This window comes from Hydra vulgaris, chromosome 01 (genome assembly GCF_038396675.1).
Source record: "Hydra vulgaris chromosome 01, alternate assembly HydraT2T_AEP".
In the NCBI taxonomy this organism is placed as follows: Eukaryota; Metazoa; Cnidaria; class Hydrozoa; order Anthoathecata; family Hydridae; genus Hydra; species Hydra vulgaris.
The window spans coordinates 7,063,203-7,135,291 of record NC_088920.1 but is presented as its reverse complement, the minus strand read 5'-3'; the positions used below and the strand labels follow the sequence as shown (position 1 = coordinate 7,135,291).

Below are 72,089 nucleotides of genomic sequence, written 5' to 3'. Positions count from 1 at the left end.
TTTTTTTTCTGTGCTTGTTTTTGTTATACTTTAAATTTATTTCAAGAAATATAAACAATATTTCAATTGTTTTGCATAATATTAATCAGCGTAAAATTTGGCACAAAATATTGTTGATACAATTTTTATTTTTATTTACAAAACAAAGTTATTTTCTCATTTTTTTGTTAATTTAATTTTCTTAGATTTCTTGTTGGAAACAAACACGGTTGTAAATATATTTTCGAATTAATTCTTTTATTGTTCGATATTTCGAGTGCTGAAGTTTATTTATCAAAAAGATAATTAAAAAATTCAATATAATATGAGGAGCCCATTTGCAAAACGCACTAAGTCCGAGTTAATTGATTTTTAGAAAACCACGAAAGTCTGAACTTTTAGTTGCGTATCAACATAGAATAATAATTTCTATAGAAATTTTTATATGTTACCATGGTAATTCTAAGGGTTTTCTCTGTGCCTTATTCATTAAATCTCTGATTAAATCATTAAGCCGCTGCTTTTTAAAAAATATTTTTAAAAGCAATTACAATTAGCGTATTCATGACAACTTGAATTTATCAGTTTACATGGGATACACGGGAGCGCAGAGCGGGTTTATCAATTACCACTGCTTTATTTGCTAATGGAATAGTAGAGTAAAAAAACAACACAATATATAAAGAATTAGCTTATCAGATAAGATTGGTTAATACACTAGTGTATTGCATTAAAGATTAGTATTTTTAATAGTTTCTTTGATTAATTAATTATTGCACTAATTAAAGCATTAATTGCATTGCATTGTATTAATGGTTGCTTTTGTGTCGTTTTTTTGTGCCATTATTTACTAAATCGGAAAAAAAAGTTTTATAGAGTTAATGAAAAAATTTGTTAAGGCATAAATATAAGCTCAAATGTTATTTACATACTTACACAACAAGTTTTGGAAAATATAAGCATAATGAGAATTTTTAAATAAGTAAATAATTAGTATATTTAAAATCAGAATATTAAAATTTTGTTAGTAAATGTGTTATATAAAAGGCAGAGTTGTGCCTATGCTACCCCGTGCACTCAAGTTTAGAAGGTAAGCGAGGGGGGGGGGGGAATAACAGCGAATTTAGGATTTTATTTAGCGAATTTTAAAGATTTTAGGAGCTTGCTTTTTTTTTTTATTTGATTTTAGAAATTAGGGTGCTAAAGACAGGTTCCGGGGAGAGGAGGGGGAGGTGGTGGGAGATAGAGAGAGGTGAACCATCCAAAGGATAATTCACCTCAAAAAGTAAATTGTAAGCGAACCAACGTTTGTAAATTGATTTCAAACAACCTTTGAAAAATCTGGAAGTGTATTTGGATCTACCTCAATTCAAAACTACTTTTGTTAGTATTTTTGATCAATAAGATTTGAGAGACTATATTTAAGAAATAAGATTTAATAGGCGCAAAAAATGATATTTATTTAGAAAATTATGAAAAATATAATTTAAATTTTAAAAAGTATTAATGAAAATTATTGTTTACGCGAGTCAGCTGTTTGGAAGACTTAGTAGTTAAGTTGATGCAAGTCGTAAACAAAATATAAATAAATAATTGAAATTTAAGAGAGTAATTTTTTTTTTCTGAGCAATTAACTATTTTTAGTACATAGCCAAGTATCGAAAAGCGTAAGCATTTTAAAATGCGTGGTCACTTCTTCTGCATTGAAGAAAAAAACCTCTACTTTATTTATCTCAGTTTAAACAAATGGAAAGTTAAAACAAAATAAATCTCTTCTGATGGTATGTGAAACAAAAAAAAAAACTTCAAACAGTTCTTTCAGGCAAAAAAAAAAAAACACTGAAGATTTTCAAGGAATTCATACACAAAAACGTTAAATCTTTGTAAAGTACTGGATCATTAAAATCAAACAAAAACATCGAATCAAATAGTTCAATCAAAAACAGAAATAAAAAAACTGTAATAAAGCTATAAAATTTTCTTAATTTCTATATATATATATATATATATATATATATATATATATATATATATATATATATATATATATATATATATATATATACAGTTTTTTAGCGGATGTACTTGGCAAACGAAGTTAGCATTTTCGTTGTCGTTGTTTTTTGTTTTGTGTTAGTATAACAGTATAAACTTTTTTAGCTTCAAAAAGGGTAATATTCTGCCAGTCAATTTTTGAATTTTTTTAAATTTTTGTTTTTTATTTATTGTATGTTCCATAGTTTATGATATGGGTATGATGCTCATTACGTTTGTTCGTATAGAATATTGTTTCATGAAATGTTAAACAAGTCGGTAAATGACAAACCTCAAATTATAGTAACGTTATAACTGTGGATATATCGCTACTATAATGTTTAAAAATCAAAAACTCAAATAAGAAGCTTAAACTTTCTTAGGAGGACCTACCAACTTATAAAAATCATTTAATTCAGTGGAACGCTGCACCTTCTTAGATAAACTAAAGCATTGCGTAAACAATGATAAAACCTAATATAGAACTTGAACTATACAAATGGAAAGCAATCAGTAAATAATGACTAATATGAAATGTTAATTATATTTCGTCCCTCAAAAGTTAATATTTGGTCTCCTTATGTTTTTAATTTAAATATTTTTTTTTATAATAGATCATGAAAACTGAATATAGTTTTAATGATGCATTACAATATTTGCTGAATATACAAATCTATTTCTTACTTACCCTAACAAAATCAAAAATTAAATAAAATAGTATACTAAATAAGTATTTAATTGGTTTAGGGCTAACAAAATCTCAATCAATATTAAATTAAAAATTTATAAAATATTTTAAAAAACAAAAATAAAACAGAGATTTATCATTGTTTCTTGAGATTTTAAACAGTTTATTAGAGTTTTATTTTATTTTAAGGTGTATTTGCAAGATTTAAACCTTTTTTTAAATTCATGCGTTAATGTTTTATGGCTCTATTGATATGTTTTATTGATATACTATTAAGAGTCAAGTTTTGATGACTGCGAAATAGTATGTGCATGCCAAGCATCTTAAAGACACTTTTTTATTTGTATTTTAAATAGATTTAATATATTTAATAAATATATTACTTACCTGCATTCCTAGGCTCGCATTTTAGTACAAAATACGCATAGATAAGCAAATCGTTGAGCCTTGATAAATTAAACTTTTGTAAAATAAAAATGTAAATAATTTTCTGTATCAAATTCATACAGTTTTATTTTAAAATAAAACATCTTTTTAATGATTTATTCCTATTTGTTAAAAATATGTTTATTTAAACAATAATTCAAGGATATACCAATAACCTCGTTATCAGGCATATTAAGAGTCATTTGCAAAAATATTCAATTCTCAAAATTGATATCCTTCAATAAGCTTAGTTTTTTATATAGTAATGCTGAAAGGGTAAAAAAGAAACCTGTATATCTGTTGTTTTTTTTGTATATTTGTATTTGTATAACATTTGTAGTTCCTGAGTTGTATTTGTACAATATTTGTAGTTCCTGAGTTATGGTTGGTCAAACTTTTTATTTTTTAGCACTTGGAAAGCCATTGTTGAGATTTTGTAATTTTTAAATTAAACTTAAAAGCAATAAAACCGCTGTCTCCTAACACTTATTTCTATGTTCTCTCAGGTCTCCATCATTTGTATAATTGGTTAAATAGTTACCGTCTTTCTCTAAAAATCAGTAAAACTAAATTTATTATTTTTCACCCTCCAAAAAAAAAAGTGATAAGTGATAATGTGAAAATTAAAATTAACGGTAAAAGGCTTTTCTCATCTAAATATATAAAATACCTCGGGCTATTTTTTGACAAAAACCTATATGGTACTATCAACTAATTCAATTAAACAATAAAACTTTCTCGTGCCAATAGTATGTTGTCATTAATACAACACTATGTTCCCCAATTTATTTTAATATTAATTTACAATTCCTTGTTCTCCTCTCATCTAAGTTATTGTTGCACTGTTTAGGATCGAAACGGTAGTTTTCGATTACATCGTATAAACAGTTTATAACGCACTCCCATAAGAGTTATGGCATTTTCTCCTTTACGATCTAATATCGAAAATAGGTTTTTTGAATTAAAAATTCTGAAATTTCAAGATGTTGTAAAGCCTTATAATTGTCTTTTTGTGTTTGATTTTCATCCAAATAAACTACCAAATTTTTTCAATAAGTTTTTATTAAAACAAGTGACACACATATATATTATACTCGAAATACTGAAAATTTTAACTTGCACACTTCCTTTCTCAACACTATCAAGTATGGCAAGCTCTCTATAAAACGTCAATGTATTTCTCACTGGAATCATTTAACTTATTTAACTAAATACCCTTTTATTACCAACATTCTTCTTCTTGATCGAAATCAAATCAAAAAATTTTAAATTGAGTATATATTTAATGAATATTAATTTTATCTTTTATTAATATTCCTTTTTTAAAATACTGTATTTATAAAACTATTATTTCTTTTACTTTATACTGTTTTTTTTTAACTCTACTAATATTACTATTATTATTAATTTACCTTTGTTTTATAAACCTTATTAATATTATTTACAATGATAGTGATAGTGATTCAATTTTAGTAATAGTTTTATGGTTATTGTCCTAATTTTTGCTAATGTTATGTTTATTTTTATATTTTTTGTCATAATTACATTTATAATTATTATTTTTACGATAGTTAATATACCAATAATAGTTTTATTATTAGTTATAATTTTTAGTAAAATTATCATGTTTATTATCAAAATATTACGGAAGTATATATAGAACTTTTAAAAAAGTATACTCAAAAAAGCTTTTCTTAGTCTAAAAATCATAAGCTGAAATCACACATTTTTCAATTTATTGCCAAAGTTTGGATAAAAATGCATTTATCTTAGAACATAAAAAGTCCGTGCATGTTATCCTTTTATATTTTGAGATAAATTTAAAACTTGAGCATTTTTCTAATTACATCTGACTTATTCAGAACAGAGTACCCTGTTTTAATGCCGACGTCGGATCGAGCTTGGGTGTCCACACCTGACAGCCATTGTTTTTGTACAAAATTGCGTCGAACCAATATCAACTGACTCAAACTATTTTCAACAAACATTAGTTTAAAAATTGTTACATGTTTACAATTACATAAATTCCAAAAAAAATCAGAACTTGCATTATTTTGTTTAACGTTTTTTCAACGATGCTTTATTACTCTCTATTTCTATTTATTAATTTTTTATTTTTTTATTTATTAAAAGAATGGTAATTTGGAGTAATTGAATTTTTTAGTTTAAATTAATTACCATAACTAATTATCCTACTGTATTATCTTTTCTTTTGGAATCTTTTGTAATATTTTTGTAGATTCTGTGGGTTTATTAGAAAAAATGGTCAAATAAACTTGAGGTGAGCAAAGGAACCTAAGATTTTTACGACAAAACCCCTTTTTATGTACAAAAACTTACTTAAAATAAGAAAATAATGCAAATGCAACAAAAAAACATGTTTTCACTGATTTCTTTTGGAATCTTTTGTAATATTTTTGTAGATTCTGTGGGTTTATTAGAAAAAATGGTCAAATAAACTTGAGGTGAGCAAAGGAACCTAAGATTTTTACGACAAAACCCCTTTTTACGAAAAAACTTACTTAAAATAAGAAAATAATGCAAATGCAACAAAAAAACAGGTTTTCACTGATTTCTTCTGGAATCTTTTATAATATTTTTGTAGATTCTGTGGGATCAACTAAAGCAAGTATTATCACAATAGAAGAGTTAGTTGAAGACACAACTGATTTTGGTTTTGAGCTGTAAGAGATTTACTTTCTGGAAAAAAGCTTAAAGGAGCAACATCTACTGGTAACTCAACAAAAGTAAAAATCAAACTTTTTCAGATGAAGAATAAAAAGATCTCTAACTTTTAAAACGGTAAAAAAAAAAATTTTAAGAAGAAAATTTAAAAGAGCCAACGTAAAACTCACAAAAAAAATCGCTGAAGCTGAAAGTGATCTCCAGAATAGAGTGAAGTTTTCATCTCCAACATTTTAAACAAATCTTTGAAAACTTCGTATAATGATACCGTACCTGTAGATTTGAAAAACTTTTTTGAAATTTATAAAGAAAATAACTCAACGCGTAAACACATTTCACTTAGCGTGAACACATTTTTCCGTGTTTGATTGAACATGAATACGAAGATTTTTTGATGCTCAAAATACAAGATAGACCGAGTGCGAGCAATGAAAAACACTTACAAAGGAATAACTATTTTTGTAGAAAAAGAAATTACACAATATAGACAAGATCAGGAAAAATCAGCTTATATCCTTGATTTCATATTTAACAGCAGCCTTCTCCAGGATGTTACATAAAGAGTCACAAGTATTAAATTTGACGTAAATGGTGTGTAGTGAACATATTTTGCGCAGTTTTTCAAACGGTGTAACGGTGATAATATCTCGTTCAGTTTTTACTGCGGAAATTCCTCAAACAAGTGCATTTTTTAATAAAAGTAATTTTTTTAATATAAAAAATTTCATTCCAGATGTAAAAACTACTCTCTATTATCATTTAGCAGTTTTTTGGCGAATTCTCCATTAAAACCTCTTTTTAAAAATTCTAGGATTCTCAGATATTACCGTTGCAGATATAAATTCTTTCTGTATGTTGCAAAATATATCTTTTAAAAGTATAGAAAGTAATATATTTGAACGCAGCAAAAATTATAACAAAACAAGTTTTAAGCTCACCTCTAGTGTTAACCTTTATTTGTTAAGTGTTAACCTTTATTTGTTGAGGTTAACACCTTAAGTGTCAACCTTATTTCTTTAATTGTCCAATATTTGCTTCGAGTGGTTTTACCGACAAACAATTTCAACAGGTTTCAATAGCACCTAATGATACAATTTGTCATGGGGGTATATTAGCATCAGTTATTTCAACTAAAAATATTAGCATCAGTTATTTCAACTGACGCGAATATATTTTATGATGTTGAAAAAGCTGAAGGAGAAACCATTGATTATAAAAAAAACATTTAATGCGTGATTGTTTACAGAAAAAATCCAATTTTTTTTTTAGAGTATAAGTAAGGTACTTCATTTTCATTCAATGTGAAAACAAACATCTTTTGAACATTCATCGATCATAAACAAAATTGAAATAAAGTTTACTTTTACCAAATGAGAATACAATTTTTCAAATATTTTTTAAATTACCTTCATAAAATTCATTACCCTTATTAGGTTGTCAGTGAACTGTACAAAGTATAGTTCTAGAGTAAAGAATTCTTGCACGGTTTCATTTAAAAAGGAACGGTTTGAAAAAGTCTAAAATAAGATTTTAAAAAAAGAAAAACTTTTAAATTTTCATTTATAGATATATCATATTTAAAAGACAAAAATACAAAACGTAACATTCTTAAATTTATTGCTAGCTTCAATAATTCCTCCGGATTAATGGCTCCTATTATTGTAGGGTATAAATTATATTCTAGTCAATTTGCAAATTAAAATTGGGAAAGTGTTTATCTATAGAAAATGATATTTTAAATGAATGGAAAGGAATAATAATTATTTGAGTTCGGTTTCCTATATTAGTATTCCTAGATGATGCAGTAAGTTCGTAGACAACACTCAATTTACTAAATTTGATTTAAAAGGCTTTTGCGATGCAAGTTTAAAAGCGTACGGGAGTTGCATTTATTTAAGAAGTAGCAATTTCACCTTAAGTTAAAAATAGAATTACTAAGCTAGAATTACGAGCGATGACATTATTAGCTATTTTATTTTCAGTTGTGTATAAAGAGTTGTCATGTGTATTAGACATTTCTGTTAAAATTTTTCTGATTCTTTTATTTGTCTAAATTGGGTTAAAAATGTAAATAAAAAAATATGAAACGTTTATTCAAATAGTCTTGAAAAAAATTCTGTGTTTATATGGTATTAAATTTTGGAGTTTTATTGAAAGTGAAAGAAATCCCGCAAATATTAAATCTCGTAAATATAAGTTTAATACCTTTCAAAAAAAATTATCTTCGGTTTAAAGGCCCTAGTTTCTTCTATAATAAATTAGATTTATGGCCTTCAATTAATTTATTTAGTCAAGGTGATTCTTCTTTTGAAGCAGTTACATTATTAAATTCCAGAGGTGGAAAGTAACGAATTACATTTACTAAAGTTACTGCAATTAAGTAGTTATTATGTGAATTTCTACTTTTTAATTAATTCTTTTAAATCTCTACTTTATTTTTACTTAAGTGCTTTTTTTTCTAGAGTATTGTACTTTGCTATTTTTGAAATCATATGCGTTTTTGATTAAAAAATTTATTATGTATTGTTTAATTTCACAAATACTATTATTTAATTTTTTTTATTTGATGTTCATCTAGTTGATTTTTGAAAAGGCGACTTCCGTCAACATTTTCAAAAAGCAACTAGATGAACATTTAAATTAGTTAAATGAGAATTTTTAAACGATAACTGGAAATAAACTCTCCACATATGTTTTCAGTATTTCATTACGATCTTAAAGTACGGTACTTTTGTTGCAGATATGCACAAGTATCTTAAGACTGTTAGTAAAGAGGTGCCTGATGCAGCACATCTTTGTTGGTAATTTAAACATACCGTAACACCGGGTTAATTTTTGCCTTGCGGTCCTACTTGAATCCACTCACAGAAAATCCGGTTCAAACGTTTAAATAGGGGTGCGTTTTTTTCTATTTTTTAATTTTTATATGACTAACTCTGTAATAAAACCATATTGCCTTTGCCGCACACTGAATAATTTAACTTGAAGTTGGAGGTCAAATATGAACTGAATTTGCTAGTGAAATTCACTTGGCAGAACTTTTATGTGGTTTGTTATTATCGCACACACTACAGAGATAAAAAATCTCTGAGTTTTCTAGATTAACACTTTGGCAAAAAGATAAGAATATTTTTTTAACTATTTTTTTATTTAGCTGTGAGAAAAAGATAACTAATCACATTTAATTAGTTTTTATATAAAAGTGGGGTTACTTTAATCCGGACTTTAAGTAACCCTATATCATTTATTAAATTTGCGATCATTTTATTTATATTAAATAAATATACTTTATGTTTATTTATTTTGGTGGTATGATTTATTTCTTTATTAAATGTATTATTATCATTATTAAAACAAATATAATAAAGTTAAAGTCATTAACATTTAATATAATATATATATTAATAATTGTAGTTTTTTCTCGTAATCAACAAATCAATAAACAGATAAATTAAATCAATAGACGATAATCTTTTCTCCTAACTAAAACTCTGCTATTTACAAATTTTTCCTCAATATATATACTCTATGCTTTTCCTAAAATATCCTTCAAAACACCGTCATAAATCACCCCAAAAACATATTTACAATTATTATTGGTAAAAACTATTAAAGCTATTAAACCTCTAACGTCATTAAATGTTCTAGAACTTTCCGGAATTACAATAATATATATAATATTTTATGTTAATGACTTTTTTGTTGTTGTTGTTTGTTTGTTTTTGAATTATGTTAAGTTTCTGCTTTGAATTAGTTTTTACTTACTATTTGCAATATTCATTGCTCTTCAAAAAAGTTCCCTTACATTTTTTATTCATAATGATAGTATTGTAACAATTTTACAAAAACTGTATTTTATACTGTAAACAGTATTTTTGTTGTTGGTAAAATATACTGATTAATTTATGTTTCAGCTTATGAAAATGCCAAGAATGTATTCTAGGAGGCCGGGCTCCAGAAAATATGTAAATTATTCTCAAGAAAAGCTGCAACAGTGCCTTAATGCTATTAATGAAGGCAGAATGAGTCAGAGAGTTGCATCTAAACACTTTGACATATCTAGAAATACTATCCAAAGTAAACTAAAGCTAAAACACAATGGACAACCAAGACATCCTACAACATTTACTGCTTTGGAAGAAATTATATTTAGAACTTATATTAGCTACCACGCGGTTGGTAGCTAATATAAAGCGTAATCGGGCTGCTGTTAACGAAAGTACCTTAAGTGAATTTATTGAAAATCTCTCCTAAGTTGTTACAATTATGCCAGCAGAAAATATATACAATTTTGACGAAACAAACCTTAGTGATAACCCAGGCGGCAAAAAAATTATTTGTCGTAGAGGTTGTAGATACCCTGAAAGTGTAATGAACTCATCAAAGTCCAATATTTTAGTCATGCTTTGCGGCAATGCTGCTGGATGTACAATGTTACCTGGTGTTGTCTAGAAATCATACAAATACAAAATCTGTGGTCAACGTGGACTGAAAACGGTCCTCATGGAACTAGGTACAATTGCCCAAAACATGGATGGTTAGAAGGTGTCACATTTGAGGAGTGGTTTACGGCTCATCTGCTTCCTATACTGAATAAAACAACTGGAAAAAATGTTCTCATTGAAGATAATTTATCATCACACATTAGTCAGAATGTTTTAAAACTGTGTCAAGTAAATAACATAGTATTTGTGTGTTTACCTCCAAACTCGTCACATTCGACACAGCTTCTAGATGTTGCCTATTTTCGGCTACTAAAAAGTAAATGGAAAACTGTTTTGAATTCATGGAAAGAATCACCTACAGGTAAAAAATCAACAACACTTCCAAAAGGATGCTTTACATCACTACTAAAAAAAGTGCTGGAATTAATAGAAGACACTTCTCTGCAAGCATGTTTAGGTAATTTAATATTAATTGTATACTTTTATAATATTTAAACACTTTTAACACCGAATAATACTTGTTGTTAAAAGATTTCATGCAAACATTTTAAATTTAAAATGTTAAATGAATACGCCATTGGTTAAAATGATGAAAAATAATTTTTTACAGAGAAAATATCCATCAAAGATGAAGGTCTTCAGTAACTTTGCGACAACAAGGAAGTAAAACCTGAAACTACCAGAAATCCCAGCAAAGCAAGGAAAAAGAAGTAACATGTTTACTATGGGTGCAAACAAACGTATGTCACAGGAAAAGATTGACAAGCTCATGATCTAATTTTTTGTGACGGTCTTCATCTATTTTCTTTGGTTTAACAACCTGCTTTTAAAAAACTTTTGCATGCACTAAATCCGCATTGCAAAATTATATCCAGACTGTCTTTTCGGATCAGAATCAATGTTGCTGCCATTCAGTTAGAGAAGACTTTGGTTTAAGTCCTGATTAAAGTGAGGTATGTTGCAACAATTAATTATCTTTGCTGGTCTGCACACCAGCAAAGTTTCATAGGGTTGACAGCTCATTGGATTGATGAGGAAACCTCGGAAAGGAGATCCGCCTCACTTGCTTGTCAGAGATTGAGGGGATCACACACCTTTGATGTCCTGACAGGCACTCCTGATGACATTCATCGTAAATACAGAATAAGGGGAAAAGTGGTGAAAACCACTACAGACAGTGGCTCAAACTTTACCGAAGCACTTAGTGTTTTTGGTAAAAAAAAACCAAAATCAGGAAGCAGAATCGAAATCAGAGCAATATTCTTGTTTGTTCATTTCGTTTGACATCCTGGAAAAGAACAGTCTTGAATACCAGCTTCCTCTAGATCAAAGGTGTACATGCCACTTGTTAAATTTAGTCGCCAAAAATGATGCTGACTCGCCCAAAAAAAACAATGACACATACAAGAGGCTATTACGAGCTGCCTTTGGGAAATGCCAAGCAATGTAGAACAAACAGTTAGGTCGTAATTGGCAGTAGAAACTGCTGAAGAGAAATGCATGCTCCAGCTCATCAGGTCAAATCAGACTAGGTGGAACTCAACATACATGGCTGTGGAAAGAATCTTAATGATCATACAAGAAAAAGGCCCCAATGCTATCAGAAAAGTGTGTGAAGAATTCAAAGTAAAAATTTATAGTTTAAATTTATACAGAAAATAATAGGCTAAGTTTTTTTGTTTATTTATTCGACAGCTTTTTTATCTGACAGGATGTTTAAAAAGTAAAGCAGTAACTTTTACTCTGAGTACATTTTTAATTAGCCACTTTTTACTTTTACTTGAGTAAACTTTTCAACCGGTAACTTTGACTTGTATTTGAGTAAAATCTCACTCAAGTAACAGTAATTTTACTTAAAAACATTTTTTTTTATTTTTTCCACCTCTGTTAAGTTCTGATCACTCTAGTTTAAATTTAGATTTTATTGATATTATAAATTTTAAAAAGTGTAACTGTCTTCTTAATGTCACAGCCTTTATTTTATGTTTTGTCAATATTATTAGGAAAAGCTGTAATTATGATTTAACTACTCCTACAACCTCTGAGTTAGATCATGCAGAGATATTATGATCATGCAGAGACATTATGGATTAAGTTTATTCAAAGAAATATTAAATATATTGATTCGCATCGCCAGTTAAAAAAAGATTTAGGTTTTTTCTCAGTCGACGGAATAGTTCGTTGCCACGGTCAACTCAGTAATGCACCATTACCTTATAATGCTAATTTCCCGATGTATTTACGAAAAATTATCCTATTACAAATTTAATAATTTTACATTTCCATTCACTTGGTATACATAGCGGTATTAAGAAAACTTTGTATGAATTAAGGTCGAAATTTTGCTTGTCCAAAGCTGGTAATCTAATCAAAAATATAATTAGAGACTGTTACATATGCGGAAAATACAATAGCAGACCTTTTAATTATCCTAATGCTCCGCCTCTACCTTTATCTAGACTTGATGGTGAATATGCCTTTAAATACGTAGGAGTAAATCTTTGTGGCCAAATAATGTTAAAGAATATATATGAAAATTGCGGAATTTTTAAAGCATAGATATTTGTCGCTACATGTTGTAGTACACGTTTTCTTTATTTATATTTGGTTCCCGATTGTACAGCGGAAGCGTGCATTTGAAGCCTTTGTAAATTTATTGGCGTACCTTATCAATTTCTCAGTGACAATCGCTCAAATTTTACTGCGTAAGAAACTCAAAAGTTTGCAAATATGCGACAAATTTGTTAGAGTTTCAATATTCCTGCAGTTCGTTGGGGGAGGAATATTCGAAAGATTAATTCGAATTACCAAAGAGCTTTTAAGAAAACCCTAGGAATATCAAGACTTACATACAAGGTAATGCTAACATCACTTGCCGAGATTGAATTAATAATTAACAACCGTCCGATCACGTTCACATATGAAGTGCCAGGATACGAACCGCTCACTCTATTAATTCCGTATAAATCATCTATTATACGGAAAAAAAAGTTGACATTGAATCCATGGATCTAAACAAAATAATACTCGAAAATACAAAAAAGTAAGGTTTGAAAAACAAATATTAATTGTAAATCATTTTTGGAATTTTGGAGAACAAAATATTTAACTACATTACGCGAGTTTCACATAAGTATTAAATATCAAAACTCTGGGTTTATTGTAAATATTGGCAATGGTGTGCTTATTGTGACACGAAAGTTTCTCTTTCAATATGGAAAATGGGAGTTGTTCAAGGTTTGAAACCATCATGTGATGGCCAAGTGCGAGCAGCAGAAGTTAGAATTATATCTGGTGATAAATCGTTTATTATTAAAAGAACATTAAACAAGTTATACCGGCTAGAAAATCAGAATATTCCAAGCAATTAATTGACATTACATTTTGTCCCCTCAATATTATCTTATTCTATCTACAAATGTAATACATAAAATATTCTATCTAATATATAAAATAAAAACAAAACAAAATTATATATAAATAAATACAATGTTTTATGTAATATATAGAATATTCAGGTAGAACATTGTACTTATTCATTTATATATATATATATATATATATATATATATATATATATTTTGTATTTATTTTATATATTAGATGAATCATTTTATTTATTACATTTGTAGATAGAAAAAGATAATACTGAGGGGACGATTTATAGACGAAAGAAACATTCCATTGATAAACGATACCGGGCGTGTAGCGTTAGTTCGATAACGCTGCAGCCAGTTTGGGTTCTCGCGCATGCTCGCGAAATCATAGCATTTTAACTAATGCAGCATGCGCTGAACTCTCTTTTCTCTTTGCACTCTTATCTCTTACCACTTACGCTCTTAAGCGTATCTTAACGTTTCTGCGTTTTTGAAATATTTTGATTATAGTAATTTATGTTAAGCCTCCTGAAATATATGTGTAATAATCAAATCGCACTTTTAATCTAGAGATAATACTTGCCCCACATAGTATTTTAGTCTTTTTAGGGATAGCTACTTTGATTGGCGCCACCATTTTTCTAAATTTTTCCTATATTGTTAGTCAATGACCTTTTTCAATTTATGTATTTATTTTTGAACCTTTTTTTTCGGCGCCCCTCGGAAATCTGCCGCCTGGAACAGACTGTTTTTTTTATATTTATGCTTATAAATGTCAAATAAGAATGTTTTTAGAAAAAAATGCGGTAATTGGAGCCTAGGAATCAAAACAACCAAAAAAGACCCTCACCCCCTTCATCTCCTTCATCTTATACCCCAAATGTGACAACAATAATAAATTAAAATATTTTAATAATGTTATGTACTTGCCAGTTAATAAAAAAAAAATTATTTATATTTAATTTATCGTAATTAATAAAAGAAAAATTTACATGACTGGAGCTAGAAGAAGACAAAATTAGTCTTATCATTATGGCCCGAAATTTTTTTACTACCTTATACTAAATTTAAACTCATCGATAAGTTTTAAATTTCATCTAATCACCATTTAGTCTTATGACGAAAGTTATTACCTTGTAAAATTTAAAAATGAGATACCCTTTCCAAAAACAATAAGATATTATGCGGCAACCTTTTATGTTTTGAAATAAATGTATTTAAAATAGACTCCAAATTCAAAAATGTGTGATTTTAGCTTACAATTTTTAGACTGAGAAAAGGGTTTTCTTAGTTTTTTTAAATTTGATTTTCGAAAGTTCTACATATACTTTCTTAATATAAAAAGAAACTTAGTACAGTGGTTTAATTGCCTTTAAATTTAGTTTAAAAATCACAAAATCTCAATAATGACTTTTCAAGTGTTAAAAGGTCAAAGGTTTGACCGACCATAACTAAAGAGCCCGGGTAAATAAAGAAAAGTAATTCACTTAGTATTTGGGCAGCTTTACATGAATAAAAACTTACACAATTTTACTCAAGTTTTTATTCGCATAAAGCTGAGCAATTACTCAGTGTTTTTGGAGTAAATTGCTTAACTTTATGCGAATAAAAATTTTTGATCAAAATTTGAGCAATTTTGATCAAATTTTTTGGATATCACTTTTGGGGTAACAATACTTTTGTCTGATTTTCTCAGAATATAAGAATTTTCTGAGAGGTTAAATGTAACATCAAGAAAATTCACAATTTTTAAATTAATGTTTATCTCAATTTGGAAGCCATGTTTTTGAAAATTTCTATAATATTTTTTCTGACTTTGTCAAGTTAAGGCCCTGATTTTTTTATTGGCCTTATAAAAAACGTAATGATGAATTATCGTATATTAATATAAATTCGAATCATCCCCCTCAAATTCTAAAACAAATTCCCATTTCAATTAACAATAGACTTAATCAAAACTCCTTTAATGAAAATACTTTTAACTCTTCCAAACGGGTGTATGAAGATGCTCTTAAAAAAAGCGGATTTAAAAATTTGGAGCTAAAATTTGAAACAAAAATTGCAAAAAAGCGAAATAGAAATAGAAATATAATTTGGTTCTCCATACAGAAAAATGTTTCAACAAACATTATAAAAGCGTTTTTAAAATTAGTTGACAAACATTTCCCTCCCTCTAATAAATTGCACAAAAGTTTTAACAGAAACACTATTAAAGTAACCTATAGCTGTACAAAAAATATTGAAAGAATTATAAAAGACCATATTTTTGCATTGACTAATAAAAACGATTTTCTTAAAGAAAAAAATACTAAAAATTGTAACTGCAAGCAAAAACTTGACTGCCCTATGAATGGCAAGTGCTTATCAAAAAATTTTATTTACAAATGCATTGTTTCCTCGCAAAACAATCCTGATTGTTTGATTAACATTAAATTGGCTTAACCGAGGGCAAATGGAAAAAACGTTATGCAATAACAAACAATCTTTAAAACATAAAAAATACTCAAATGAGACTATGCTGTCTACATATATTTGGCAACTAAAAGAAAAAATATTAATTTTAAATTAAACTTGTCAATCCTAACAACTGTTTACAAAGAAAATTTGAAATTATTACTCATTTATCTTATTTATAAATCAAACAAGTTTACTGAATAAAAAATCAGAATTGATTTCTAAATGCAGACATGAAAATAAGTTCCTTTTAAAAAATTATAAAAAAAAATGACCAGTCCAAATTTATCCTACTTCCAAAGAATTCTTTTCATGATTTTTTAATTATCTAATGTAGTTGATGCAACTCCCTGGTTGCAAAATACTACAGTTATTACATAAATAATTATAAGAATTCCCAACTTCCTGTGAAATAATTTTTCTATAATTTGAAATTTTTTTTATTTTTAGACATTCTTCCTGATGAACCTACTGATGGTGAAACACAGTGTTGAAGTAATCAAAAATTAGATAAGTGTTTTTACTAATTTATATATATATATATATATATATATATATATATATATATATATATATATATATATATATATATATATATATATATATATATATATATATATATATATATACATACTGATTTTATAGTGACATTTTTATATATTTAGTTATATACTATTTTTAATTTTTTTCGGCTTCATTTTTATTAATTTTTTTTATTTCATTTGTATTTATTTGTTGAAACTTGTATATTTTGTGACCTTTGTTGTTTATGAACTTGTTATTATTCATAAGTTCGTTTTTTGCCTTTTATCCAGGCTATATACGAGAGTAACCTTTTACTCAGTAAAAGGTTACTCTCGTATATAGCCTAATTATGTTTTTTTTGGTATATATATTGTTATTGATATATATATATATATATATATATATATATATATATATATATATATATATATATATATATATATATATATATATATATATAATATATATATATATATATATATCTCCGTTACAAAAAAGGTACTCTTATCTATGGGATATCCGTTACATGCTTGGATAAGATTTCTAGAGTGTCTTTTACATATATCATACCGACTCGAATTCAAAAAATTGAGAGTAACTAAAGAACAAGACAGTATAGGATAACAAAAAGAAATTTATCCAGCAATTAATGTTCAAAAGGTAGCATCTCCGAATTGATTTTCCCGCAGTTAGTGGAGCAGGAACATCTACCATCGGAAATGTTTGCAGAAAAGCATTTTCTGACCCAAAAGAACTAACCGAATTATTTGGGATCGATAAAACTGCTATTAAAATGTTCAAAAATATCTTAATTGCAATAAGTTGTCAGCAAACATGAATCCAGAGTTATTTGAGCTATACTGTAAAAAAGTATACCGTTGATATTTAGATCGGTACATAGGAACTATCATGTTCTTGTACATGATAGTTCCTATGGGAGTTTTAGCCGAGGAAGCATCTGAATGCTGAAACAAATATTACAGACGACATCGTAAACTACATGCTTGTAAATGTTCAAGACAAGAAAATTTATAAGACGTCTTTAACCGTGCAATGAGATCATCCGATCCTCTAATTAGTTCTTCTCCTTGGAATTTAGACGGACGAAGAAAATTGTGCTCAAACTTCCAAAAAAAGTAAAGAGTTTTTTAATTTTAGAAGTGGACAATAAAGAATCAATAAAACTGACAGAACTAGTAACCTCAGACTTAGAATTATCGGAACCAACAGAAATTATCAATTTAGAAAATGAAATAACAAACGATTTAGAAGCTACTAGTGAAGATTATTTGGAAAATCAAAACATTGACGTGTAAAATAAATATAGCAACATTAAATGTAAATAATTGTGAAAAATTATTACTTTAAAGAAAGTTTTTTAAATATTCTCTTTTTAAAAATTAAAATAAGTTTTGTAACCTTTGTAGAAGTACTAGTGTCCTCTTAGGTATTTATGGCCTACACAGTTTAATAATTAGGTCTGTGAGGGTAATGGGTTATCTTTACAAGTTACCTGCTTCAGCGAAACAATATAACTAATAAAAAATAATATAATCAGTTGCGCGGCTAGTTGTTCTGAGTTGTCCCTAAAAAAACAGACATTAGGGCGCAACATATCTTAAAAATTTTTCCAACATTAAATTTAAATAAAAAACAAACAAAAAAATTCAAAATTTGTACTTTTATAAAAATCTTGAAATTGGGTCAAAACGCAGCGCAGTCCAGGTATTTGAACTAAATAAGTTAATAAATTGTTAGTTTAAATGACATAAAGATAAAAAAATTAAATAAAGGTTATTACTTTCTTCAAAACTATTTTTGGCCACCCATTTGTATAAAATTACGACGCAGTTCAATGATTGCTGTGCGAAATGAGTTACTATGTTCTTGAAGAATAAATCAGATGTTTGAACTTTTGACGAAAATGTTCAAATTATGTATGACTTTTACAAGGAAGAGGAAATATTTGATGCTAAAGACATAATTATTAAACTACTTCCAGATAAATGCCTGATAAAAAGAAGTGGGAATGTTAAATGCAAAAAATCTGTTGAGGATATTCTAAAGTTGCTTCTAGACCCAATAAATAAATTACCAAATTTTTATGTTAAAAATTTATTTCGTCTTTCTCCTGTTGATACGGAGCACATCGATATCAAAGCTTTCCTTAAGGAGGTTACCTATCTCCGATCTGAAGTAAAACAATTTACAGTATTTCAGAATGAAATGAAACATTTAATGAGTGCAATGAGCAATAAAGAACCTTCTAGTACTAAATTCTAAAATGATCCTAGCAGTTCTATTAGCCTTAATATAATTGATAATACTGAAAGCCCTTCTTCTACTAGTGATAAACCTATTAAATTTACAGGGCGACCACTGATGTCAGATATTGTTAAGAAGTGCGTACATAATCTACCTGTAACCAATATAGTTGTTCATTCAAAAAAACACATTTTAGGTACATCAGACTCCAACAATAGACTTTCACCAATCTCTTTAGATAAACTGCCCAAGCGTATATTGATATTTTTGTCTCAAGATTAGATCTTTCTACAACAAAAAATGAGGTAATCGATTGCACTTATGAAATTTTAAAAATTGGTAATGATAACTTAATAAAGTGTGAGAAATTAAAATCCAAATTTATTGGTTATTCTTCGTATTATATATCTGTAGATTCCTCCCAGTTAAAAAATAAAGTCGTTGGTTTAATGTCTACTTAAGCTTGGCCTAAGGGTCTTCTGGTACAAAGATATTTTAAACCCAAAAATGGCAAATAGCAATAGTATATCGTTTTGTACATTCAACTGTCGTTCTTTTAAAAACAGTATTTTTGCAATTAAAGAATTGTATCTTACATACGATTTTGTTTTATTACAAGAGCATTGGCTATTACCTAGTAAGCTTGAATTATTAAACTATGTACATCCCGACTTTTATGGTACTGGTATATCAACAGTAAACCTATCATCTGACATATCAATTGGTATACCCTTTGGAGGGACTGCTATCCTTTATCTTAAAATTTGGCAAATAATTTTACAATCATTAAATCTTTAGAATCAAGAGTCATTTGAATAAAAGTATCTGCGAATATAGGGCCAATTTTGCTAATAAGTGTGTACATGCCAACGAATTATAATGACGAACATTGTCTCCATAACTATATGGATATATGCTCAAAAATAAAATCACTTATATTGGAAACTGATGCTGTGAACGTAGTTATTGCTGGCGATTTTAATTGTTATAATGGGTCAAGATTCTATGAAGATTTTTTTAATCTTGCTTTAGAAAATAAACTGAATAAATCTGATATAAATTGCCTTGACAATATCTGTACATATGCCAGTGACAATGGTAATATTTCTTCGTGGTTGGATCACATTCTACGCAATTCTTGATAATCTATTTATATCTATTTCGGTTTTAAACAATGTTACTGCATCAGACCATAAACCATTAGCGTTTCTGATCTCTTGCTCGTTAGCAAACTTAACCCTAACTGGCAAATTTGTGACAAAGCAGAAAAAGGAGATTCTTTATTAAAATCATTATATGTAACCCTCTATCTACTTACTGAAAATATTCCAAATGGCTACAATACAACTCACGATATTGGTTTATTCTATACTTTTAGAGCTCAGTTTACCATCTTTTCATACAATTATCTTAAACTATAGACATGCTTTTCGTATACAGTTGATAGCTTGTACCTTGGTGAATCACTCTATGCATTCACTTAATCAAAGTTTAAAATAATACTTTTCTTTTAAAAACTATGAACCTGGCACCTAATTTGTACATGCCTGTAGTCTGAAATATATTTTATTTATTTAATTATTTATATATACATATATATATATATATATATATATATATATATATATATATATATATATATATATATATATATATATATATATATATATATATATATATATACATATATATATATATATATATATATATATATATATATATATATATATATATATATATATATATATTTATATATATATATATACATATATATATATATATATATATGAATATATATATATTAATAATGATATTTAGATAAAGGTTTACAAAAATATATTTAAAATAAATACATAAACGACCTCTATGAAGCATCCAATTTGATGACAGTTATGTTTGCTGAGGACACAAATTTTATTTTATCTCATAGCGACATAACAACACTATTTACTTGTATGGACAATGAACTAATGAATTTTTCTAAATGGTTTAAATGAAAGAAACTTTCTTTCAATATTGAAAAAACAAAATGGTCTCTTTTACATTCTAACTCTAAATAACGTCTACTTCCAATCGAACTTCTTCCTCTTTTTATTGATGGCGTTCTAATTAAGAGAGCAACATGTACAAATCTCACATAGAAAAAACATTACCTGCAAAATTTCGAAAAGTATAGGTATATTTTATAAAGCAAGAAGCATGTTAAATAAACATATTTTAACTCAACTATACCACTCATTCATTCATTGCCACATAATCTATGGGAATGCGGCTTGGGGTTGTGTTAATAAAAGTAAATTAAAAACTCTTCATCGCCAACAGGAACATGCTGCACGTCTTGTTAATTTTAAAGACCGTTTTTCACGTGCGAAGCCTCTTTTTATTGAAATGAGTATTTTAAACATATTTCAACTAAATATTTTTAATGTACTGTGTTTTATATTTAAATGTAAAACTCGTACAGCTCCAGTTTCTTTTCACAATTGATATTGCTTAAAAAATATATATATATATATATATATATATATATATATATATATATATATATATATATATATATAATTTAAGAAATGATAATTCCCTTCCAGGTTTCAAAACCAATTTAGGCAAGTTTTGTATTTCTTTTCGAAGAGCGTTTTTATGGAACAATATAGTTTTGAAACATTTTGAATTTTCTTACAACTGGAACTTTTTCGCATTTAAAAGGAAATTAAAAAATATCATTCTCTCTACTGAAAACATACTTATATATTTTTAAATTTAGTTGTTTTGATTTATTTATAATGTTTTTACAAATTCTTATACCAAAAATATTTATTTGGCTATATACTCGCATATTTAAATTTCGTTTTACTAATTTTGTTTTTGTGTATCATGTTAATTTAATCTATACATTTTATACCTGTCAAGCTTTGTATTTTAAATATTTATATAAAACGTTAACTTTTACTTTTAACTTTCATTTTATAAACTTTATTTGACTGCCTAATTTATTTTATACACATTACAAAATTGTTTTAACACGTTTGGATTGTAACCGGTTCTTGATGACAAGATCATCTGATCTTCTGCAAGTCTCCGCGTTCTTATTTTATATGCAACAAAATTTGAAACTTTTTTTATTTATATGCATTTTCTTTCATTTATTTTATTGTAAAAGTTATTGTGATGAAATAAAAAAACAAAAAAAACAAAAACAAAAACAAATCCACATTAGCTTTGTTCAAAGTTATTTAAATTACGGTAATACGGCATATAAAAGCAAACTAGTACCTCTCTATCGTAAACAGAAACATGCAATACAAGTAATTAATTTAAAAAAAAAATAAGAACACACAAAGCCTTTTTTTGAACAGATGTCTTTACTAACATTTTTTGAACTAAATATATATAATGTTTTATGCCTTATGTATAATAGCAAAATGCAAAAAACTCCTTCAATTTTCTATAGTCTTCATAGATAAAAGCCAGAGTATAAATACCTGTTGCGCACAAATAGTACTCTTTTAAAGCCTTTATGCAAAACTAAGCTTAAACAATCTAAAAATACTTGTCGTGCACCTTTTATTAGGAATAAGTTTTTATTACTTAACCAAAATATCATTGACTTTAAAAACTTAAATGGCTTTAAACAAAACTATTAAAAAAAGTATTTTAAGGTATTACAATTTACATACATGACTTTTTTTAATTTTGTTCACTGCTACCTTATTATACAAAGTCCTATTTTTTAAAATACTTAAATATATTTTTCAAACATTGCGTTAGCAATAAACGTGGTAATACTAATAAAAAGTAACGATATATATTTGTATAATTGTTATCTTACATTTTAATTTAATTATAAGGTAACAATTTAACGTTAAAGTTTTGAAGATAATTTTGTTTTTATATATAAATATATATATATATATATATATATATATATATATATATATATATATATATATATATATATATATATATATATATATATATATGGCTGATGAGTGCCGCAAACGGCATGAAACTTTAAGTACCGTAAAAAAGTTGTTTTTTTTTCATCTTACTTTTTTAATTATATATATATATATATATATATATATATATATATATATATATATACATATATATATATATATATATATATATATATATATATATATATATATATATATATATATACATATATATATATATATATATATATATATATATATATATATATATATATATATATATATACAGTATCGGACAAAACGAGTGCAACCAAATAATGCTAATTTAGTTTCTTTATATAAAAGTGATAACTGTAACTGTTTAGAGACAAAGTTCTTCAAGTTTTATTCATCACAAAGTTCATTATTTGCACACGAAAATTAATAAATTATTCGAAAATATTATAAAAAGTTGATTTACTTCTGGACAAAACAAGTGCAACTCGACAAAATGTTGACCAAGCTGAACTTCGCTTTCAATGTTTCGTGGCGAATCCTTTGTTGTCGATCACAGCTTTGCATCTTTGAGGCATAGATTCGATTAGGTGATCAATGAAACTTTGAGGAATTGCTGCCTAGGTCTTTTGGATTTGTTCAAACAGTTGATTCTTATTAATTCGATTAATTCTGCGGTTGACGATCTCCCACAGGTTCTCGATAGGGTTGAGATCCGGGAATTGAGGCGGCCAATCCATCACCGATAGGTGGTGGTCTTGAAACCACTGCCCGACTACTTTTGCAGTGTGTTTCGGATCGTTGTCTTGCTGAAAAACCCATTTTATTGGCATATTCCATTCAGCATGAGGTAACATAACATCTTTCAGGATATTTTTATACATGAAACGGTCCATTAGTCCCTCGTTTCGATGTATTGGACCTAGACCGTTAGAAGAAAAACACCTCCAGACCATTACATTGCCTCCACCATGCTTCACGGTCTTATGGCAGTAACGTAAATCAAGGAGTTTTCCGGCCGGCCGACGTACACGGCAAATGCCATCGCTCCCAATGATGTTGAACTTCGATTCATCACTGAACAGAACAGTTTGCCATTTCTGCACATTCCAGTCGATATAAAATGTAGCAAACAAGAGTCTTTTTTTCTGGTTTTTTAGTGAAATCAGCGGTTTCTTTGCAGGGCGTTGAGAAAACAATCCGGCTTCAACAGCACGTCGTCTGATTGTTAGGTCCGATACAGGCAGTTCTAATTGCTTTTGTATCTCAACTGATGATATCCAGGGATCCTTCTTGACGGATCTGACGATCATAGAATTCTCTCTAGATGTGGTGGAACGCGGTCTTCCACCTTTGTTATCTGCTGCCAACTGCCCCGTAGAACGATATTTGGAACATAGTCTTGATACGGTCCATTTTTTCACGCGATATTTATCACAAATACTTTTTTGTGACATTCCACTTATGTAATCGCCAATAATTTTCTTTCTTAGTTCCAATCCAAGACTGTCGGGAGCCATTTTTGCACCTGAAGTCATAAAAATAAAAAAAATAAATAATCACGCTTCTCAAGGCTTACCGTGTTACATTTACCTTGTGATGATACAATAATGCTCTGTGGAACACAACGTCTTTGTTGGATGTGGACTGTATTGATGTAATGAAACACTTGTTGTATTTTACTTCTTGTATTGATGTTCTTCGATAAAACACTTTGATAAAACTCACTTCGATAAACTGTCTTGATAATATTGACTGATTGACTTCCATATACTGACTAAATTACATGTCGATTTATATGTCTCTTATATAGTAAAATGAACCTGCGTGAACCTGTTCTGGAAGATTCTAGATGCTTCTTTTCGATGCTTCTGGAAGCTTCTGGATGCTTCTGGAAGTCTCTGGAAGTCTCTGGAAGTCTCTGGAAGCTTCTGGAAGCGTCTGGATGCGTCTGGATGCTTCTGAATGATTCTGGATGTTTCTGGATGCTACTGGATGCTTCCAGATGCTTCTTCAAGAAACTTCTGGAAGCTTCTGCATGCTTCTGGAAACTTCCAAAAGTGTTGCACTTGTTTTGTCCGCTGCAAAATGGCACTTGTCAACGAAATAATGTCGTTGTGCTGCCACCTGTCAGCTGATTGCTCATGTCATGGCATGTTATGACTCCAGACTCCTTAACTGTTTGCTGTGGTAGTATAGTTCGTTTCGTTTTTAAGACATGTAAAATTAGGAACACTTTTTAGCATTGTTCGATGTTGGTTGCAAATGTTTTGTCCCATACTGTATATATATATATATATACATATATATATATATATATATATATATATATATATATATATATATATATATATATATATATATATATATATATATATATATACATATATATATATATATATATATATATATATATATATATATATATATATATATATATATATATATATATTTATATATATGTATATATATATATATTGTTTTACCCAAGTGAAAAACTACCGCATGGAAAATTATTGAGTTATCGGATAATGAAGTCGACGAAACTAAATGAAAAAGGTATTTATTGCTTATTTTTTTATTAAATAACAAATAGAAAAGTAACTAACCCCAAAGTAACAAAAATTAATAAATTACTTCATTTAAAAATAGAATTAACGTAGTGATTTTAATCACTACGTTAATTCTATTAAAAAAAATAGAATTAACGTAGTGGATTTAATCCAAAAAAAGGAATCATTAGAAAAAAGCGTACAAATACTTTCAAATCTTACTGTTTTCTATCTATATTAAATACTTACTGTTTTCTATCTATATTTAACTATAACCTAAATAATAAAAAATAAATTAATGATTTGCCATTACCTAAAGTTGATCCAGATAAAGCAACTATAACAAGATATGAAACGAAAAGCTTGTTTATATAATCCTGACAATAGTGTTGAATTAAACAATATTTATTGCTTGTAAACTTAATTAACAATTGTAATTCAAGTATCAAAACAAAATATATGAAATAAGTTACCTGAAGTGCCTGATGCTACTGAAGTTATAACAAAATAGAAAAATATTAAATAAAAAAGCTATTTTATCTAACCCTGATGATTATGTTTAAATAGACAATATTTATTGAAAGATATTGCTATTTGATGATTATGTTTAAATAAATAATATTTATTGAATCTTTTTATATAAAATAAAAGACATTACTATTTCTATCAGCTGATGATACCTAAATTCCTAAATTACAAAATTTATTAAAATGAGATATATAATAAGGTTCAATGATTTAATCTTGATTAAAGAATATTAAAAAGAAGCTCTTAAATCTACAAAAATTACTGAGTTCTATCTGTCTGTCTAAAAATAAAAATTTAGATAAAACTACATACAATAAAAATGCAAATGCAACATTGGGTAATTTGTTTCACATATATAGAGTTCGTATGATAAAGCTTAATTGAGTCGCTGTCCGATTGCCTATCTAAAAAATCTTAAATTGCAAATGCAACAATTTCTCATATATATGGAATTCGTACTTAAGTATAATCTAAATGATAAAACTTACTTAAATCGCTGTCAGCTTGCCTATCTAAAAATTTTTAATTTCTTATTAATCCATCTACAATCAACAATCTTAATCTATAAATAAACTTACTAATATAAACTATAAATAAACTTGAACTAATATAAAATATAAATAAACTTGAACTTAATAAAAAGACCTTCAGCACCTTCTAACTGTTTTAAAAAATAAAGCAATACTTGCTTTGTATGTTCTAAAAAGACTAGTGATAAATTAGTAAAAAAACAACACTTATACGTGTTTTTTTTTTACTAATTTATATGTATATACACAAATTATAACTATAAATTAAAAACTTATTTTGGTAGCAAATTATTTACCTCACCAGATCTCCACACTAAATGAAAACCATCATACACAAACACAGGATCATCAACAAAAAACTTATAAGCACTCATTGATCCAGGGTTATTTAAATAGGTACATCCAGAATGATCTGTATGGAAAATTCCTTTGTTATAGTAATACGCAGAAAGAAACATGTCTTCAGTTCCTGACGATAAATAACTTACAGGTTTATGATTTACTACTATGCGAAAACATCCTTCAAGATGATAAAAATTTGTACTATTTGTTGCCAATGTCACCATAAACAACAAACCCTCTTTGTGTGAAGAAGCCAGACTTACATAGTCAAATTGTTTCAAGCTTTTAACAGTTTTCTGTAAAACTAATCGATATTTTGATGGAAGTTGAATATCGCCTATAATTAATGGATAGTGTTCAACACCACGAGCAATATACCAATAATATTGTGATCTCTGTGGAATAAATGTGATTCTTATAGAACGCTGAAACGGAAATCTCATTGTTGTGTAATATCCACCATTTTTAGCTGTGTAACCAATCCACTTAGTACTCCAAGCAGCATCAAGATTACCCAATGATTTTTTTTTATTTATGAACTCGTCTCCAAAGAGACCTATTCCATGAAGCATATTCAGGTTAGCTTCTATAGACCGAGAGTCTTCCCCATCAATGTAATATCTAAAATGTCCAAAAAATAAATAACAGCAAACAACACCGATGTAAACTATATAATCATATTTGTATAAATAGGCATTAAATTCCATTTAAAAAATAATAGTCTTTAACTTATCCCTAAAAATTGAAAATGAGATTAAAAAATCAAAATTGGGCTAAAGAACTTATTCCAGCGTTAAGATAATCGTACTTTAAAGTTAATAAAGCAATAATTTTATTTTGAAGATTATTACAAAGATAGACAAAGGTTTGATTAATTAAATTTGATTGTTTAAATTTTGTCAAACCTTGTTTGACAAAAGTGTTGTTAAAAAAAATATCTTTATTGTTTGCGTTAAGGGTACACATATCTTTAAAAACATTTAATAATGGTTATTGATAACGCTAAATTTCGTGTTATATAACAGGTTACTACATTGCATTCGCTTAGAAAAAATTAGGCATGGTATAAATAATGCAACCTTTTCCGGGATTAAAAGCTATCTTACTAATTGAAAGCAATATGTTTATAATGTACAATCCAGAATATTAGGCGTTGTATGCGGAGTACTCCTGTTCTTAATTTATATTAAAAAACAAGTAGACATAAAATTCTTAGGAATTTTTGTCGATGAAAATTGGCATCCTTATTTAAATTAAAACCATTCTTACACTGATATATTACGGACTAATTTATTGTTTCATAAATTTTGCAAACATATCATGGGTTAGTACACAACCAACATAACTCCAAACAATTTATAGGCTACAAAAAGACGCTTGCCGAATCATATACGCTAAACGCAAACAAGAACATGCGAAACCACTAATGAAAGATAAGAAAATGACGGATATATTTGAAATAAATACTTATCAGCATCTAATTTAGTTATTACAACAAACTCTTACCAGAAAACTTTAACAACAAGTTTGAAAAAAAATCTAAATGAAAGTTATAATCTAAGATTTAATGTGAACAACATTTAAAAATTGTCTCGGAAATGTAATAAATTCTCAGAATATTGTATATCTTATCGAGGACCCAAATTATGAAATGACTTTCAAAAAGAATATAAATTAATGGTGAAGTTCTTAAATTCGTTTAAGTTTCAAACAAAAAAAGAAATTTTCAAAATGTAATTTTAAGAAAAACTTACATTTTTAGTATTTGTTTGACTATTTAAATGGTTAATTTTTCTTCTTTTGACTATATTTTTTATTTTCTGTTTATTTTTTATTTAATTGTTTTGACTATTTCAACGGTAATTTTATACGATTACGATGCAGTATTTAATTCTTTATAAAAGGGGCTCTATGAAAAGATTGTGAAAATGTAATGTTTTCCGTATTTTCTTTGAAACCCTCTCTGCTTTGACTTTATTTAATTATCATGTAATTTTTAGTACTTATTTATGTATTCTCTTCTATTTAAACGTGCATTGTAAAAATAATATTATACCAAGTTAAACAGAAAAATTTAAAAAAAAAACCAAACGTTATGTTCAATGTATAATTCGTATAATTAATATATATATATATATATATATATATATATATATATATATATATATATATATATATATATATATATATATATATATATATATATATATATATATATATATATATATATATATATATATATATATATATATATTTATATATATATATATATATATATATATATATATATATATATATATATATATATATAATTATGTTAATGAAGAACAGCGCAGTAATAATTTAGGAAAAATACTTTTCTTTTAATTGGACTTGAAGAAATTTCTTCAATTATCAGCTTTTAAATCCATAATCAGCTTTTTTTTAACAAGTTGTTTTCTCATCAGCTTTTCTAATGAACCTACTAATGAAAAGACTAGCTATTGAAGAAATTTCCAAAAAGTCCAATTAAAAGAATTGATGCTTTCAATGCTATAAATGTATACTCCATTTCCCCATGTTTTGTCTGGAAAAAAAAAAACTTGTCTGTTTCGTCTGGAAAAGACAAAATCTCTTTTGTCTGGAAAAGGAAAATTTGTTGTTGATGATTCACTTCGCCATGCTTTACATATCATTACAAATGTGGTTGCTTAACTTCCATATCAGTTATTAATTCATCAAACTTTTTTTTTTGGCAATGTTGCATTAGTATAGCAGCAAGACAGATGACGGTATTTTTTGGCAATTTACTTAATGCGGAACGTGTAGACTCTAATTCCTCGAATACCATACCAAAAGGACTTGTCGATAGTTAAAGTTTTCTGTGGCATTTCTCAATAACTAATTCTTTTTTTTGTTTCTTTTTAGTATCAGTTTGATCCAGATTAATGTATACTTTTTGAAAAAATTTCAATGTTTCAGCTATATAGCAAAACTTTTAATCAGTTTGCGTTGCTGGTTAATTTTACTAAAACAGGGCTGCTTAGTTCATCGCTCCTGGATTTGAAGAACTTTTATGATTATATTTTTAATTAAGATTATTTCTCTAAACAGATCATCGACTAATTTGGAATCAGACTCTTTTTTGATTTTAGTATCAATGTCTTTTCTCCTTTGTGACATTCCAAAGACAATAACTTTACTTTTTCACTTTCCAACATCCTTATTTAAAGTAACAAATGCCCGTAAGATAAACTTAAGTAAAACTTAGGCAACTTTAGGTTACAAATGGCTTTAAACTTTTATTTAAACTAAAACTCTCTTTGCATTTGAGGCGCATTTTTCAAGTTTTTTTCAGTTTTATTTTCTTTATCAAGAACTGCAAGACGATTAACCAGGTTATTGTTGTTATACATATATATATATATATATATATATATATATATATATATATATATATATATATATATATATATATATATATATACATATATATATATATATATATATATATATATATATATATATATATATATATATATATATATATATATATATATATCTATATCTATATGTATATATATATATACATATTTTTTTTTTTTTTTTTTTTTTTTTTTTTGCTCTTATATATTCAAGCAAAAATAAAAAATAATCATAATACTTAGATCAAATATAAGAACACGGACACTCGAAGAGGGCCTAGTGGTCCTATCATCCAGAACCATTTACAATATTTAAAATTCGTCAAGAACCGTTTACAGTATTTGAAAATCGTTTACGAAATATATAATATATTCGAAGAAAAACTGCTACAAAAAATGAAAGTGGAAAAGTCTGAAAAATTCGCGTTCATATTCGACGATAAATTTTTCACAAGGGATGAAAGTGCAAAGAAAAGTAATTGCTTTTTTTATATGTTTTTTTATATGTTCTAATTTTTATTTTTGCTACCAATTTTTTTATACAACTCGTTAGGAATGCAAGAAATAAATTTTCTAATGAAAAAATAAAACTTAAAACCCATGGAGTTCAAATAAATTTAATAATCTTCTTTCATTAAAAAAAGCTTTTGTATAGGTAAAACCATTAGCATAGTTAATTTTGCGGATAGATTGTTTTTGACAGCGATAAAGAAGTTTTAACTAAGGGTCTGCGTCTCGGAATCGTTTTCTCTAAATGAACCGGGAAAAGCGTAATGAGACGAGAAATTTCCCGGAAAAAAATAACGAGACAAAGGAAACGATTATCCCGGAAAAAAAGGAGACATAAATTTTTTCTTGGAATTTAAAAACTGTGTCCCGGATAAATACAAAATGTTACGAGACAGATCAATTATATTAACTAGATATCTAACTGGCGCTTTTGCAGTGAAGAAAATTTTTTGCCAACCAAGTTTGTTTTGCCTGCCAGAAATGACGCAATCATAAAAACAAAGCTAAACAAAGACTTATTAATTTTCCAGTTTAAACAAAGCGGGTTAAAAAACTTTAAAAACTTGCTTCACTTTTTCTTACGGAATTTTTTTGAAGTTAGACATCTAGTTAATATATACCATTTAGACATAGATACTTATATATATCTGTCTCAATGATATATATTAATGCCATTACGGTTTGAGACGTGGCATAACGATTCGAGACATTCTGTTAAGATACGTGACAAAACAAGACATGCCACAACGATTCGCGACAAACGAAACATTCCGAACGCGTGGATTAAGGATTAACAAGTTAAATCCATAATTATTAATGTGCAGTTGGGCAGATTTGGTTACATTTAGCTGCCTAGGCAACTAGGCAGCCAAATGTAACCAAATCTGCCTAATGTTACTAGCAGTAACATTAGACAAATTTGGTTACATGTAACCAACCTGGCCCTTAATGTTACTAGCACTAACATTAAGGGCCAGACTTGGCAATATATGACAGGCAGAATAAATTTGCCGTTAAAAAAATGCTAACCATTTTCAACAAAAACAATTACAAAAATTTTTCAATAACCAAAAAGTTTAAATTTATATATTATAACTCTTTTTATATAATAGTGAAATTTAATGCTAAAAGCATTAAAGTGTCTTTCTTGGACCATTTGTGCACTAAAGCAGGTGAAAAAATTTGATATTTTTTGATAATACAAGAAAAACAGAGACATCAAATCATATAAGACATACCAATTTTGAATGTTATGCATATTTTAATAAAAAAGTATATATAATTTTGTTAAATTAGTGAATTACTAAATTAGTTTAGTAAAGTTGAACTGTTGTTAGTTGAATTGTCCTAGCTTTTTAAAACCCGCGTAACATAGTTTCATTTTTCGGGAAATGGCAAGGCTCAGTACTCTCTGGAGAGTGGGCACGTCAACATCAAGCTCCTGAATTTTAATTTATACTTTAAATTTTTAGTTTGACTTTTACATCCGGCGCTGTCTGAGTATAGTCAAAGTCAAATTGTCAATCAGTCTGCAAGATGCCGCGAAGCAAAGGTCATATCTGGAAATTTTATGAGGAGTAAAAAACAGACATAACCCATGATGACCGTGGTATAAGCCAGGCCAATGGTCGGTTCAAACTCTGTGCCCACCCTCGTGAGTTCAAAGAACTTGAGAAACATAAAGCTGTCCACAAGAGAGATTCTGATTTGGCCTTGGACGAACTTGAAAATATTTATAATGAAGATGAGACTAATGAGCCACAAAGAGGTGAGTTAAAAGTGTAAAATGAAGCTGCTTGTAGCAACTTTATTTTAAAAAGATGTTGTAATGATTTTTTTAAACTCTTTATTGAAATAAACGTTTTTGTGTATTGTATTTTTAATCCCTAAAGAAAAAACCACTTTTTATGACTTATTTTAATAAGTTTATACTCAATTTATACCCTAAATTAATAAATTAGCAATCATTCCCGCACAATTTATTTTTTACCTCAGCATAACGAGACTTAGCAATACTAAACTATTTTAAGATTTTTTCTAGGCAAAAAATATCCTCAATTTCTCAACCGCTCCATTAAGAAAAGACGACTTTCCATGTCAGATTGTCTTATTGAGCTCAAGTCAAGCCAGGAAAGACTGAGTCAGTGTTTGAGTCTGAGTCTGAAGTACAAATCCAGAGATTCAAAGCAACTTCGAGGCGACTTAAAAATTATGAAACTTCTGGCAAGGATGAATCTTCCTTTCAGCTTTGTTGAGGCAAGACCTTTCAAGGAGTTTATGCACTACTTAGATCCAAAGCTGAAAATCAAGCCTACCACAACTTACTCTAGGTACAAGCTGCCTTTGTTGTATGACAATATCAAGTCGATTGTGAATAAAGTTTCGGAAACTGACCTGATTGAAAGTCCGGGAATGGCTTTGAGCACGGACATTTGGACTTCAAGTTTGATCCATACCAATCATTGTCTGTTCATTACATTGACAAGGAGTGGACCCTTAACAAGTTTGTCGTTTGTCAGTCCGTTCAGTGAGAGGCACACAGCAGACAACATTGTCAAAAAGATCGACAAGTAAGTTAAATTACAAAATGTACTTTTTTACATGAATTAAGTTAATTGTGTTTAACAGTTAAAGTGATATGTCTGATCTTGCCATTATGCACGTTTATAATCAGTGCAAAGGAAAGTTAGTTATTTTAGTGTTTGTATTAGACATAAATTACCACACTGTGACAATACTAGACACTTCAGTTTGCTGTAATTTTTTGTTACTATTTTAGGTTGTTGCCAATCTACCTGCATCGGGAACTGTTTCAGTTGTCGTAACTCATGACAATGTTGCGAATGTCAAAGCTGCAATTCTAAAGTGCACCTTTATTGACGAGTCTTTGCTTTGTGTGGACCATACCTTGAATTTTGCCATCAAGGACACTATCGATGCCACCGCAACAGTAGACCATGCAATCACTCGTGCTCAAAGGCTAGCAGAAAAGACGCACAAGAGTCATATGGCGAATGAAAAAATCAAGGCCGAAACTGTAGCTATGAACAGGGACATTTGTCTTACCATGGAATTCAATTCAAAGAAAAATGTTACAGAGTTGGTCTACAAAAAGTTCATCACCAACAACACTCGCTGGAATTCTACATACATGTGTGTGCAGAGTGTCTTTGACATGACAGAACCTCTTTAGGCAATTAATTGGAGTTTAAAATCTTTGAGGAACTGTTGCCTACTCTCAAACTGTTGGTTAAGACATCTGAGAGACTTAGTGCAGATAAAAAGCCGACTCATTATTGTTGGTGGAACTTTTTAAGCCAAGCTTGATAAAAGGTTAAAAATGCTGGCACTCATACCGTGTTTCTTGGTGTTGGTCATCTCCTTAATCCTTACTACAAGGGTGTGGCATTCAAAAAATTTGGAACCTATGATAAAACCTACAAGTACTTGGTTGAAAACCACACCAATCATCATGAATGGCTCAACAAAAGCATGAATCAACCAACTGCCACTGCAAACTTGGAGGAGGAAACAGATTCGTTGGCTCAAGAAGTGATTGAATTTCATTCTAAACACACTGCAATTTCGGACAAGTCCAACTTTGCCAAGGAATGGGAAGTCTACAAGAATATGCATCCCTGGCCAAGGAAAGAGGCGCACGAAAATGTTCTTGGGTTTTGGAAAAAACACGAAATGACTTTACCTCTTTTGGCTGAAGCAGCAAGGCGTTACCTGGCAAATCCAGCATCTTTAGCCACTTCCGAGTAGGCCTTCTCGGCAGGAGGAAACATAGTCACACACAAAAGGACCAAGCTTCAGCCGGAAAATGTTGAAAAGTTGCTTTATATCCAACAGAACTATGACTTTGTTCAAATCAACTCCTGGAAACTGACCTCAGAAGATGACATAGATCCTGATAAGCCTTTCACAAAAATTCTAAAGAGAGATCTTAACTTTATCTTTGCCTTTAGTAAAATCTTAAATTTTGCCACTTTCATTTAATGTTTCTATGTTTTTTGTTTTAACTTTAAACTTTTAAATTTTTTTCAAACTGAAATTTTGCTCAGTTTAAAAAACTTTTGTAAATTTCCTTCCAGATTTGTTGTCTCAAGAGAGTGATCAAGCCAATGTTGTTGAATCTGATGATGTGGTTGAGATTCAGTTTAATCCAAGACTGCCAAGTCAAACGATGTCACGAGCAAGTACTGCCTCCTCTAGAACCTCTACTGCTTCAATATCTTATGTACCAGGTATTACACCACTGATCACCAGTTCAAGGGGTTTTTTGCTCCAGCTCCTTTTGCTGGGCCATCCAAAGCTCCAACTGATGCACCTTCAACTAGTGTACACAAGTAATGAACTGTTTAACAAAGTTTGTAAATAAAAACTTTTATTTATTGCCAATAAAATTTAGTTAATGTGCATTACAGTACAACATTATAAATAAAATAAATGAAACACATGCACATTTTTATTTCAATTTTTATTTGTCTTGTTAAGTCTCGGTAAATAGTTTAATTACAAAAAAGTTGCCAAAACAATTGTAAAAAATAAAAAATTAAGGGAAATTGTGAAGCTCCTATTTTGTCCGGGACATCTCGGCTCGTCTCGGTATTGTCCCGGATTTCGAATGATATTAAAAATGGTGTCGATATTTATCGCTAATCGGGACAAAGCTTTTAGGATCGTCTCGTCTCGATTTAAAAAAATAACGACACGCAGACCCTTAGTTTTAAGTTATTAATTTTGTAACGATACCATATTTTGTTCAATTTCGTCAATATAGGGTTGCGGCAAGTTTGTTGTTAAAAATCGCTTTTTTACATACGAATAGAATAGAGTCGTTTTGGTTTTATTAATATTTATTGCTAGCTAATTACGATTAAACCAGTTTAATAAACGTTTTAATTTTTTATTCATAGTGGTAAAGAATTCTACTGCTTGAGAGTAATAGAGTACTACTGCTTAAGAGTAATAGATTGGTATCATCTGCGTACATGATACTTATACGGTTAGAAGCTTTGTTCAAATCATTTATAAATATTATTAAAAGAGGGAATTGAATCCAGAGCAACTCCGCATACAATATCAAGATAATTGTATTGGTTACCGTCGTTACTAATTACAAACTGTTTTCTTTTTGTTATGTAGCTTCTAAATCATTTTAAGGCATAATATTTAAGTTTTTGTAGTAAAATATAATGATTTCGAAAGTAAATAATAATATTCATGAAAAGTCTAAAACGCTTTAAAATGAATGTGACTGAAAACGACTTTAGATTTAGTAAATTAAACATGCTTGAAGAGCTGATAAAATTATTTATGATAGTTCTTCGTTAATGAACACGGAAGCACCGTACTTTTTTCTGAGCCAAAATTTATCGCATTATGAATCCTTTGAAAAGCTTTTCTTCATTTCAACATAAGATGCGCTAAAGCAAACTTTGAAAAGTTTAAAATAATCTTGGAAGTAAGTAATTTTTAATATAATTTGTTCAGGCGAAACTTGGCTAACTAATGATGCCTTTAGCGATAATTGTCGGTTTGAATTTTTTTAACTTTAACTTTGTTATTTAGGTGCCCCACCTTGTCACAGAATACCGCGGAAGTGCGTTTACTTAGGAAGTTCAGGCTTCCTTCTTTACCGTGACGCGGAAATATGTCCAGAGCTTGTTTCGAACCTCGATCTACTGCTTCTGAAGCAAGTTCTCTAACCACTGCGCCACGGCCGCAAATTTAAAGAATTACAAATATATGACGCAATCCACTTACAAAAAAAGTCTAAAAACTAGTAAATCAAAAAAAAATTCTTTTTTCAAATCCATGCTTTATGCAAGCAGAATTCTATTGGGCCTAGAAATTATTTTTTTGTTGTCTTTTGTAGAAGGAAAAATTACTGTTACGTTTTTAAATTTTTTTTTTATTAATTCAGTGTTCTTATGGGGAAATACAAATTAAATTTTTGTTAACTTAATTAACTTTTTTTGAACTAATTTTTCCATTTCCTTGTATTGTCATCGAAAATGATTAAGTGTGCAAAATTTGAGGAAAATTGGTTGAGAAAAAAGCTTTCAAAAATTGATTTCAAATTTTGTGGCACACAAACATATATATATAGAAAGTAACCTTATATAAAGCATGGAAAAAGTGGTGTTGTTACTCACATCAAAAATAGCTTGCGGTTTAAAGGCGAATTATCATGGAGCGAATTATTTTGCGCAAAGCAAATTTTTTCGTCGATAACTTTTTGTTGATTTAAAATTTTAATTTCCACCAGCAAAACTATTTGCGCTATTTGGAAAACGTATTGATATGAAAAAAATGTTGTTATTGACTCGAAGAAAAACAATTGTTTTAAAGATGTTGCAAATAAAACGAGAAAATAAAAATAAGAAACTATTTTGGGTAAGGATAACTTATGCCGAACGTCTACAGAAAATAAAGATTCATTTATTGTTACAAGATTATTGTTTTAACAACTTTTAATGCCTCTAACGAAGAATTGCTTTCGTATGTAGCGCCTACCATTGTAAAAAAAAGAACTATTATGAGAGACGCTTTTAGCCCAAGTAAGAGGTGAGCTGTAACACTTAGATTCTTTGTAACAGGAGATGCTCAGTGTACTCTTGCTGCAATACTCTAGAAAAAATTGAAAATTTCAAAAAAACAAAGAAAATTAATTTACAGACTTTTAAGGCCTAGAAGGGGTATAAAAAAATACATTTAGTATTGCTACAACACGCTTTCGTATATTTCACTGACCAGTTACCAGTAATCGTGAAAAAGTGATTTTGATTACACAAGCAATTGTAGCTTGACATAAATTTCTTATGAGAAAAAAAGATCAGAAAATAGTTTTCTTTACTGTCTCACAAACTACACTGATGTTGGCGGTTCTTTTGGGTTTAGACCAGGTGATTGGAGGAAAGGTTAAAATAGTTCATGTTCTGCTGCACTACAGCAAGTGTCACAATTAAGTTCTAATAACAACTCGACAGATGCAAAACAAGTCTGAGACGACTATAATAAATACTTTCTTTCACCAGAAGGAGAACTGAGTTGGCAGTTTGATTTCACAAATAAAAACTTTTTTTTAAATGCTTACCCAATTATGTTTCAATAAAAAATGCTATCCCAACCATGTTTCAATACAAAAGTAAAAATTTCTGTAAAGTTTCTGATATTAAAGTAAAATATAATAAAATTTGATTATGATATTTTGTATAATTTGAGTAAAATTTTTATTGGATGATCTGATATCGATTAATGTTTTTGAAAATATAGTGAAGTCATTGCTATAATTACTAACACTTGGACTTACTTTGACAAACACTTGGACTTGATAGCGAAAAACTTTGTGATTGAAATGATGAAGGGAAAATCTGGAACAGTATTTACGTTAGATAAAATTACATTCCGTTGGTTTGTTCGCACTTTTTTCACGCAAAAAACGTTATTTTAATTTAGGTAAGTTTGAGGCTGCGGCTTCTGCTCCTGCTTCTCCTGTTTATTTAAAAAATTTATAAAATATCAATTATTCCATGCATTTATTTTGAGCATTTCTGTCTTTGTAAGTGAGATAATTAACATCCCACAAGGTTGGTAAATCGCGAACAACTTCGATAAAGGTATCTTGTTCGAATTTGGTTGGCTGAAAAGTGTCGTTTTCAATTTCTTCATTTTCAACTTGTTAACAACTTCTTTATCCATTATTGAGAAGCATTTAATCTTTTAATTAACTGATAAATTTAATTTATTTTCTTTTAATCAAAAATATTGTAATAAAACTAGCATTATAGCATAAGCGCACTTTATGTTTAAACTTGTTATATTTTTAAACAACCACAAACAGTCAATTTTAATTCATTATAGCAGTCAATTACGTTACACAGTGACTCAGAGCGATCAAAAAACGACATAAATTAAATAAAGTTTAATATAATTCCTAAAAAGAACATGTTATTAGTTAAAGTAATACTTTTTGGGTCAAAAATTTTAAATTTGTAACAAAAATAGTTTTTTACGCGCGCTTAAACGCGCATACACGTTTAAGCGCGCGGTAAAGTTAACCATTCGTGTACGAAATATATTTTTTTTAAAGCTTTAGAATCGTTAAGAAAAAAATACTTTCTTGATAATTTACTCTACTTGATACTTTTATAAAAATGGTTTTCAAAGGATGTTGATACATAGTGAAAAAAACTATATTATATTACATTTATTTTATCAATCATAATGCAATTATTTTCATAATTTAATCTGGTAACAGTTTTTCCTCGATAACTCTTATGTTTTCTAAATAATAAGCTTGATAATTTTGGATATGATTTTACTAAAGGTAGGTAGAAGGTAGTGCATCTGATTGATCATAGTGCATAGATTCATCCTCTGACTTGTTTTCGGTTTTTGCTTTTGCTAAATCAATATTGTTCGTTGGGTTTAACATTGCACACATTGCAGAATTGAGTGGATTTTGTCTCTAAAAGTGTGTTAACTACTTTATTATCAAACATTGTAAAATCAAACCTATCGCTGAGGTCACTATTTTTCTTGAATATTAAAAAATTTGTGAAATGGTACATAATTGATTTTTTAGATCTGATTCTGCTTCTCTGGATAAAATTCTTCTTTTAATTTTACAGATGAAGAAGTCTACAAAAGTGACAACTTAAAGGATTTCCCTTTTTCCAGATTTTGTCATATCATACTTTGAGCAATAAAGGTACAAATGCTGTACTGAAGATGTTTTCTTCATGCTTAAGTTCTCTGATTATGTTGGTTGTCTTGTATTTCTGCTTATAAATACTTTGGCTTGATGTTCATCAAAACCAATCTTTCCATAGGAAACTTCAAATATTTTGTTATTTTGACCACATTTGGCATACCAATCATTTCAGTTATTTTACAAACACTGTGATTTAACATGCTTTAAAGACTTTGAAGAAATTTCAGAAAAATATATATTTTCAGGATAGCATTTCAATTGTTCAACTAAAATATCGTGCAAGGTAGGGTAAGTATGTACATTATGTATAAGAGCTAAGTTTCTGATTATTTGATAAAGTTTATTGCTTAGATTGGTATTCATTTTACTGCAAGAGCTTCCTCAACATTTATATCAATGAGAAAGAATTTATCCAAATTTTCGTAAATATTTTTGGTCATAATTTTTTTAAATAGATCATTTCTTGATGTCTGGAACACACTTGTGACCCGTTGGGCACAAGTGTGTACCAGACACCAAGAAATGATCTATTTAAGTAATAAATAATCTATTTTAATAATAAACTTTATATAATTTATTAACTATATAATTTATAATTATTTATTAACTTTATGTAACTTATATAAATTAACTTATTGGCGCAAGGTTCAGTGTTATAAATTAAATTTGTTCATCGGGTCAACGTTCATACTGTAGTTTTTCACTTACCTAACCTAACCTAACTAAAATATTATTCGTCTTTTATTATAACTGTTCAGTAATAACTAATTTTTAGTATAAATAATTTTGCTGATGGCGCTTTAGTTTATTATCCTCTTGTTACTTGTCTTGCAGAAATCAATGAATTGCTTATTCCCCCATGCAGTCTTTTGGGTGCAATTGACAAATATTTAGAAACAAATTGCCTAGATTTTAATATATTCAAATATATTTAACTTTTTGGATATATTCGTTATTTGTTACTTTTCTGATTTTAACTGAATGCCAAACATTTCTCTTCCAACAACTTTTAGTTCAGCTGATATATTGTTGACCTCAAACGTTGTCGTCAATAGGTTGAGGAATTTTAAAAGCTAATTTTTTAAGGCTAATTTCTAAAATTTTTTAAGGCTAATTTTCACTGAAAGCTTTTAGTTATTAGTTTTGACATTCAGTTCCAATGTGGAACTAATAGACGGGGGTGGGGGTGGGGGTCTAATTAAGCTCACACTCGTACGTATAAAGTTTTCCAAAAATTAATAAACGCACATAACCTTGTGTACAACGTATAACACTTATAGGTGGGTATACGAGATTATGGGGCTGTTAAAATAATACGTGAAAGTCTTAGATGGGAAAACCAAATATCACATGAGGGAGGGGATGGTTAGCTACAGTGTGAACCCGCGAAAAAATAAGGCGTTGATTTGATGTTGATTCAATGTTTCTCGTCAACATTGATTCCATATTAATTTTTTGTCCAAAATGTTAGCCACTTATCAACGTTGATTTGGTGTTTACAAAAAGCGTTGATCGAATGTTGCTTTTTAACGTTTAATCAACAAACATTTATTATGGTGATTCAACACTGATTTTTATAATAGCCGACTGCATTTTGATATCGCTTTTTGATGCATATATCAAAAAAATAAATCAACAATTTACGAAATATATATATATATATATATATATATATATATATATATATATATATATATATATATATATATATATATATATATACATATATATATATTTATATATTTAAACAACTTTAAAATGTATTCTACAAAATAGAGTGCTCAATGTTCTTTAAAGAACAGAGCAATTATAAATTAGTAGGAAACCACTAAACAAAACGATTAACACTGTGTTTCATCAATAAAAAGACTCATCAGAAATGCTCTTATCAATAAAAAAAACTCATTATTTCTGGTGAGTCTTTTTATTGATGAAACACAGTGTTCAATAAAAAAAATTTTTGTTAAGTGATTTTCTACTAATTTATAATTAATATATATATATTATATATGTATATATATAAATTATTTGTATATAAAATTTATACATATTGCTCAAATCTTTATTTGTATTGTAAAAAACAGGCTGTAAATAGAGGATTTAGCAAAAAATTTATTGATAGAGCAATTAAAAGCTAACTCAAAAGAATAATGAATGAAAGTAGGCATTGCGTTAAGTAAAAAAGTTTTTTATTGAATTTAACACAAAATTTACATTTTCAAACAATTTATTTAGAGTTTGCAGCATTGTTCATTTTTAAAACTTTTCAATTGAGTCGTGTTCCTGATTGCCATAAAAATTCCGAAATGCCTGAATAATATTCGCAAATTTTTGCATCATGATGCTGTCGTGTAATCGCATCTAAATAAAAAAATCAAATCAAATTTGAAAAAAATCAAACTGCAGAAATTATAGCAAATAGTTACATAAATGACTGACTGGTATAAACAAAATATATTTCCTGTAAAAAAAAAATCTAAAAAAATGCATAAAACCATTTTTACCCACTATCATATATATCATATAATACAGCGTGTTTGCTTTAAAATTTATCTTCAATGAACCACCAGAGACATTAAAACAGGCCCCAGCGTCCTCGCTCAGCAAAAACTTTCCAAAAGCAAAAGCCGATTTATATGGAGTATTACCTCAACAACGACTAAGGGAACTCATCTATTATTAAAAAATTAAAATTACTTAAGGGTCAGAATACATATTATGTTCATTTTATATGAATGAAATTATCTTGATTTCAATACATGGATTTTTTAAATTGATTCTTGAATCACTTTTCTTATTTGATTCAAAATTTGAAAATTTGTGGGAGCCATATGTAATCCTTGATATTAAAATAAAAAGCAACAGTAGTACCTTTTTATCTATTTTTGCCATCCAACTCAACGCAACTTTTTGAAAATCTTAATGAAAAAAATTGTATTAAAATAAATAATATTATTATTATTTATGTTAAATATTTTGTAAAAAATTAACCATGAAAAATTACCTAAATGGAAAAAATAAATAAAACTTTGATTAACACATTGAAATGTACATTCTTAAAAATTTAATTAACCCTGGCAAGACAAGTGTCTTTCTCTGCTATCCTCTTTATCCAAAACACAAGAGTCATTTTCTAACTAGGAATAGATAAATTATACATACAAAAATTAAACAAAATTTTCAAACATTCTATAGTGATTTTTATTTAAACTTGTCAACAAACATATATTTATAAAATATTTGTCAACAAAATTATATTATATAACATATAGTTCTGATTTCTAATAATTTTTTTACTGCACACGCACACAGATTTTAATTAGAACAAAAGCAACACTAGGACTTTTTTTTACCAATATATTTGAAGACAACATCATTTTCCTTTGAGATAGGTTAGTTTCTTTCGAGAAGCCAATGTTATTTTCAGCAACTGAAAAGCATGCTATTTCACTGTGTAAATGGGGAGTTGATATCGACTTAAAAGCAACTATAATTCAGTAAAAAAAAAAAGCATGTTTATTTTAACAAACCATTATTTTACTTTTACAAAAATAGTTAACCTGTTATATTTGAAATCACGTTAGATGTTCTTTAGCTATTTGAACTATAAAAATAATGTCTTTTGTATAGTCCTTCATCACCAACCACAATATATTCATTACTTTCACAGAATGTTATTGCCGTCTTTCTCCTTTAATATAAATTTTGTGTGGTGTTCTTCAGGGTTCAATACTTGGGCCTTTGCTTTTTTTAATCTACGTTAACGATCTCTATCGGGCATCAAAGAGAATTTCAACTATAATGTTTGCTGATGATAGCAACTTTTTTATCTCCGGAAAAATTATAAACGAACTGTGCGTAAAAATGAATCAAGAATTAGAAAAAATTTCTGGATGGTTTAGGGCAAATAAACTTTCTATTAACTTAAGTAAAACAAAGTTTTCTTTATTTCATCCTTCTTATAAAAAAAAAGAAGTCGAATCTTCTCGTCCAAAATTGTTTATTGAAAATAGAAAAATAAGTAGGGATAATGTTACTAAATTTTTAGGTGTTTTTATTGACGAAAATCTAAATTGGAATTTACATATCGCCTTTTTAAGTAGTAAAATATCTAAAAGTATCGGAATAATATACCGATCACGCCATTTATTGAAAAAGCCGCTACTCAAACAAATCTACTATAGCTTTGTTCAAAGTTATTTAAATTACGGTAATACAGCATGGGGTAGTACCTATAAAAGCAAACTAGAACCTCTCTATCGTAAACAGAAGCATGCTATACGAGTACGAGTGCTATACAAAGCCTCTTTTTGAACAGATGTCTTTACTAACATTGTTTGAACTAAATATATATAATGTTCTAAGTCTTATGTATAATAGTAAATTGCAAAAAACTCCTTCAATTTTCTATAGTCTTTATAAACAAAAGCCCGAGTATAAATACCTGTTGGGCACAAATAGTACCCTTTTTGAGCCTTCATGCAAAACTAAGCTTGTGCAATTTAAAATTACTTATCGTGCACCTCATATCTGGAATAAGTTTTTATTACTTAATCAAATATTATTAACCTTGAAAACTTAAATGGCTTTAAAAAAACTATTAAAAAGAGTATTTTAAAGTATAAAAATTTACTTACTGATTTTTTCTAAATTTGTTCACTGCTAGCTTCTTATATAAACTCTTATTTTTTAATATACTTTATTGTATATTTCAAACATTGCGTTAGCAATAAACGTGGTAATATTAAGAAAAAGTAACGATACATGTTTGTATAATTGTTATCTTACACTTTAATACAATTATAATGTAACAATTTAACGTAAAAATTTTGTAAATATTTTAATTTTTCTATACGTATATATATATATATATATATATATATATATATATATATATATATATATATATATATGTGTATGACAATGTAAAGCGGTTCTTGATGATAAGATCTTTTGGTCTTCTGCAAGTTTCCCGCGTTCTTCTTACAGTTCGTATTACAGAAGTTTGTTTATTATTTATGTTTGTGATTTTTTTTTTTTTTTTATATTTATATGTATATTTAATCTTAACGAATCTTTATTATGTAATCACGAAAATGTATATTATGGAACAAAAAATACATAACAAAAAAAAAAAAAAAAAAAAAAAATATTTATATATATTAAAAACTAATTTTAGTAAAATTTACTTTCGCTTTGTCCCTTTTTTTTCTGCGGTGTCAGTTTCAATAATTAAAGCATCTGCTGCTTTTGCTGAGCGTGACTGAGCTTCTTCATAAAAATCATTTATCAATATCTAATGAAATGTAATTAAAATGTTTGCGGTAAAAGCAGGCCCTATGAGAAAAGGGTGCAGTTGGTGTACTGCATAAAAATTAATGAATTTTAATGAAAAACCCATGAAAATTAATAAATTTTTTGGTTTTTAAAAAACACTAAAAGTTTAAAAAAAAACTAAAAGTTTAAAAAAAAAACTAAAAACATTGTTAAAAAACTTTTTTTTATAAAGACTCCAAAATGAAAATGTTTTTGTCAACGATTAAAAAAACTTTTTTTAATTGTTGGAAATCTTCTTTAAGCATTCTAAAGACATTCAAAACATATTATTTAAACAAATGCCCATTGGAATATTGGATTTAAAATAAGTGATATTAAATGAGAGAATAGTCATATTGTTAAGGGGGAGGGGGGGTTCAAAAAAAATTTGCACCAGCACATGTTTATCCTCTCTAGTGCCCTGGTCAAAACATACAGTTCAGTATCTAATTCAATTATTTTACGTTTTTTTATAGGAATATGCATACCTGTAGTGTATAAAACCCTAGCTGGGTATATCTTCCCAAAGGTTGGTGCCCGCAAGGTTGTGACAGCTTTAAGAATTGCAGCGGAACTTTTAAATGGCAGCCAGAAGCATTTCGCATCATTTTTCATCCAACTTTTAGCAATCACTTCCACTTCTTTAATTTTTCCATTTAAAAATTGACATTTCAATATTCTGGTGCAATTTAATTCTAAATTGTTCTGAAACATCTTATTTAGACTTATATAAGTTACAAAATAAAATTAAAAAATACATTAGAGATTAAAAAAAATGAACTTTGTAAAATGCTTTTTAGATTTATTAATGTAAAAACCAACGTAAATATTTTATTATTTCTATAAATATACCAGGTATTTGTTTCACAGAGAAAATTTATAAATTAAAATGCATTCAACTCACATTAAAATTATTCAATAAACTATATATTTGACAAATTTATAACGAATTTTACAAAATGACACATGCACAGACATTCTTTAAAAATTGATAGTCTGCAAGTACAATCAAAATTTGTGTTTTTAATTCAAGAAATCAGTGGTCATTAGCAATATGACAATGTCTAAGCAGAAAAAAAGCATAACCAACTTTTTGAACCGGTATCATCAGGCCTTTCTTCAAAAGTTCTTTTTTTTTCTTTCGGAAAAATTGTTTTTAGGTTGGATAGTGAATTTACATAACAAACGTCTAAATAAGATGTTTCAGAACAATCAGAAAAAAACTTTTGAACTGAATGAGGATTTAGAGCCTTGCATTTTAAAAGATCTACCAAAACCTCTTCTACTAAAATAAACCCTTTGTCTTGAATGAAATAAACTCACGTAGATTTGATGTGATCTTTTTATTTACCACTAGGGCAGAAATTTCTTTACCATTCCTTTCTCTAAGAAAAATATCCTACTTTTAAATGAATGCTATGAACATTGTATGTTACAAATAAAAAATGTGCACTTCTCCAACAAACCATATAAGCTGTTTAGCATATGCCACTAACAAATAATTTTTTACCATTTTATCAGAAATGTGCATAGCAATTGAAAGAGAAATAAATAATTCATAGATAGTTTTATTTATTTTTCCTTTTTAAAACAACAGGTCCAGCATAAAGTAGAAAGAATTGAAACTCTGTTGCTTTTCCACTTTTCAAGTTCATTTAAAGAGTGTGGTCTACGTTGAAAATTGGATGGTGTATAACTTCGTAAACTTATGAGTTCATTTGAAATACTGTCTTTAACAGATTGACTTATTCTAATACATTGGGGACCCTTACACCAGCAATTAGAAGTTTTTTAAGCCATATAAGGTGCATATAGTCCAATGGGAATCCAGTTACCATTGGGAAATATAACTGAACAAGCGGAGAAAGACTCTCAAGTTGGTGACCTTCTTCTTTATACAAATTATTTTTAAAAGCCAAGTCAGTACAAAGTAAAGCAGTTGTTTCCGATAATTTTACACCATCTTTTTGTGTGCCAACTGCCATACATCTTTTACAGCTATGGTAGCCACTATGCCCTATAATGTATTTAACAAATGCTCTTGCAGGCGCATCACAAACAAAAGCTTTAACAGTCACCTGCAGCTGTTTATACCCATTACTTTGCAATTTTTTCATTTCAAGAATAAAATCTTCAAAGTACTCATTCAAATTGTTTGGTTTTCCCTGACCATACCAAATTGCAACAGCATATGGTCCTTTTCCGTTAATTGTAATTAGTATAGGCCAAATGGAAGTCTTTTTACTATTGTACATAGGTGCACCATCAATGCTTACAATTAGATAAAGCTTTTCCTTAATTCCAACTGTTGATATATAAAAATCAATTGCACTTTCAACTCCAAGATATATATAATCGCCTCCACTGACATATATAATCGCCTCCACTGACATATAAAACAATAAATTTTTGAAGAGATTTTTGTAATGTCTGCCTGCATTTCGGTATAAATATGGAGTAAATTTATTTAATTAAAACAAAAGTGCATTTAAAGCATCATCTTTTATACAGTATTTTAATGACCACTCATATAAAAATCTTTTGTTGAAGTTAGAGTATCAATACTACTGTATAAACTATTTTCAACAGCAATGTCATCAATTTCACCATAATTAGATTCAACTTTACTTAAACAAAATTTATTTTCAGGCGAAGTGATTGAAAACATCAATATATCGATGTGCACATCTTTGAAAACTTTAAAAATCTTTTGAATGTCTGAATCTAGATGAACATAATTCCCTCTACCAAAAATATTGAACTCTTCAAGAAGATATATTTTTTTTTTTTAAGTATCTCGTTTTTCTTTCATAAATTCTCTCATGTATAGGCTTCTGTCACATTTAGGCATTATTATCTTTATTTAATTACATCGCAAAAGAAAAAAAAAGAAAAGAATTATTATTCTTATACAGAAAAAACCAATTTAAATTGTATTTTGTACTATATGATTTAAGTTTGCAGTCAGAATTTATCAGGCAAATACTTGCAGTCATAAACATTACTAATTTGCTATGATAATAGTAATGTTAAAGAACTACCCTAATTTCATTAGGATAATCTTTATTAAAGAACTGAAAATATAATTACTAAATAAAATATATGTTTTTCAATAAAGTTTATATTCATTTATATTCATGTATATTCATTTTATTATTTTCATTATATTCATGCATTCATGTTTTTCATTATATTCATCATTTCATTATATTCATGTATATTCATTTCACACCGTAATATAATTAAAAGTTGAACAAACGTTTTATTACCAACAAAAGTAACAAAAAAATCCCAGCAGAACATGCTGTTTGCTCAGCAAATTACTGTTTGGGAACGGCTCAATAAATTTGTTTTTTGTCATCAGAAAATCAAGGAACGCTCAGTGTTTGTAAATAAACGTTGATTTGCTGTTGATAACATTGCCGTTGCTACAACATCCATTTATAGTTGATCGCAGTTGATCGCTAATGTCAACGCAAAATCAACGTTGATCAACATCAAATCAACGCTTCATTTTTAAGAGGGAAGCTACAAAAAATCACAGCGGAATTAGTGAACTTTTAGCAAAAAAATGTAAACTCGGAGATATATTTTGCTTGAAAATAATGTTACATCACCTACAAGAGGGGGAAGAAAGTTGATAGTATAGTTTAAAATATCCTAAAATGTCATATGGGAGAGTCTGAAAAGAGCCAAAAATTATCACGTATTATTTAAATAGTACCGAGGTTCTTTTTAAAATGATATTTTTATAAAAAAACTTGTACTATTAGGGTTGTTCAAATAATGCGCGACACTTTTTATGGCCATTTTAGACTCCCCCTTTCCCATGTGACATTTTGTGGCATTTTTATCGACTCCTCCTGTATGTGACGTGACATTATTTTTGAATGAAATATATCTCTGAGTATACAATTTTTTTGTAAAAGTCAATAACTCCGTTTTAATAAGAAATAAATTTTTTTGTCACGCCACACTAAACTAACCCTCTTCTCCCCTATGTGAAATTTGGTGACACTTTTTAATGTCCTCCTCCCCTCCCCCACCTTAAGACTGTCGCGAGTTATTTGAAACAGCCACATTTAAACGTATTTTATAAAGCCGTAATATATAAAATTAATTAATTAAAAATTTAACTAAAATAATACTAAATTAAGTTATTTTTTATTATTTATAAATTATATAAAAACATAATTTTTTTATTTATTTCGTCATTAAAAAAAAAAGAATACAATGCCGTATTATATAAATAAAATCTACATAACCGGTGCTAAAAGAAGACAATATTTGCTTTATCACTACGCCCCGACGTACTTTCATCAGCAAGCGTGTACAACCATTAAAATGTAAACATTAAATTATTTTGTACCATTTAAAAATTATAAACAAATATTTAGAAGTATGTTAAGTTAGTAATCTATAATCATAAGAAAATCGTAAAAAAAAATAATCACACCTTAAGTTAATTGGATTATTTAAAGAAAATTTAAATCAGAGACAAGTTAATAAGACAGTTGTTAGAAAAGTTAAAAAAAAAGGTATTGTGGTTTATCCTCCTCCGGCTAATTGCCATATATAGGCCACATACCCGGGCCAGCAAATACAAGTTCAGCTCACTAAGAAGCATCTTCACCCGCTTCGCTTACCAAGAATAAGTGAATTTAGGAAGAACAAAGTAAGCTAGAGTGAAAGTCAGAAGAAGTCGAGTTAGAAAGTTAGCATAGAGAAAGCGGACAGATATTGCACGAGATGTTAGAATGTGCAATTCATACTACACACATAATTGGCTTAAGCAATTTAATGTTCATTTAATGTCAGGTCAATTTATTATATTAAGATAATTTTCAAAAACAGTATTTGAAAAACTCGATGATGGTGGTAATAGCTTATCTATGATTGTGGTATTAGTTTTATCACCCAAAAATTATAAACAAATAACATTTTTAACTTGAAATCAGCATATTTAATTTGTCTTAAACAACCACCTAGTTGACGAGATTTCCACAAAAAAAAATTTATTTGTTTATCAGTGTAATTAATGTGTATAATTAACATATTTTCTTCTGTAATTTATTTCTTTATTTAAAAAGCCCTATTTTAAATTAAAATCTAAGTTATGGTAAAAAAAGAAGCAAATGAAACACAGCATTTACAGATTGAATCACGAGAAGAAGTGGTAGTAATTGTTTTATTTTAAAAGATTGTAACACGACAAGAAGTGGTAAAAATAAAGAATTCGTTTTCATTAAACATTTGAAGATTGAATCACGAGAAAAGGTGGCAGTAATTACTTTTGTTAAAGGTTGTAACACGAAAAAAAGTAGTGTTACAATCTTTAACAAAAATATTTAATTAGGTTTTCACACGACTGGTAAAAGTATTCCTATAAGTACCAAGATTGAAACTGTAAGTTTTTTATTTTCAATATTTTTGAGGATATTTAGGTGTTACATATTGGCAGGGCCGACAACACGGTTTTCAATTTAAAAAAAAAATAGGGGGGAGGGACACACAGGTCTTCTTGGAGCGCCTAAATAAGACTCTGTCACTTTCTTGTAACACAGAGCACCGTGTATATATATATATATATATATATATATATATATATATATATATATATATATATATATATGTATATATATATATATATATATGTATATATATATATATATATATATGTATATATATGTATATATATATATATATATATATATGTATATATATATATATATATATATATATATATATATATATATATATATATATATATATATATATATATATATATATATATATATATATATATATATATATACACAAAATAAAAAGCTAGAAAATGTGATTTTTAATAATAGTTATTGTTAAAAGATTTTTACCTTTTTTTAATGATTACAAGGAATAATTACCTTGTTTTTCAGTTTTTAAATTATATATCTGATCTATTTTTAAAAGAAAGACTTTTAATAATATAAATCAAAATCTGTGTTTAATAAAAACTCTTTTGAATCAGTTTTAAACTAATTCAAAACAGTTTTTTACTGTTTTGAATTACTTTTGAAATGATTCAAAACAGTAAAAATGTTCAGATTTTTTTTTCTTCCGGAAACAATGTTTGGAAATCTTTTCTACAAAAGTGGTCCGCGATTCTGAATTGAATAAGAAATTTGTTTAGAATAAGATTTTGGTATAACAAAGTTGTTTGCGGAAATTCTTGTAGCATATTTATGTTGTATTTCTTTAAAATAAGTTTCAAATATTTTGGGGAACAGTCCATATTTTTTTTTATACATGAACTGTAGAACAAGATGGATATTAGGCTTGAAAATACTCAAGGCACCAATTATACGTAAAAAAGGTTTACAAGGAATCGCTCTACCAACTCCAAATATGATTCTAACAGCATGTTTTTGCTGGCTATAAAGTTTTTTTAGTTTAGTGTGATTACTACTTGTCCACAAGATGTTCCCATAAGTTAAGTAACTATGTATATAGGAAAAATATAAATTTTTTATGGACTTAAAATTTAAAAGTGGCTTAACTCTATAGATCATGCCAATGTTTTTTAAGATTTTTTTTTCTATAGAATTTGTGTGAACTTTCTAAGATAGATTTTCATATAAGTTTACACCTAACAAATTTACAGATATTTGCCTTTTGATGTTAGTTTTATTCATCAAAAGATTGGGAAGAATAAGCGGTATATCATTTGTTTTGCTTGGTTTCTGGAAAAGAGAAAATTTTGTTTTTGAACATTTAAACACAATTTGTTGCATATAAACCATTCATTAACTTTATTTAATTCTTCATTTTTTACTGTAAAAAGTGTTGCAATATTTTTGTGAGAATAAAGAAGATTCAAATCAACTGTAAATAAAATAAAGTTTAATAGGTTTGATGTTGAAAACAAATCATTTATGTATAATAAAAAGTCAAGGTTTAAGTATAGAACCCTGTGGAGCTCCGCAATATACAGCTTTTTTGGTCGTTTCTAAATTTTCAAATTGTTCATATTGTCGTCTGTTTGAAAGATACTTTTCAAACAAGAGTAAGTTTGTCTCATTAATCATTAATGTAGATTATAAAAAGAAGCGCCCTAAAATTGATCTCTGCGGAGCGCTACATGAAATATCTAAAACATTTTTTTAATACCGATCAGTAAAAGAAAATTTTTTTTTTCGATTTGTTAAATAACTTTTAAACCGATATAAAATTAAGTTACTCACTCCATTTTTATGAATCAAAATGCTAGGATTTACTTTATTAAATGCTTTTGATAAACCTCAAAAAAAAAGTGAATTGTAAATTTTGAAAGAGTTAAAGATTTCGCGGACGAATTGAATGATTGCATGCTCAATGGAACCATTTTCTTTTATACAAAACTGATTTTTATAAAAAAAAATTTTCTCCTTCAAATAAGTACATGATCTGCTGTAAATATATTTTCTACGATTTTTTAAAATGTTGATAAAGTAGAAATAGGTCTGTAGTTACATATATTAGTTCTGTCTCCTTCTTTGTAGATTGGGATTATCTTACCTATATTTAACTGATCAGGAAAAACTACTCGTTGTTTTGACACTTTGAAAACTTCAAAAGAGAATGTCTTTTAATTGTTTAAAGCATTCTAAGATGGTGTTTCCATTTAATTTATCAGCTCTGGGGGCTTTTTTTTAAATAGATTTAAATAACAATTGAAACTCTTGAAATGATAATTCAGAAAATAGTGTTTTGAAGCAAATGCAAACACCTTCGGTGTTAAAAAGTTAATGAACACAACTTGGGTATTTGGAATTTTATTTTCTAGTTTGAAACCGACGTCATTGAAGAATTTTATAAACTCATGAGCTATTATTCTAGGTTCAAAAACATCTTTGTTATCCACTCTTATTACCTGCGGTAGGAAACTTGAAAAAGTTTTTTGTTTTCCACCAATTTCTCATAATATTCTTCAAGTGCGTTTAGAGTCGTTCTTAGGATTTTCAAACAATTTTGAGTAGTAATTCTTTTTTAAGTTTTTACGAGTTTTTTCAAATAGATATTTATATTTTTTGCATTATATTTTTAAAAGGTGTTTTTATTTTTAAGTAATTTATATATAGCTTTTGTTTGATCTTAGATGATTTATTAAAACCCTTATTTATCCAAGAAGCATTTTCGCTTTTTCAATTTACTGCTTTTTTGCATAAAGGAAAATTAGCATCATAGATAGAAAAATAAAAAAAAAAATAAAAAAAAACTGGAGGAGGGGCGCTAGGGGGTATAAACTTCAGCCTATGGGCTCGAAATTCTTAAATGATAACATTGGAAATCTTATTCATGATGACATCAGTCAAACAATACCTTTTGACTTCTATACTTTAAAATTAAACCTTTAAATTCAGAGAAATTCTTAAATTCATTAAAGTACCTTAACATAGAAATAATGAAGCAACAAAAACTATTAGCAACTTTAGCAAAAAGTTAAAAGAAAAAAAAGTTAAAAGACAAAAAATGAAAATAGTTTTAAAAGTTTACTCTAATTGTACTTAATCTCAATGTATAATATTCTACAGATGAAATCATTTATAAAAAGGATAAATATAAAACTGTGAAACTATTATTTTCACATGCTTTGAGGAGAGCGTTATTAAAAAACCGGCAACTTACTAATCTGGTACACACTTGTGACCAACGGGTCACAAATGTGTACAAGACATCAAGAAATGATCAATTCAAAAAAGTAATATGTCTAATGTTTTAGAGACCAAAAATATTTATGAAAATTTGGATAAAACCATTCCCATTGATATGAATGTTGAGAAAGCTCTTGCAGTAAAATGAATACCAATCACAGCAATAAACCTTATCAAATAATTAGAAACTCAGCTCTTATACATAATGTACATATTTACCCAACCTTGCACGATATTTTAGTTGAACAATTGAAATGCTATCCTGAAAATATATATTTTTCTGAAATTTTTTCAAAGTCTTTAAAGCATGTTAGATCACAGTGTTAGTAGAATAACTGAAATGATTGAAATGCCAAATGTGGTCAGAATAACGAAATATTTGAAGTTTTATATGGAATGATTGGCTTTGATGAACATTAAGCCAAAGTATTTATAAGCAGAAATACGAGACAAGCAACATAGTTACAGAACTTAGGCATGAAGAAAACATCTTCAGTACCTTTGTACTTTTGTACCTTTATTGCTCAAAGTTTGGCAAAATCTGGAAAAAGGGAAATCCTTTAGTTTGTCACTTTTGTTGACTTCTTGATCTGCAACATAAAAAAGAGAGTTCAATTTTATCCAGAGAAGCAGAATCAGATCTAAAAAATCAATTAAACACTATTTCAAAAATTTATTAATATTCAAGAATAATGGTGACCTTAAATATCAGCTGTAGGTTTGATTTTACAATGTCTGATAGTAAAGTAGTTAACACACTTACAGAGAAAAAATCCACTAATTTCTGCAATGTGTGCAATATTAAACCCAACGAAATGAACAATATTGATTTAGCAAAAGCAAAAACTGAAAACAAGTCAGATGGTCAAAATAACGATGAATGAATCTATGCACTATAATCAATCAGATGCATTACCTTCTACCTACCTTCTAGTAAAATCATATCCAAAATTATCAAGCTTATTTTTTAGAAAACATAAGAGTTATCAAGGAAAAACTCTTACCAGATTAAATTATGAAAATAATTGCAATATAATTGATAAAATAAATGTAATATAATATAGTTTTTTTCACTATGTATCAACATCCTTTGAAAACCATTTTTATAAAAGTACCAAGTAGAGTAATTTATCAAGAAAGTATTTTTTTTCTTAAAGATTCTAAAGCTTTAAAAAAAATATTTTGTACACGTATGGTTAACTTTACCGCGCGCTTAAACGCGTATGCGCGTTTAAGCGCATACGCGTTGAAACGCGTTAAATCCTTCTAGTGTAAGAAAGTATTTATTATAGTCGTCCTAAACTTGTTTTGCATCTCTCGAGTTGTTGTTAAAACTTAATTGTGAAACTGGCTTTAGTGCAGCAGAACATGAATTACCTTTCCCCTAATCACCTGGTCTAAACGCAAAAGAACCGTTAACATCAGTGTAGTTGGTGAGACAATGGAGGAAATTATTTTCTGATCTTTTTTTTTCATAAGAAATTTATGTAAAGCTACAATTGCTTGTGTAATCAAAATTACTTTTTCACGATCACCGGTAACTGGTCTGTGAAATATACAAAAGCGTGTTGTAGCAATACTAAATGTATTTTCTATAACACTTCTAGGCCTTGAAAGTCTGTAGTTTAATGTTGTTTGTTATTTTGAAATTTCTAATATTTTCTGGAATATTGCAGCAAGAGAACACTGAGCATCTCTTGTTATAAAGAACCTAAGTGTTACAGCCCATTCCATACTTGGACTAAAAGGGTCACTCATAATAGTTCTTTGTTTCACAATGGTAGACGCTACATACAAAAGCTCTTCGTAAGTTGTTGGAGGCATTAAAAGATGTTAAAATAATAATCTTGTAACAATAAATGAATCTTCATTTTCTGTAGTCGTTCGGCATAAGTTATCCTTACCCAAAACCGTTTCTTACTTATTTTCTCGTTTCATTTGCAACATCTTAAAAGTAGTTGTTTTTCTTCGAGTCAATAACAACATTTTTTCATAACAACATGTTTTACTAATAGCGCAAACAGTTTTGCTGGTGGAAATCAGAATTTTGAATCAACGAAAATTTATCGACAAAAAAAGTTGCTTTGCGCAAAATAATTCGCTCCATGAAAATTTGCTTTAAAACCGCAAGCTATTTTTGATGTAAATAACAACACCATCATTTTTTTTAGACTTTTTTGTAAGTGGATTGCGTCATATATTAGTAATTCTTTAAATTTGCGGCCGTGGCGCAGTGGTTAGAGCGCTTGCTTCAGTGGTTAGAGCGCTTGCTTCGAAACGAGCTCTTGACTTATTTCCGCATCACGGTAAAGAAGGAAGCGTGAACTTCCTAGGTTAACGTCCTTCCGCGGTGCTCTGTGACAAGGTGGGGCACCTAAATAACAAAGTTAATTTTAAAGTTAAAAAAATTCAAACCGATAATTATTGCTAAGGGCATCATTAGTTTGCCAAGTTTCTTTTATTAATATTTATAAAGGATATTGACGAAATTGAAACAAAATATGGTATCGTTACAAAACTCTTAGGCGTTTATCACGATGAAAACATCTCCTGGAATCAACACATTTATTATGTATCTACTAAATTTTCAAAGAACAATGGGATTCTATATAAAGCTCATAACTACCAAAACAAAAATTGCTTAAGTCAACTTTATTACTTTTTTATCCACAGTTACATAAATTATGCCAACGCTGCTTAGGGGAGTATTGCAAAAAGTAAGTTAAAACTACTTTATCGCTGTCAAAAACAATCGATCCGCATAATTAACTATGCTAATGGTTTTACCTATACAAAACCTTTTTTTAATGAAAAAAGATTATGAAATTTATTTGAACTAAATGGGTTTAAAGTTTTATGTTTAGTTTTATGTTTAAGTTTTATGTTTTTCATTAGAAAACTTATTTATTTTATGTTTTTCATTAGAAAACTTATTTCTAAAAAACATGACTTTGAAAAAAACGTTAGTTTAAAATTCTCCACTTTTATACGTCACACCTTCCAATGTTTCATTTTGATCACAAAAACCTTTTTGTATTGCTCTTAATTTTTTTCTCCTTGATTTTAATTTAAGGGTACATTGCTTTTCTGCTTTAGATATTCGTTTGGTCTCCTTATGCAATACATAATTTAGCGCATTTATGCCAAATATCATTCCAAGTTCATTAAACAACTTGTTTAGAAATTGTTGACCATCATTAAAATTTAGCACAGCTGATGCCACTCCAATACTTAGAGCAGTTCTTTCAATAAATATATCTTTTGGGCATCGCTTCCATATCAATTGATTTAACGACTCATTGGGATTCTGCGTTTTACCGTGTAAACATTTTTCAAGAAGTTTATCGGAACCAAGGTCCGTAAATATTGGTTTGATAGCATAACACACAGAAGCAGGAATAAAAATATTTTCTTTATATGTCGCTTTTCCAGTCAGTTTGTCAGCCTGGAATTCGCACCACAAATCTTTGGTGCGCAAACAATACTGATGGCATGTTTCACCATCACAATTTTCAGAACAGTGAAAAAGTACAGCTGCAACACTCTTTTTCATTCCATATAAATCTCCAATGTTTTGCCTTATTGACTTTCCATAATAGTTTTGCAATATATTTATTACATTTTCTGTTAAGCGACCAGCTCCTCCTAACTTTTTGCCATCACATAAAATTTCTTTACTATTTTTTTTTTTTTAATTTCTTAAGCGAGTACCAACTTCGAATATGCCCAATGCACTCCGCTTATTTAATTTCTGTAATATCTACATAAGGCTTAACAGCAACAACACTAGAATTGGAACTGCTATCTCCCTCACCTAGAAATGTTGTATATCTTAAATTGTTTTTTTTTTCGGAACGCAAAAAAATTTTTATTACACCACTTGATTCCATAGAAGAAGCTGAACCAGTGTGACTGATTTGACACTTTTGATGATGCAAATAATGAAACTCAGTGTATTCAACAGGATGTGTGTATTTTTTTAACTCCCATATTGAACACAACTTACAAGTTTTAGTTTCAATTTCAAAGTCAATACATTTACCATTTTCTGCAGAAACAACTGTTACTACTCCATTGTTCGATGTATATCCACGTTTCTGCCATGATCCATCAAACCCACATGTAATATCTTTAGATGTTTCCACATGTAATATGTTTAGATGTTAATTGTTTTGTCCAATTTCGACGTGCATTTTACTTTTCCCATTTTCAAATACAAACTTAATATATAAATATATCTATATATATATATATATATATATATATATATATATATATATATATATATATATATATATATATATATATATATATATATATATATATATATATTTATGAAACAATATATATATATATATATATATATATATATATATATATATATATATATATATATAAATATATATATATTGTTTCATAAATTATGCAAATCTATCCTGGGCAAGTACGCAACCAACATCACTCCAAAAAAATTACAGGCTACAAAAACATGGCTGCTTAGTGCATCGCTCTTGGGTTTGAAGAACTCTTATGATTATATTTTTAATTAAAATTATTTCTCTAAATAGATCATCGATGTTTTTAAATGTTTTTAAAGATATGTACCCTTAAAGCAAAAAATGATATTTATTTTAACAAACCCTTTTGTCAAACAAGGTTTGATCAAATTTAAACAATCGAACCTTTGTCTATCTTTGTAATAATCTTCAGAATAAAATTGTCGCTTTATTATCTTAGGAATAAGATAATCTTAACGCTAGAACAAAATCTTTAGCCCAATTTTGATTTTTTAATCTAATTTTAAGTTTTTAAGGATAAGTTAAAAAGGCCGGGTGAATAAAAAAAAAGCAATTGCTTTTACTCAGCATTTTTAGAGTAATTTGAGCAATTTTGCTCAAATTTTTGTTCACGTTCAGCTGAGCAATTACTCCAAATACATTGTGTAAAAGCAATTGTTTTTTTTATTCACCAAGCCTAAAGACTATTATTTTTTAAATGGATAATACATTAAAATACTTTTGAGATGCAACTTCAACTGTTTTAGATTTTCATTTATTAGTTATTTTGATTTAAACCAATTGTATTATATTATACTTATTTTGCAATTTTTATTATAAGTTTGCGGTAGTGGTGTAGTGGTAAAGCGCTCGCTTCATAAGCGAGAGGTTCCGAGTTCGATCCCCACCACGTCCCTAATAGTACCGCGCTCAACTTGTTTCTCCGCACAGCGACCTTGTTTTTTAAGGTTCGTGTTTCGGTAGAGTTGAGAGAGGGTTAAAAAAATTTATTATATGATATATATATATATATATATATATATATATATATATATATATATATATATATATATATATATATATATATACGCTTATATATTACTGTATAACAATATATATTTATATTACTGTATAAATATAAATGCATGAATACTTTATATCACTTTATAAACATGTATTTTCTAGAAAAGAAAAATAAATTTTTAAGTCCTAGTTATTTTCATTCAATGGAGGCAGTAACTTCTTTTAATAGAAGTTTTGAGAGTATTTCTTTTATCAGTAAAAAATTGCTTTTTTTAATCTGAAAAATTTAAGTTTAAACTTAAAACTTAAATTAATTATAAATAAGTTGTTTTTTATATGAACTATTAATAAATGATTTTCTGTTAGGTGATTAACTTGGCTTGTTTTTCTGAACCATCATGAGAAATTTCGTCATCGATATTCACACCCATTGGAGAGATTTTTCTATTCTAATTCAACTTGACTTTTTACCGTCTCGCTTACTCCTCGTTGAACTAGGTGCTTTTAGTTTTGGTTTTTCTATAAATCTCTTTGAAAAAAAAAATTAAAAAAAATTTTTAAGTTATTTTAACAATTAACTGTTTTTATTAACTTTTATTTTAACTTATTTTTTTAATTTTTAGGAACTTTATAAATAATTCGTTATAAATAATTCAGCGTTTTTTATTTGATTATTGTCGATCGAATCGATTTTCAATGACCTAATTTAACATGTGTACGGTATGTTAACGTATGATGCGCGAAGGATTTTCAAATGGAAAGAAAAAAATGACCGCAGGGCCTAATTAAACTAACCCTCAGGAGCATATTTTACAGAACAATCGCGCTGTGTTTAAAACTTTTAAGTTCAGCTCGCATATTTTATCCAATTTATTTATTTAATATAAACTCTTGATTCAAAAGTTATAAAAAAATTATTTCTTAAAAAACTTTAAACGTTGAGTTAAGGTAAAGTGAAAATCGATTAAATAAATCGTTAAATAAATCGAGTATAAAATATTTATTTTTAGAAAAATTGCAAACATTTTGTATGATTGTTGCTATGTTGTTACCACTGGTTTACAAACGTCTCCACTATTACAATTAATTATTTTACAAATAATAATTTATTCATATAACTATCTTCTTAAAGTAAAGAAAAATTATTAAACTCTAATTATTAATTAGTAATTAGCAATATAAACTATTAAGCAATAAGAACAAAGCAAATTATCATTACTAAAATAAAACACTAAAATATTTACAATATTATAACTATATAAATGTATACAAATGTTTATGTGTTAATATCTTTTTATGAAGGTCCTAATGATGTATCTTCTAATAAAGGAGCTTCAAAACTCTGATTGTTTTAAGAACTGCTAAACTTATTTAATAACTTAAAACATGAAAATACCTGAAAATATTAAACATAATAAAAATTATCACCACCACAAAAATGTTTTAATCTCTTTTACGAATATTTGAGGTCTAGCCTCTTACAAAATTCACGTTTTCCCTTACCCTTTATGAAACTTATTTAAACCTCAACTGTTTGATTTTTAGTGTTAATGGCTATTAATCTTTGATTTGCAAAGAAAAACTAATCAAAAACTAGTCTGTGGACAGTTTCTCCTGGTTAAAACCAAATCTTTAAAACTTTTATCTTTTTTTAAAACTATTTTCTTCTTCAAAATACGTAATCACCAGGATATAGGCAGGTGTGATATTCTCTCTACATTGGTTTTAATTAAAGCCTTATGGCTTTCACATACTTATGCTTAAAGGAGTAATTATAAAACGTTATTGCGTGAAAAAAACAAACAATGTCGCTTTATATAACAATATTTGCAATTGCCACCTTAAAGTAGGAATCTTTAAAACTTTTTTCTTTTTCCTCAGAACCTACTAAATCTACTTCATACTCTCCTAAAGATGACAAAAAATTCTTTATTTTTTCTTATTTCCCTTATTTTTTTAAGTAATCGCCCGTATGCTTATAACTTTTGCCTCTTCACTGATAACTACACATCTTTCATTACTACCTGGATTCAGGCAGGTGTGGTCGCTTTTTTTTTTACTTGCATTGCAAGAAAAAAAAAGTCCGATGCAAAGCCCGATTATTCTCATTTCACCTAATCTTGTATTTTATCCTAAAAGTTAGGTTATAAAGACTTCCGGAAAATATTTAAGTCATAAATTCCATCTCTTATTTATGGATCCAATCGTATTGACTCTCCCAAAGATAAAGCAGAACTACTTGCAAAACAGTTTTCCTTTATATTTTTTTTGTTGCTAAAGTTAATTCTCTCTTAAACTTATCAACTGTTTGAGGTCCGGAGAACATTACTTCTTACATAAGTGATCATAAGTGGCCTTTCTTCAAATCTCTCTAAACTATTCAGTAAATAAATCTTATGAACTATTCAGTAATTGAATCTTACCTTCCTGTCTGATGGAAAAATGGAAACTGTGATTCCAAATCTGGAAAAGACTTTGATCCCTACAACTATTGTTCAATCAGTCTTCTCATTATTGTTAGCAAAGCCTGATGTTTTTAATTAACAAGCGCCAAAGACCTCACCTTGAGAAAGCATCATCTTGAGTCAAACATCTTGAGTCAAACAGCTTACTCTCTAACATATGACAATAATGACAATTCTACAGTATACAGACTGTATAGTATTGATTTTGTTCAAAAACTTGTTTTCGAGTCTAATACATACACAACTCAGTCATCCAAAAGGCCAAACCTTAAAGACTTTTTCTAGCAATTTTAAATTTATTATAAAGTTAAATAAACGAAGCTGTGCTCTTAATTATTAAAACCCATTTTATTTAATAAATCAAAGAAGGGTTAAATTACTTCATATGGTTTTAAACAACCATATGAAGTAATTTAACAAAGTAATAGGTAAAAATAATTTACAAAGTATTTCGCATAAAAAGGTTTTATAAAACGCATACTTCAAAAAGGTTTTGAAATAATCAAATTTTGAAATGCTCAAGTTGTCAAAAAATGCAAACAAATTTTTTTCATTTTTTATTAATACTCAGAATATGTATTATTATTTATACCAAAGATTGTTTTGGTTTCAAAATATTCTTTTTGCTTTTACATTCTTGTAGTTATAAAATATTCTACCTGCTTCTACATTCTTGTAGTCATAAATATCTCCATTTATAGAAACATCTGTGACTTTGGCTTTCTTCAAAGAAGGCTCATTTGTCTCAGGTAAGTCTGAAATTGAACTCCTTTTCATTGATGTCAACTGCTCACCTCCTAATAATAGGCATACATGCTGCTTATAAGTTACTAGGGTATAAAACACATCACAAATTAATTAATGAAAATCTAACGTTGATGATAAAAAAAAAACCTGGCAACAAATCACTTTCTGGTTCATCAATATCTGGTGCAACAGGTAAATAAAGTAAACTGTCTTCTTCATCATCGTCATCACTGCTGTAATATAAAGGTTTGTTTATTGATATGACATCATTCTAAAAAATGTAAATTCTAAGGTCCTTTGGTTTTTAACATTAATTTATTTAACAATTAAATATTTAGATATTTTTAACATTAAATTTTCAGCAAAAACAAAAATATAGACATACTTTTGCATAATTTTTTTTTTTTTAATTGTCATTATACTCCTTTAAACCCTTTAAATACAATACAAAAAACCTGAGAAACTTTGTAGATACAAGTTTAGCATTGTATTTCTAGAGACATGGTAAATTAGATACCTAGATATTTCCAGAGAAGTTTGTTTTGTTCGTAAGAAATTTACATAGAGATATTACCGTATAGGTCAGGCATGTCAAGCTCAATTTGGTATGGGGGCCTCTTTAGCCTAAGGAAATGTTGTAAGAGCCACTCAAGCTAATACTTATTTTTCTGATGAATGAAGTGTTACTCTTTAACCCAAACTGTCTTTTTGCTAAGATTTGATGTAAAGTAAACAAGATTATAATATTTAAAATCTATCAAATCATTGCAATATTATTAAAAAAATTACAGATGTTTAATTTTACATTATATTATTTCACACAATTTTATTTACATTATTTATTTCACACAACAAAATAATAAAATAAATTGAATGCTTTGAGTACTTTGTGACATGATAACCATCAACCATCAGTGTAATATGGTAAATCCTCATATTCACTGACATTTTCATTCAACAATGAAGCAAACTGACAATGATTTAGTCTTCCTGTTCTTATAAAGTTGACAACAGATGTTATTCTTTTAATCACATAATCCATAATACTTCTTGGTGAATGATACAATAAAAATTATTTTCCTTTTTGCCAATTTTCTCATTTAATTTACAAACAAGACCCTTCTTTGAACCAATCATAGCAGGTGCTCCATCTATTGACACAAATATGGTAATTAAAAGTTTATACTTGTCTAGTAATTATTCAATCTCCAAAAAAATGTCTACACTTGCTGTTATACCATGCATTGGAATCAACTTCAGAAGCTCTTCTGTAATTTCATATTTGAAATTGCAACCTCTGATAAAAACAGACATCTTTGACATCCGTACTTTCATCAACAGCAATTGAAAAGGCCTGAACACCCTTGCAGATTTTTGTGACCTGACTTCTCAAATCTATTGCTATGTCATTTACACGCTCAGCAACTGTATTTCTTGAAAAACTTATGTTGTTAAAATCTTTTATTTTTTCAGGGAAAAGAATCTTTGGAGTTTCAATTAGGCAGTTTTTAATAAATTCACCATCAGTGAGAGGTCTGGGATGAGATGCAATTATATGTGCCAGATTATAACTTGCTTTGCTTTATTTATTTGATTTATATTATTATGTTAACTTCTATTATTTAATAATTTTTTTTTATTATTTAATAATTTTTTTTTATTATTTAATAATTTTTTTTATTATTTAATAATTTTTATTTTGTTACTATGAGTGATGTAAATTTGAATGCAATTAAAAAAGTGTTGGCAAAAATCAATGATGCATGACAGTTGGTAGTAAAAAACATATAGTAACATAACTAAACGATAAAAACAAAAACAAATTGTTTATACTGAATTTTTAAAAGTATTTAAAAACATTGATCAAACTTATAAAAATATTTTTTCAAATTGATTAAAAGTATAGAAAAAAAAATTTTTTTTAATTAAAGTTTGGTTCAGCATAATTTTATCATTTTTATAATTTTTTTATAAATAAACTTTTTTATAAAAAGCAACTTTTTTTCCACAACTTTTAAATAAAGAAAATTATCAAAGCACCAGCCTCATGAATTTGTTATGATTTTTGATTATTAGTCCACTAGCAGAGAACAACAAAGAAGCAAATATTAAACTTTTTATAACATAACTAACTTTTTAATTTCACCTAATTCAGCACAGTAATAAATATTCTGAATACAGTAACAATAACTTGGGCAAACCTCAACTTCTTCATGTTGTTCATTATTTAGGTTATTTAATTCATCTGTGAGATCAAATTCACTTTCTCTTTCCTCGTATTCAATATTTTCATCAAGTTCTTTGAAATCAGGAGCAAATGCAGACCATTTTTCCTAAAAACAATAAAATAAAAAAAATCTGTATTTTATTAAAGTAAAATCAATAAAGGTTATTTACACAAAATATAAAAATTATTTATAAACTTGAATTTAAATTATTCATAAATTTTAGAAAAAAAAAGTTATTATTCTCTTGAAAAATAAAAATTTAACTTTTTTAAAATAAAAAAGAAGATAAAAAAAAGTAAAGAAAAATTAAATTTAACTTACTACATGAGGTTGTGACCATATTGAAACAAGTCCATTTACAACAGAACATATTATTGGTCTAATTGGATGCCACTAAAATTTGCAAATAGTATATTTAAATATTTATATATTTCATGAACTTAAGTAACTTAAACAGCTGTAAAAATTGCATTAAAAATTAAAAAAAAAAAAGTGCAAATAAAATTATATATTTAGATTGACAGTCATCATCAGTCATTTAGATTCGAAACATGATGTTGATGAAATTGTTAATATAATTATCCTGGTCAATGATTATCTGATGTCTAACACTGATAAAGATGGTGTTTAACGCTAATGTCTTAAGAAAGTTATTAAAGAAATTTTTTAATAAAGTTTGTATAATGCTGTAAAGAATGCCCAATAACGATGGCACGTTAAAACTGGTGATATCTATAAATGCCATCCAAAAACGTTCTTGACTAAAAATTTTGAACACTTAAATGTTAATAAGATCATGATTTAACATTTAATATAGTTGATAAGCACATCAAATTTTATTTTGACAAACAACTCAACATTTATTTCAGTTGAAATAATAATAAAAAAAATATATAATAATAATAAAAAAATGAACTTTAACGGATATTGATCAATAAAGATTTTATTTACAAAATATTAATATACGACAATCCATAATTAAGCAAAATAAAATAAAGATATAAAGAATCACACTTCCTTTCAGTTGAATTAGCCTTATTTAAAACCATTAATATTTAACTGTTCTCTATTTATTATCCATAGAAACAATCACAAATTTTGAAAATATGGCCATATAGAAGTAACGATTACCCAGAAACAATAATTACACAGAAAAAGTATAGCTAGTAGGTTGTAATTCAACATTGTCTTATAACAATATGTTGTCATTAAATGCAAAACTGAAAATTTAAGACACACAAATTATTCTTAGCTGTAGTTCAACATGGTTGAGCAACTCAACCATGACCAAGTCAATCATGAGCAACTCAACCATGACCATGAGCAACTCAACAATGACCAAGTCAATCATGAGCAAGTCAACCAAGAACAACTCAAACATGACCATGAGCAAGTCAATCATGAGCACATCAATCATGAGCAAGTCAACGATGAGCAAGTCAATCATGAGAAAGTCAATCATGAGCAAGTCAACCATGGGCAAGTCAACCATAAGCAAGTCAACCATAAGCAAGTCAATCATAAGCAATTCAACCATAAGCAAGTCAACCATGTGCTATTATAAATAAACTCTTGAAGCCCTTGAAAATAAATACAAGCTATTTATATTTTATTATCTTATAGTTTTGATGATGCAGTCCTCAAATTCGAAAAATTAGTTAAAATATTGACTCACTTGATAAACTATTATGTTAGGTCAGGTTATCCTGCTACTGGTAACATGTAACCCAGTATATTCTGTTTCATGTCCTGCTGCCTTGTAGGATAGGCCTTTTTAGGCAAAGGCTAGGAGATGCCAACTCCGATTTAAAACACCCCCTGCCATGGGGCTCTTGGCTGAGTAAAGGCTAGAGATGTCTTGATAAAAATACTCATCTTGGGAAGATGTTAAACGCATCTTGCTACTGTTTTGTAGAAGGCCTCCTAGTCAAAGACTTAAGGAGTAAACAGATTCTATCTGTTGACCACCCCCGCACCCCTTTTTCATCTATTGGGCTGGCGCAGATGTATTTTTAATACATTGTTTCCAGTTTAGGATGTTGAATGCTGGATCTTCTTGACTCAATGCATGGGTTTTGCTTGTGTCTCTGTTTTTATGACAAGGCAACTCATTCTATTATCTCCTAATGAGGGTACAGCTCTAAAACTCAGTTTATGGTTTTAAAGCTGGCTAGTAGTCAGGTTTTCCGAACTCTGTAGTAGCTCTCAGCTGAAAAATATCAAAGTATTAACAGCTAAAAAAAATCAAAGCATTAACAGTGCCATGTTGCGCATGGAGGTTGCCCCTGTTTTCACTTTTGGTGTGCGTTGTGGAGGCCACATTTGGAGCCCTTTGTTACGGCTTAGGGTTTATTAATAGTAATGAGGCAATTGCTTGGGCTATTAAACAGTGTTCTGAGTACTACTATGCTTTGAATCATGTTCTTAAACAAATTTAAAAATGAATTAAGTACCAAAAAACTATAAAACAAAAAAAACCATCATCACCAAGTTCTCTAAACCTATCATTCACTAATAATCAAAGTAACTTTTCTTCTGTTGAGTCTTATCTCTTGCAAAGTTCACCAGACCTACTTGCTTTTTGTGAGACTAATTTGAGTTCAGCTGTCTTATCATGCGATTTTAGTGTTGATGGTTATCTTCCTTTATTTCGTAAAGACTCCAATAGTCACATGCTTGGCCTGGGCATTTAATTCATAAAAACTCACCCCTTTGTTGTGAAACTAGGTTTGAATCAACAGACTATTCTTTCACGTGCTTTCATTTAGCACCACTATACTCTTTCGCCTTTCTCTTTGTTGTATATCGCTTTCCTTCATCTAAAGACGGCACTCTTTGTGGTGTTATTTCTGATCATATCTACCAAGTCCTCACTCTTTATCCATCAGCTAATATAGTTGTTGTCGGTGACTTTAAGGCTCACCACTCTGAATGGCTTGGGTCGAGTGTCAGTGTTTCTGCAGGCATTAAAGCCCACAACCTTTGCCTTTCTCAATGCCTAACTCAAATAGTCAACTTTTCAACTCGCTTTACAGACAACCCAAATCATTTACCTTCTCTACTCGACTTATGTCTTGTTTCTGATCCAAGTCAGTGGTCAGTTTCTCCAAATTCACCTTTAGGACCTCTGATCACAGTTTGACCTCTCTAAAACTAATATCTCATTCTTCTTCATCACCTGAACTTCCCTATTATCGTACCTCTTACAACTACCTTAAAGCTGACAGGAATTCTTTTCATGATTTTCTACCTGATGGCATTTGGGTAGAAATCTTTATTCTTCCTGTCGACAAATGTGCTTCTTACATAACTTCGTGGATTCAAGCTGGCATGAAATCTTTTGTTCCCTCTCGACAATTCCAGGTCAAGCCTCAGCCTCCTTCATGGTTTTCCTCACACTGTGCTGCTGCAATTGCTAATCGAAACCGTAACTTCCATATCTATAAGCAAAACAATTCTCTAGAAAACAGACGTCTGTTAATTACTGCAAGAAACCATTGTAAAAAGGTTTTGTCTAACACCAAAACCCGCTATTCTCAGGTCATGAAATCTTGTATCTCATCTCAAAAATTAGGCTCTCATGACTTCTGGAGGATCATTAATAATAAGGGAAAATCTTTAATTCCACCTCTCTTGTATGGTTGTGACTTTGTCACCTCACCTAAAGACAAAGCTGAATTGTTTGTTAAAAACTTTTCATCAAAATTATCTCTTGATTCCACTAGTTGCGTTCTACCTAATACTGCCAACAAATAGGTTGATCCATTGCTTGACATTCGTATCACTCCAGCTTCTGTAACTAAAGTGATTTCCTGACTAGACTCTTCTACAGCTTGTGGCCTAGACAAAATACCTGTTATTGTCTCACAGAAGTGTTCTCCGGAGCTGTCGTGTATACTCTCAAAACTATTCAACAAGTGCTTATCTGAGTCTTGTTTTCCAGCCTGCTGGAAAGCGGCATCTGTTATCCTTATCTTCAAAAAATCTGTAAAGCGACCTGATTCGTCTACCGCCCCATTAGTCTTCTTCCTATCATAAGCAAGGTTTTTGAAACTTTAATTAGCAAACACTTAATTTCTCATCTTCAATCTCGTAACTTACTTTCTGACCATCAATATGGATTTCGATCATCTTGTTCTACAGCTGATTTGCTAACAGTAATAATTGATAGTTTTTATTGTGCATTGGATAAAGGTGGAGAGGTTAAGGTCATCGCTCTTGACATTTTAAAAGCTTTTGATAAAGTTTGGAATGCTGGTCTTCTTCATAAACTTTCTTTCTTATGGTGTATCTGGCAACATCTTTATAATTATTGATAAGTTTATCCCTCCTTTCCAATTGTAGTATAAAACTTGTCCTTGATGAACAGCACTCTTTTTCTTATTCTATAATTTCAGGGGTTCCTCAAGGTTCTATCCTTGGCCCTATACTCTTTTTAATTTACATTAACGATCTTCCAGATATTCTCACATCTTAGGTGGCATTGTTTGCTGATGATACTGCAATTTATTTTTGTTGTGATAAGAAGCCAACACTCTCTGTTTGCTTGGAGGGGGTATTTAAGCTTGAAAAGGATCTCACTTCTGCTACAGCATGGGGCTCACAGTGGCTGGTGAACGTCAATACAGATAAAGCATAATTTTTTTCAGCCTATCTTTATTGCAATAAGTTAGATCTTCCTATATTTATGAACGGTGATATACTCGATGAGTCATCTACTCTTCATCTTCTAGGATTAACTCTTACTTCCAATATTTCTTGGAAACCATATATTAAATCAGTTATCATCTGCTAAGATTGCATCTCTTTATCAAGCTCGATACTTTCTTACTTCGAATTTCTATTCTCTATCTCTGTAAATCACAAATCCGGCTTTGTATAGAATACTGTTACCATATCTGGGGTGGATCTTCTATTAATGCCCTTTCTCTTTTAGACAAGGTGCAAAAACGCATTGTAAACATAGTTGGACCTGCTCTTTCAACCAACCTCCAACCATTATCACATCGTCGTAATGTTGCTTCTCTTTCTCTTTTCTATAAATTCTATAATTGGCACTGCTCTAAAGAGCTAGCGTCTCTTGTGCCATCTACTAAAACTCATTCTTGTGTTACTCATCATTCAATTAAGTCTCATTCTTTTTCTGTGACTGTTCCTAAGTGCTCCAAAAACTCTTATTTGTCTAGTTTTTTTCCTTGAACATCAGTTCTTAGGAATTCGCTTCCTTCATTCTGCTTTTCTGATTCATATAAATTGCAATCCTTTAAGTCGTCCGTTAATCGTTATCTTACTCTACAATCTTCATCTTTTCTCTTCCAGTAACTTCCATCATTAATTAGTGGTTGCTTGCAGCCTTTTTGGAAGCGGAGATGTTTAAAAAAAAACCAAAAAAAAATTCACACTCAAGCTGATTGACGGTTATTTAAAAAGATTTTAAAAACATGTATTTAAATAAAATTATAACATAAGACATGGAAAAGCCATAAAACCACAGAACTTTTGATTTTTATGTTTGGACTCTAACGATAATAGTTTTTTAATAAAGACCTAATACTTTTTTTAAAAAATAGTGTTTCAGTTTTAAATATTAAAATGATTACACAACTTTCATATTTTTATGCTTGAATAGTTAAACTAAAATCCAGTAATCACAATAAAACTTGTTTTGATAAGCAAAATCTTATAGTGATAACTGTTCTGCCACTCTCTAAGTTTTGCTTTTACTGTTTTTTACTTTATTTTTTTTCAAAAATTTAAGTTTGTTCCCAATGCTAATAATCAAACTAATATTTTTTACGTTATATCAGAATAAAAATTATTTATAAGTGATACAGTTTAAAATAACAAAGATTTCTTCTTGTGTCGCTGATTAGTCAGCTATTTAGCTCAGAACATTTCTGCTTTTCTACTTTTTGTGTCTTTTTACACTAGACTACATTTTACTAACTTTTTCGTAACTCACTTTTGAACCATCTGTTAATCACAATCTGTTGAGCAGCGTAACAACCAACTTGGAATATATGGAAAAATACTTAATTAAAGTCTTTGAAAACATAAAAGACTTGATAGTAATGAATTTGTATAATAAAAAGTAAAGAAATAAACAGAAAAAAATTTAAGGGTAATAAAAAATATATAAAAGCAAAATCATTGTTAGGATTGTTGATGTTACCATAATACAATGATGGTTTGTGTCAAATCATTTAAAATTATTCAATTATTCAAATAATTTAACAACTTAATACAAATAATAAAAAAGACATTTTCAAGCAACTCTCCATTGGTTCCATGTAAGATTTTCACTAAACTGCCAATACTTCTTTTCCAAATATACAAAGTATGTTGTCTTGATGATCCTATGAAACATGTCAAAACCAATTACTATAATATTTATTGTACATTACTTTTAAATTTAGTCGTCTTTGCAGTCTATTTTGATAACCTATTTTTAGGTAATTAACATAGACTGCAAACACAAATTCACCTTAAGGCTTATGTCGCAATCAGCTCTCTCCTTATTTATAGACAGAACTTAATTTATTACTATGTAAACTAAAAATAGATTTTACTTGTTGTCAACCTAGAAGCTCAACACAATTTATCTTAAGAAAAAAATTTAGAAATCCTAAAAGTGAATATAAACACAACACATACGTACACACACACATGAACACAAAGTCATATTCTTAGACAGAGATTGAGACTATTGAGTGTATTAGAGGCGGTTCCTCAGAAAAGATTAGGAGCATTGTGGATGCAGATGATATAAATAGCATGTAGAGAGCTAGCAGCTTTAGGAGAAAAAGTAGAGATAAATATAAGAAAACATGAAGAGTTCATAACGGTGTGAAAAAACCTTAGTTTCAGAATGCAGATTCTTGAGATTTTATACTAGAGAAACAGCATAGAGGATAAATCAAGGGAGGTTAATTCAATGATGAAGTTAATGATGATATATATAAATATATATATATATATATATATATATATATATATTATATATCTTGTATATGTATATAAAATATCAACATTCTAATAAAAATAACATCTTTTTGGGATGTATCAATATTTATTCAGCTTTGGTCATAAACCCAGCCCCAGCGATATTTATGGCCTTGGCCTGAGTCAAATTTCAACCCTGGTAGTAAAGTATAACTGGACAATTCCTATTGGTTGATTAAACAACACTGTAATTTATAAAATATTTTAAAAAGTCTAAATATATGTGAAATCTTCGAATATATTAACTCATATTTACAGAAGTAGTCAATCAAGACAATATCTTACCTGTCCATTAGGCGATATCTTACCTGCTACAATAAACTCTCCATCACCAAAAAAAGCACATTTTTTCCACATTGTTCTGAAACAAGATTAAAGTGTGATTTGCACCATAGCTAAATTTTAAAATAGTATTTGCTTACAGATGACAAACTAAAATATACTTTATAATTTAAATATAAAATGTTTAGCATTTTATTTTGTTAGTTATTTTTATTTTTATTTTCTTTTTTTGTATTTTTGTTATTTTTGTTTAAGTAGAAGTTTTTTAAATTTACAATATTAGAACGATTTTTTATTTTTAAGAAAATTTAACAATAGTTTGAAAAACAATATTTCTAAATTGAAAAAAAAAAAAATGCACATCAGATCAAGTTAAGGTTTAAAATTTAAATGATGTGTCACAAATTACCTGTTAACAAGAAAATTACCTGTTAACAAGATCTTGAAGTTTTTGTGTAGGCTCAGGCTCCTGCCCATCTTTACAGAAAATTACAGCATCTCAATCAAATACTCAGATTACACGATCTTGGGAGTTTACCAAAAAATGAGCTAAACAACATATAAACATTCCATCAATATGATGATCAGATCAGTGTATATCACTTTCTTTCTATCAAAGTGCATATCACTTTCTACCTATGTTGATTAGGATATAACACTATTGCCAATATGTTTT

General features: G+C 28.3%; 2 protein-coding genes and 2 long non-coding RNA genes across 4 annotated transcripts; all 4 read right to left on the bottom strand.

Annotated features, from left to right (window-relative positions):
* Positions 1-26,690: 26,690 nt before the first annotated feature.
* LOC136074030 (uncharacterized) lies at positions 26,691-27,469 on the bottom strand. The gene has a single exon (XM_065786328.1). It carries the CDS (start codon positions 27,467-27,469, stop codon positions 26,693-26,695), a length of 777 nt encoding a protein of 258 aa, XP_065642400.1. The 3' UTR covers positions 26,691-26,692.
* A 19,763-nt stretch (positions 27,470-47,232) lies between these two features.
* LOC136074029 (uncharacterized) lies at positions 47,233-61,268 on the bottom strand. Its single transcript, XM_065786327.1, has 4 exons — positions 61,253-61,268; positions 57,154-57,518; positions 56,387-57,038; positions 47,233-47,441 (listed from the first exon to the last, which is right to left on the bottom strand). The coding sequence occupies exons 1-4, from the start codon at positions 61,266-61,268 to the stop codon at positions 47,233-47,235; spliced, it is 1,242 nt and encodes a 413-aa protein (XP_065642399.1).
* A 529-nt stretch (positions 61,269-61,797) lies between these two features.
* LOC136074763 (uncharacterized) lies at positions 61,798-62,172 on the bottom strand. Its single transcript, XR_010635406.1, has 2 exons — positions 62,049-62,172; positions 61,798-61,951 (listed from the first exon to the last, which is right to left on the bottom strand). It is a non-coding gene; the product is annotated as an uncharacterized LOC136074763 (long non-coding RNA).
* Positions 62,173-70,417: 8,245 nt separating this feature from the next.
* LOC136074764 (uncharacterized) lies at positions 70,418-71,956 on the bottom strand. The gene is made up of 3 exons (XR_010635407.1): positions 71,842-71,956; positions 71,440-71,526; positions 70,418-70,485 (listed from the first exon to the last, which is right to left on the bottom strand). It is a non-coding gene; the product is annotated as an uncharacterized LOC136074764 (long non-coding RNA).
* Between the last annotated feature and the right edge of the window lie 133 nt (positions 71,957-72,089).

Excerpts from the sequence above, each read along its gene's own strand:
- LOC136074029 (XM_065786327.1), bottom strand. Across the intron at positions 57,039-57,153 it reads TTGTTGCTGTTAAGCCTTAT|TTAGGAGGAGCTGGTCGCTT; the intron begins GTAGATATTACA and ends GATGGCAAAAAG. Across the intron at positions 47,442-56,386 it reads TCAAAATGAAACATTGGAAG|ATTCAGACATTCAAAAGATT; the intron begins GTGTGACGTATA and ends ATGTTCATCTAG.
- LOC136074030 (XM_065786328.1), bottom strand. The coding sequence starts at position 27,469 with ATGGAATTTAATGCCTATTTATACAAATATGATTATATAGTTTACATC.